The sequence below is a fragment of the Podarcis pityusensis genome (genome assembly GCF_964106645.2).
Source record: "Podarcis pityusensis genome assembly, contig: HAP1_SCAFFOLD_119, whole genome shotgun sequence".
In the NCBI taxonomy this organism is placed as follows: Eukaryota; Metazoa; Chordata; class Lepidosauria; order Squamata; family Lacertidae; genus Podarcis; species Podarcis pityusensis.
In genome coordinates this window covers 38,080-110,168 of record NW_028293310.1, presented here as the reverse complement: position 1 = coordinate 110,168, position 72,089 = coordinate 38,080, and the positions used below count along the sequence as shown (strand labels likewise).

The following is a 72,089-nucleotide window of genomic DNA, read 5'->3' as shown; positions in this document are numbered from 1 at the left end:
GTATATAGCTTTTGTGTTACTGCTGTTTTGCAGGAGACGAAGGGAAGCAGACATGTTTTCCTCTGTTCCTGAACTATGCTGAATAAAATGCTGTACATTATGCTTACACATTTCTCTGTCCGCCTCTTCTGCTGTGAGAAGATTTACACACTCTGCTGGCACAGTGTGCACGGGTCTCTAAACGTATCTGAGGCTCGTGTCACTGATTGATACTGCTCCGTGACCTGGAGATCGCCCGGCTGGTGGCTGGTGGCTGGAGCCAGCTGGGGATCTGCCTGATGCCCCCGTCTTCCCAGCAGTATCCCAACAGTCAGAGCAGAGCCTCACTCCCCCTGCCTACTGCATGACAAAGCACTGTGTGGCCTGCAGGTTTCCAGTCAAAGTACTCTTGCAGTCCACATGGATTAAAAAGTTGGGCTGCCCTGTCCTGAACTATGTCCATTCCCTGTCCATTCCCTTTCCACAGAGGAGTGCCTGACACCTTTATAAGATAGCTTCCATCATTTTCTGAATAGGTATCTTAGCTTCCATCATTTTCTGAATAGGTACCTCTTTACAGGGGTGGCGCTGTGGGTTAAACCACAGAGCCTAGGACTTGCCGATCAGAAGGTCGGCGGTTCGAATCCCTGTGACGGGGTGAGCTCCCGTTGTTCGGTCCCTGCTCCTGCCAACCTAGCAGTTCGAAAGCACGTCAAAGTGCAAGTAGATAAATAGGTACCTCTCCGGCAGGATGGTAAACGGCGTTTCCACGCGCTGCTCTGGTTCGCCAGAAGCAGCTTAGTCATGCTGGCCACATGACCCGGAAGCTGTACGCCGGCTCCCTTGGCCAATAAAGCGAGATGAGCGCCGCAACCCCAGAGTCGACCACGACTGGACCTAATGGTCAGGGGTTCCTTTACCTTTACCGTACCTCTTTACACATGAAATAGTGGAGCTGGGAACTGCTTACATGAGAAGCTGTTTATGGGGGTTTGCTGCCTCTACATTCTGAAGCCAAGTGATGAAAGGACTCAACGCAACTATGAGGCAGAGTGAGAACACCATTGGCCCATTTCCTAAAGCTGGATACATGTTGCCCTTAGAACGTGTCCCCGTTTCATCTTTTCTCTAGCTTCCTGCGATCTGCGTGACAAATGGATTCAGAAATTTATTAGCAAAAGAGGTGGGGTGTTTTGTTTGTCTGCATCCTGGGTTGCTTCTGTTCTTTTCTATTCAGGGCGAGCCATCAAAGGAAAATGACAGAGAAACATAATTAGTTCATTTTGGTATTTGAAACCCACATAGTAATAAGGTCTGTTTGTGTGTGCGTGCTTGCGTGTATTTCTGTCCCAGCCAAGAAGGCGTAAGGAAAACCAGAAACCCATTGCCTTTAAAATTCAGAATTGGGGTGAGTTGAGTTGCAGAGCCAGAATCCTGCCCTTGCCCTGATCATAAAAGATCCTAGGAAAAACATGGGGAAAGGCAAACGGGGGAGGGGGGGAAGGCTTTAAAAATAAATGTGAAAGATATAAAGGTTCGTAATAAATAATAGAAGTCAGTTTTATTACTTTTTCACTTAGGTAGGAACAATTTTATGAAACTGCGGCTGTAGCAGAATGCTAATAGGTGAGTTTTAAGAAAATTACCTTATCATCCTTGACCCACAGAAAACTCGGCATGGAACAGGCAAGGAGAGATATTGAGCTTATCCACAGAAAAAGACCTTGTTTTCATAGGTTCTGGATTGAGAGCAATGTAGAAATGTTTTGAAAAGACGACTCATAAAATGTTAAACATTTACTGCAGATCTATCTAGTCTACTCTCCAGAAGCAGGCAGAATTCAAACACTGTGTGTAGTTAACCTAGAGAATTCACAACCACAGGTTGCAATGAAAGCAACCAACTTGGGACAACTTTAAGGGGAGAATTAGAAAACCTATTGGAGAACAAGACCATCAATGTCCCCTTCATTGACTGGGCTCATGAACAAAACCATCAATGGCCCCTTCATTGACTGGGCTCATGAACAAAACCATCAATGGCCCCTTCATTGACTGGGCTCATGAACAAAACCATCAATGTCCCCTTCATTGACTGGGCTCATGAACAAAACCATCAATGGCCCCTTCATTGACTGGGCTCATGAACAAAACCATCAATGTCCCCTTCATTGACTGGGCTCATGAACAAAACCATCAATGGCCCCTTCATTGACTGGGCTCATGAACAAAACCATCAATGGCCCCTTCATTGACTGGGCTCATGAACAAGACCATCAGTGGCCCCTTCATTGACTGGGCTCATGAACAAGACCATCAGTGGCCCCTTCATTGACTGGGCTCATGAACAAGACCATCAGTGGCCCCTTCATTGACTGGGCTCATGAACAAGACCATCAGTGGCCCCTTCATTGACTGGGCTCATGAACAAGACCATCAATGTCCCCTTCATTGACTGGGCTCATGAACAAGACCATCAATGTCCCCTTCATTGACTGGGCTCATGAACAAAACCATCAATGTCCCCTTCATTGACTGGGCTCATGAACAAAACCATCAATGGCCCCTTCATTGACTGGGCTCATGAACAAGACCATCAGTGGCCCCTTCATTGACTGGGCTCATGAACAAGACCATCAGTGGCCCCTTCATTGACTGGGCTCATGAACAAGACCATCAATGTCCCCTTCATTGACTGGGCTCATGAACAAGACCATCAATGTCCCCTTCATTGACTGGGCTCATGAACAAAACCATCAATGGCCCCTTCATTGACTGGGCTCATGAACAAGACCATCAGTGGCCCCTTCATTGACTGGGCTCATGAACTACGCCAGCTTGGACCTAGCATTCCTCACCCACTGATGTTTTACTTCCCTTACAAAATGGAAACATGCCAAAGCAAAAAAAAAAAAAAAAAAAAAAAAAAAACATGCTTCATTATAGGAAACAACTCCTGTATCGGTCTCCACAGCCACAGCAGGTGCTGCAACCTCCCAACAGTTTGACTTCACCCCCCAAGATAAAATTCTCCACTGTCTCCCAGTTCAAGCCAGCAGGGAAGGTAACCTGCTAATTCACTGCCCTCCTCCACTTAGGACAGGGGTGCCAACTTGAAAAAATATTGTGGGGGCCCAGGTAAGCCCCGCCCTTCATAATTGATCACATGACGCAGTGCGCACACACCATTTAAATGGGAATGCCCATCAACTTTGTGGGGGCCCAACCCCCTCAGTTTTTTTATTGTGGGGGCCAAAGCTCCCTCAGCCCCTAGGAGTTGGCTCCTATGACTTAGGACAGGGGTAGGCAACCTAAGGCCCAATCGCCTTCTCAATCCGGCCCGCAGCCGGTCTGTGAATCAGCGTGCTTTTACATGAGCTTTTACATTATTTAAAATGCATCTCTGGGTTATTTGTGGGGCATAGGAATTTGTTCATCCCCCCCCCCCCCAAAATATAATCCGGCCCACTACATGATCTAAGGGACGGTAGACCAGCCCATGGCTGGAAAAGGTTGCTGACCCCTGACTTAGGATCACTTTGTGACACTGACCATCACAATGACAGGATTCCTATCCATGCTGCCACCAGACCTTTACCACCCAAATTGGAAATCATTCTAAAACAAATTGCCTGGATCTCATTGGCTGCATCTTCTTGAGCAGCAGGCAACACCAATCCACAATAAACAGGATGAGGGATTTTTTTGCCACTGAGGTCTGTAAGAAATGGAAGAAAATCGTTCAGATTTCTAAGTTCAGATATCATTCAGCATTCCCATTTAGGAGTACAAAAGCGACAAAGCTTGGATTCGGAGCTCACAAGAAGCCTGATGAAAACATGTCCTGTCCTCCTTCTTTTCAGAGTTGCCCTCTTAGTGACTTCTATGCTATGACAACAAACTTCCCGGCATCCTGATATGGCTACACAGAATAGTGATATAATTATTTTTGGCAGATGGTTCTGTGTGTCTTGGATGATTCTTCTCTCCTAATGTCTCTCTTCGACAGGAAGGGATCTTATTGACGGAGCTCTTTTTGACGGAGGAAGATGCAGCTTTTATATGAAGCAATTACTATAAGGAGAGCAACCTGCAGAACTGTTGGAGCGGGGAGAAGAAATCTCTGTGAGAGGCTCAGTTTCCCCACCGGTCATTGTTTCGCTACAGTATGTGTCAAAGTCAAGGTCAATCAAGGAGGTCAAATACCTCTCTCAGAGAGCTGTTTCTAAGAAATACTTGATGTTTTCTGTGACACTGCAGCTTGAAGACAACGAGAGGGAGAAGGGAAAAACCTCAGGAAAGATGCTGTCATTGAGAGCATTGGGTGATGCCAGAAGCCAAGTATTTCACAGGTCTGATAAACATGAGCAAGAGTTAAGGCAACAATATAACACCACTCACATCAGATCTATACATGCAAATGAATGAGATAGTAGAGTTCTGAGATGACAGAGTGAACTGCACCACTTTCCTCTGTTGTTGTTGTTGTTGTTTAGTCATTTAGTCGTGTCCGACTCTTCATGACCCCATGGACCAGAGCACGCCAGGCACTCCTGTCTTCCACTGCCTCCCGCAGTTTGGTCAAACTCATGTTCATAGCTTCGAGAACACTGTCCAACCATCTTGTCCTCTGCTGTCCCCTTCTCCTTGTGCACTCCATCTTTCCCAACATCAGGGTCTTTTCCAGGGAGTCTTCTCTTCTCATGAGGTGGCCAAAGTATTGGAGCCTCAGCTTCACGATCTGTCCTTCCAGTGAGCACTCAGGGCTGATTTCCTTCAGAATGGATCGGTTTGATCTTCTTGCAGTCCATGGGACTCTCAAGAGTCTCCTCCAGCACCATAAGGTCAAACCTAAGATCAAACCTATCCATTCTTGAGGAAATTCCTCTGTGCTTCCCTATAATTTTTTATAGTCACACAAAAGTGCAAACTGCAAGAAGAAAACTAGCACATATAACCTGCAACAACAAAAATAGCACATCAGAGAAAAAGTCTTCAAGAGTGATAGCTCAGCTGGTAAAACATGAGACTCTTAATCTCAGGGCCGTGGCTTCAAGCCCCACGTTGGGCAATCCTGCATGGCAAGGGATTGGACTGGACGATTCTGGACTCAAACAATTCTATGATTAGCCATGCCTTTTCATTGTGTGTAAGTCTGCATTATGTAAGGAAGGATATCATAAATGTCACCCACTGTCTAGAGTCTAGAACTCCTGCTCTTAATGCACATTCAGTCCCTAGCACCTCCAGCTAAAAAGGATTAGGTGGACTTCTGCCTAAGAACTTGGATAACCAGCAAAAACAATACAAGGCTAGCTGAACAAATACAGTGGTACCTCAGGTGACATCCCCTTCAGGTTACATACGCTTCAGGTTACATACGCTTCAGGTTACATATGCTTCAGGTTACATACTCCGCTAATCCAGGAATAGTGCTTCAGGTTAAGAACTTTGCTTCAGATTGAGAACAGAAATCGTGCTCCGGTGGCGCGGCAGCAGCAGGAGGCCCCATTAGCTAAAGTGGCGCTTCAGGTTAAGAACAGTTTCAGGTTAAGTACGGACCCCCGGAACGAATTAAGTACTTAACCCGAGGTACCACTGTAGTGTGATACATATAAGCTCCTTGTGTCATTACAGTTTTTTGAAGGGGGGCATTTTGGACTGATGAGAGAAGGGGGTCATTTCGATACCACTGTATGCAGGCACTTGATGTCTAACAACTGTAGCTGCATCCCACTTTTTAAATTCAAAACTACATTTGAAAACTGCTTCTAGCATCCAGGCAGACACAGCTTTTTTTTTAAAAAAATTGCAAAGTAAATACATCAATACCAAACCAGACATAAAGAATAATATAAAGGGCGGGTAAAGAAAAATAATGCAAAGAAAAGTAGACAAGAAAAGAATAAAGAAAATATAATATTTCAATACAATAAACACTATTTTACAAAATAATATTAATAGACTTCCATCACTTTCACAACACATTTCACATTAGAACCTTGTCTTTCTAAATAATAAACATCACTATAAAAAGAGTTGCAGCTGTTGCCACTGTAAAACAAGTACAGTGGTACCTCAGGTTAAGAACTTAATTCATTCTGGAGGTCTGTTCTTAACCTGAAACTGTTCTTAACCTGAAGCACCACTTTAGCTAATGGGGCCTCCTGCTGCCGCTGCTCCACCAGAGCACGATTCCTGTTCTCACCCTGAAGCAAAGTTCTTAACCCGAGGTACTATTTCTGGGTTAGCGGAGTCTGTAACCTGAAGCGTATGTAACCCGAGGTATCACTGTATTCCCAAAAGGTATGTTTCTAGTCTTTTGCTATGTGAAGTTCTTAGTAACTTTTTTATTTCTTCATGGATCATGTCCCAGAACTTTCTGATCTCTGGACATGTCCACCACATATGGTAGAAGGACAATCACTCCTTCAGAGCACAGGGTCTTCAGAGTGGTGTACACTCTGTTTGGAATAAACTGCTAGAGTTTCCTCTGAGATAATGTTTACACCAGTGATTGACTGATTGAAAATATTTCTATCCTGCTTTATATTAAATATAATAATCTCAAAACATCAAATAGTACATTACAGAATATCAAAATACAACATAAATATAAATGCAAAATGCAATAAAGATCCAGTTGTAAAGCTGGATAAATTATAGCAAAACAAAATTTTATCTCAAACATACCCCTCACAACATTACAAATTCAAATCAAATGCAAAAGCACAATAAACATTCCTCATATAAAACATAATTAGCAAATAAACAAAGGCAGCCACATTTGCCTCAGTAACATTTCCCAAGGTTATCCTCAGCAAACTTCCACATACAACCCTCACTCTCAAACATTCCCACCAAACATGCCCAGATAACACAGGAAATAACCACAATAGCTTCAATCCAAATAAGTCTCCATTTAGATCTTCATCTCCCTTACAGTTCAACCCTATATTGTCCAGGGTCTTATTTCTGATCTTTTTGACCACTGGAGCAAAAAGGGCAACTTTGTGAGTCACTGAAAAATTTACATAGCTAAGAAGCCACAGGATCTTCTCTGCTGGGAAAGGACATCTTTCCTGTATGAATGGTAAGGTGAGAAATCACCTCCTGGGTCCAGTGTATGGTGGGCAATATAGTAAATAGTGCAATATGTCTTCTGCCCACATATGCAGAGTCTGTACGGTACATTGTTGTATTGTTTGTCCAGGATGGCAGAGGGATAACACATGAAATAAACATGTGTTACATGTGAAACAAAGAGGAGAGTCATTGCAGGCATATTGGGCCATGGTTCCTTTAGTGCAGAGGCTGGGAGTGGGTGGCGCTGTGGTCTAAACCACTGAGCCTCTTGGGCTTGCTGATCAGAAGGTCATCGGTTCAAATCTGTGCAAGGGGGTAAGCTCTGTCCCAGCTCCTGCCAACTAAGCAGTTTGAAAGCACGCCAGTGCAAATAGATTAATAGGTACTGCTGCGGTGGGAAGGTAAAAGGCGTTTCTGTGTGCTTTGGTTTCCGTCACGGTGTTCCGTTGTGCCAGAAGCGGTTTAGTCATGCTGGCCACATGACCTGGAAAAGCTGTCTGTGGACAAACGCTGGCTCCCTCGACCTGAAAGCAAGATGAGCGCCGCACCCCATAGTCGACTTTGATTGGACTTAACCATCCAAGTGTCAGTAACCTTTTAAAAAAACAACAACCTAGTGCAGAGGCTTAAGGTAAAGGTAAAGGTCCAGTCGTGACTGACTCTGGGGTTGCGGCGCTCATCTTGCTTTATTGGCCGAGGGAGCTGGTGTACAGCTTCTGGGTCATGTGGCCAGCATGACTAAGCCGCTTCTGGCAAACCAGAGCAGTGCACGGAAACGCCGTTTACCTTTCTGCCAGAGCGGTACCTATTTATCTACTTGCACTTTGACGTGCTTTCGAACTGCTAGGTTGGCAGGAGCAGGGACCGAGCAACGGAAGCTCACCCCGTCGCGGGAATTCGAACCGCCGACCTTCGGATTGGCAAGTCCTAGGCTCTGTGATTTAACCCACAGCGCCACCCGTGTCCCACAGTGCAGAGGCTTACCTTTGGGCTAATTTACCAATGCAAATGTGTCTGATGACAATGTTGCCGCCCACACACACTGTAGCATGGAAGATGTCTAAAAGCCTGGTGATATATATTTTTTTAAGACTTTTTTTAAAAAAATGATATTTATTAAAGTTTAAAAAAAAGTTATAAAAAGAGAAAAAAGAGAAAAAGAAAAGAAAAGAAAAAATACAAAATACAGAAAAGTAAAAACACTTCTTTCATTTACTTGTTTCCCTGACCTCCTCACACCTCCCTTTTTTGTATTCCAATTCAATTAGCTAATTCAGCAAATCCTTTCCCTCTTTGTTTTTATCCTAATCCTTTAACTTAATATATTGTAACTTTGAATTCTCACCTGTTAACAATCCATTTTTACATACTCCTTTGTAACATTGCTGCTAAAACCACTTAACTTCATTCTGACATCATTCTAACATTCATTAATTTTACAGTATTTCTGTAAATAGTCTTTAAATTTCTTCCAATCTTCTTCCACCAACTCTTCTCCCTGGTCTCGGATTCTGCCAGTCGTTTCCGCCAGTTCCATATAGTCCATCACCTTCATCTGCCATTCTTCCAGGGTGGGTAGATCTTGTGTCTTCCAATACTTTGCAATAAGTATTCTTGCTGCTGTTGTAGCATACATAAAGAAAGTTCTATCCTTCTTTGACACCAATTGGCTAACCATGCCCAGGAGAAAGGCCTCTGGTTTCTTCAGAAAGGTATATTTAAATACCTTTTTCATTTCATTATAAATCATCTCCCAGAAAGCCTTAATCCTTGGACACGTCCACCAAAGGTGAAAGAATGTGCCTTCAGTTTCTTTACATTTCCAACATTTATTATCGGGCAAATGATAGATTTTTGCAAGCTTGACTGGTGTCATGTACCACCTGTATATCATTTTCATAATATTCTCTCTTAAGGCATTACATGCTGTAAACTTCATACCTGTGGTCCATAACTGTTCCCAGTCAGCCATCATTATGTTATGTCCAACATCTTGTGCCCATTTAATCATAGCAGATTTCACCGTTTCATCCTGAGTATTCCATTTCAACAGCAAGTTATACATCTTTGACAAAATCTTGGTTTTGGGTTCTAACAGTTCTGTTTCCAATTTTGATTTTTCCACCTGGAAGCCAATTTTCTTGTCCAAATTATATGCCTCCATTATCTGATAGTAATGAAGCCAATCTCGCACTTTATTTTTTAGTTTTTCAAAACTCTGCAATTTCAATCTGTCTCCCTCTTGTTCCAAAATTTCCCAATATTTCGGCCATTTGGCCTCCATATTGAGCTTTTTCTGAGCCTTCGCTTCCATCGGTGACAACCACCTTGGGGTTTTATATTACAAGGTCCTTGTATCTTATCCAGACATTAAACAATGCTTTCCTGACAATATGATTTTTAAATGCTTTATGTGCTTTGACCTTATCATACCACAGATATGCATGCCATCCAAATACATTATTAAAGCCTTCTAAATCCAAAATGTCTGTGTTTTCAAGAAGCAGCCATTCTTTCAGCCAGCAAAAAGCTGCTGATTCATAATAAAGTTTAAGGTCTGGCAGGGCAAATCCGCCTCTTTCCTTTGCATCCGTTAGTATTTTAAATTTTATTCTAGGCTTCTTGCCCTGCCAGACAAATCTAGAAATATCTCTCTGCCACTTCTTGAAGCAATCCATTTTATCCAAAATTTGCAATGTTTGAAACAAAAATAACATTCTAGGCAATACATTCATTTTTATTGCAGCAATACGGCCTAGCAGTGAAAGCTTTATCTCACTTGCAGAGTTAGCTGTCAAAAAGTACTCTATTCACCAACAGCGCATTTCACAGTACGGCATTCTTATTGTTCATTGGCATCCCGTTCCCAGGTTTTAAGTGGTGGATTTTAGCTTCCTTTCCTCTCTTTTTGCAGGAAAATACAGTTCACACCTTTCCCCCCTCCTCTCCTGCAGCCAAGGGGGAAATCACTTGTTTTGATGTTAGAATTGTAGTCCTTTTCGAACGTCTTTCAAGGTTTTAGCTTACACGTTCGTTGCTTTACTCTATTTACAAAGAACGGAAGGCAGACTTCCTGTTTATGCCTCCCCGCTTCGGTATCAAATTACGTGTTTGTTCTCCTTTATTTCCGAAATTAACCTACTCACGGGTAGTTGTTTTTGTAGCCAAATTGTCACAGGAAAAAGGTAGCGCTCTCCGGTAACGGCTGTGCGGCTTCGCTCCACAGAAGAAGCAGTTGACTCTCAGCACCGTGCCGCATCCCCGCTTCACTCCGGAGCCCGTAATTGGGCTCCTTTGCAGATTGGGGGGGGGGCGCAAAAGGTGCCCGCCGAGTCCCACGGTCACAGGCTTCACCCGCCTGTGATTTTTTCAAGGGTCCCCACTTCGTATTTTTTTTAAGACTTAAGTGCACCAGAGGTAGCAGGAGAGGATACAAATGTCATCAACAAGCAGATGGCGTGGCACGAAGGACGAGTTGAATGTGATGAGGTACAGTGCTCAGTCCTTATTCAGATTTGTGGATTGGACCATTAACGGATCTTGGGCAATGTCAAGGTGACCTTGAAGTTGATGGGCAACTGGGCTCAACTTAATCCTTCCTTATCTAATATGTTTATCTTATCACAATCCTTCCCCCCCCCCCTTCCACCAGGCTGCCAATCTTGCCAGATGCAGATTGCTTACCCCAAGGTCATTTTTCACAGAGGGTGCTTCGGTTATGTTTTGCATCTCTTACTACTGAATGACAAAGCTACATCGATGTACAGTCAATCTGATAGCGTTGCCACCCCCATATTGCAGCAGCATTCACAAGTGACACAGTCTAGAAGAGGAGGTATTGTTAGTGTGACTTATGAAGACAAGGTGGACATGCTACAAAAAATAGCATTTGAGGTTGTGCAGAAGCATGTCACCGGGAGATGAATGGTGGCAGAAAACCTTTCCTGAGCACTTTTTATTAAGAAACACTAACATTTCTCCTCAATAAAGGGTTTCTTCAAAACACATATCTACTTGATCGCCTGTCTTTTTCCACCTTGGGATTCATACCTGGCCGCCCTGAAAAATGCTCTCTTGGTCTTTTGCAGACACTACAGGTGATGTCTTCAAAAGCATCTGCAGAACGAGACAGCTGCATTAATTGGGGGTGGGGAACATCTGCGCATAAAACCAGTTGGCCTATTCCACCCTATGATGTTCTGACTAATTAGCCGAAGCAAGGGACACAACCTGTAGGTTGTATGTATCCCAAGAGCATTTCCAGATGACCTGATTATTGAGCATTCATCCCGATCTGTTTGTGGGTAATTAGATGGCGTTGGCTATTTAGCGAACTGTATGGTTAGATGGTGTTGCGTCAAAGTGAGTGTTCTCACACTAGAACTCGTGGTCCTCTAATGCTGGAAGATTCGGGACAGATAAAAGAAAGTAGTTCTTCACACAGTTAAGGCAGTGTTGGCCACCAACCCTGGATGGCTTTAAAAGCCAATTGGAGAAATTCATGGAGAAGAAGCCTATCAATGGCTACTACTCTGTTCTGCTGGATACATCCTTACACAGTAGTACCTCTGGTTACGTACTTAATTCGTTCCGGAGGTCTGTTCTTAACCTAAAACTGTTCTTAACCTGAAGCACCACTTTAGCTGATGGGGCCTCCCGCTGCTGCTGCGCTGCTGCCACACGATTTCTGTTCTTATCCTGAAGCAAAGTTCTTAACCCGAGGAACTATTTCTGGGTTAGAAGAGTCTGTAACCTGAAGCATCTCTAACCTGAAGCATCTGTAACCCGAAGTACCACTGTATACGAAACTGAGTTAACTGAACCAGCGCCATTTGTATTTTCTAGTAGTTTTCGAAGCTTCATTTTTATTCAAATTAAAGAATCCTTATTTTGCATACCTTCATGATCTCTCTCCTATGTGTTTCATGGTAGTCATTATCCATAGCCAGTCAAGTTGTACTTCTTTGTCTTCTATTTCCAATTCCAGCTGTTGAAGACTGGTGCCCACCCCACTGCCTTCCAAATCTTGAATGGTCATAGGGTTGATTTTCAGGGGAAATGGATCATCAGGTGCTCTTATAAGACTTTCAGTCCAATTGGTACCAGTAACTGAACTGTAGCGCAAACTGCACTGACTTGATGCAGGTATTCTGTGGTTCTTTTTCATGCTGGGATAGGAAGGTCTAGCCATCTCAGATGGTTCAGGGCACTGGGTAGGGAATGGTGGAAGTTTCCCAACCAGGATTTCTTAAGAGAGATTGTGAGAATGAAGAGGCCAGTAGTTGATTGAAGAGAGCTTCCATGTTCCTTGGTGGTGGTATTGTTCAGTGTGCTAAGTGGTGCGGACGTTGGACTTGAATTGTTGTTTGCAGCCGATAGAGTTGTTCCATTACCGCCACTCGTCTGAGTGGGTAAAAGCAGCGCCAGGAGCAAAAGCCCCAAGCTGAGCCACGTAGCAAGTGCCGTGCCCATGTCTAATCGCGCTGCGAGCCCCCAACTTCCTCTGAAGCTGCTCCTGAGATGCAGACACATAGTTCCATTTGTCAATGGCTACAATTATGATGGCTATGCTCTGTCTCCACGGTTGGAGGCAGTAATGCTTTTGCAGTCAAATGCTCTACCACTGAGCTATACCCTCAGGCAGTATACCTGAAGGAGCGTCTCCACCCCCATCATTCTGCCTGGACACTGAGGTCCAACTCCGCGGGTATTCTGGAGGTTCCCTCATTGCGAGAAGTGAGGTTACAGGGAACCAGGCAGAGGGCCTTCTCGGTAGTGGGGCCTGTTGGGATACTGCCAGGGAGACGGAGGCATCAGGCAGGCCACCAGTTGTCTCCGGACGATCACCGGTTTCCCGTGGAACAGCATCAGTCAATTAGCGACAAGAGCCTCAGAGACATTCCAAGAATCGTGCAGTCTCCACAACGAAAGTTGCAGACAGGAGAGCATATTTACAGCTCTATTCAATGTAGATCAGAACAAAGGTAAACATGACTGCTTGCCTCCGTGTCCAGGAAAACAGACAGAACAAAAGCTATATACAAAACGGAAGTTCCTAGAGGGAAGCTGGAAGTGAACAGGCAAGTGATACACAACAGCCTGTTCCCTTTTTAAGGTGGAACGGAACTATGCTAACAGGGCCCACCCTGTGGAACGCCCTCCCATCAGATGTCAAGGAGATAAACAACAATCTGACTTTTAGAAGACACCTGGAGGCAGCCATGTTGAGGGAAGTTTTTAATGTTTGATGTTTTATCATGTTTTTAATATTCTGTTGGGAGCTGCCCAGAGTGGCTGGGGAGGCCCGGCCAGATGGGTGGGGTAGAAGGAAGGAAGGAAGGAAGGAAGGAAGGAAGGAAGGAAGGAAGGAACAAACGAACAATTCTGAATGCCAGTTGCTGGAAGCTGCAGCCGGGATGATGATGATGAAGAAGAAGAGTTTGGATTTGATATCCCGCTTTATCACTACCCAAAGGAGTCTCAAAGCGGCTAAAAATCTCCTTTCCCTTCCTCCCCTACAACAAAATAAAAAAAATCCTTCCAGTAGCACCTTTAAGACCAACTAAGTTAGTTCTTGGTATGAGCTTTAGTGTGCAAGCACACTTCTTCAGATACACTGAAACAGAAGTTGCCAGATCCTTCTATATAGTGAGAAGGTGGGGAGGGGTATTACTCAGAAGGGTGGTGGGAATGGGAGATTGGCAGATAGCTGAGATGAGCCTGCTGACGACTCTTAACGACTGTAATAGGTCTTACAGGAAAAGGCAAGGGGTGAGAAGGTGAGAAATGGCTTAGTCATGTATAATGGGATAAGAATCCAATGTCTTTGTTCAAACCAGGTCTCTCCATGGTTTTAAGTTTGGTAATGAGTTGCAATTCAGCAGCTTCTCTTTCCAGTCTATTTCTGAAATTCCTTTGTAGTAAAACAGCTACTTTGAGATCTTGTATAGAATGTCCTGGGAGATTGAAGTGTTCTCCTACTGGTTTCTCTGTTTTGTGATTCTTGATGTCAGATTTATGTCCATTTATTCTTTGGCGTAAGGTTTGGCCTGTTTGTCCAATATAACTCCCCTACAACAAACACTCTGTGAGGTGAGTGGGGCTGAGAGATTTCAGAGAAGTGTGACTGGCCCAAGGTCACCCAGCAGCTGCATGTGGAGGAGCGGGGAAGCGAACCCAGTTCACCAGATTACGAGTCCACTGCTCTTAACCACTACACCACACTGCCTCTCTGGATGAGTGTTCTTTGTGCTCAAATCCTGTTTCCCACAGGCATCTGGTTGGCTACTGTGACCACAGGAAGCAGGATATCTCCCATCAAAATGCAACCTGAATTTGAAAGTATGTGACTGGATCCCACCTGGACAATAGCAGCTATGTGGAGATATCCCATGACTCAAAAGACTTGAAAGTCTGAATGAACATTAGCTGCAAGATGAAAAGCTCCTGTTTGCTTAAATTGTTCTTAAAAAAAGCTATCCTATTAGAAATATCTACCTCATTATCTTTTATTAATAAGCCAAGGGGCCATTATTCAGACTATGGGTAAGACGGTTCTTTGCTATATAACATTTTGTCGTTAGGGTTCAGAATGAAAAATGTTTGTGGTAGAAGATAAATGTGAGTAGGCACCGAACTAGCATTTTATTTTATTTTTCAACACTCACAAAAAAAAATCTGCATAAAAGGGAAATCTGGCTGCTTTCATTGAACAACAGCTCGGAACACAATCTGCTCCAATAAACCAGATCTGCTTTAAAGATTTTGCTCCCGGTTTCCCAGCTGGAACTGTTTGATTAATTGAAAGAAGAATAAAACGCTCACAGTTTTGACTAGTGAGTGGCAGGAATATATTTCTTTATGATGGACACAACCCCTCAGGACAAGGCTTCTGGGATCCGCCAAGCAAAGTAGCATCTGAATGTTAATTCAGCGTACTTTAATTGAAAGTGGGATCCAGCAAAGTATAAATGATAAACAATTTAAGCAGGGTTGACCAGAATGTCGGTCCAGCTTAGCCCAGCCTAGCTTTCAAAATAAGTAAATTTAGGAAGAAATCAATATCAATAAAAGATGAAGATAAAAAGACATCAAATTCTTTCAACTTTTATGGCGGGGGAACAAATTACAGCATGTGAGAAAATCCAGAAACTCTTTTCAAAGTTTATGGCATATAGGCAATAGCAAAGTTGGTAAGCCCAGGGAGTGCAGTGAGCCAAGAATGGGATTCTCCAGTGTGCTAAAGCTGTTAGAGTACAGTGGTACCTCGGGTTGCGAACAGTCCTGCTTACGAACGCTTCGGTTTATGAACTCCACAAACCCGGAAGTAGGTGTCCTGGGTTGCGAACTTTGCCCCAGGATACGAACACAATCCGCTTCCAGGGCCGCGGGAGGCCTATGTAAGGAATGCATGCCTCGGATTAAGAATGCTTCGGGTTAAGAACAGACTTCCGGAACGAATTAAGTTCGTAACCCGAGGTACCACTGTACTGGGCTAGGAATCGGGAGACCAGGGTTGGTCTTTGTTAGGTTTCTGTTTATTGCCACTGTGCAGTGCTTGGAGTCACAAGACTCTGTTTACATTCCAGACTGTTGGAAGTCTCACGGGAGATGGATGTTGATATTACTGGTTTCCTGTTTTCTTTGTTCCAGTTGGTTCTCTGCTTTCACAGAGAGCAGATGTATTTTCTTTTCTGTCCTGCATAGTTAGAAATAAAATGTAGCAATGTAGCTCATACGTTTTTCGTCTTCAGCTGCTGCTGTATACTCTGTGTAATGAGGGAACGTGCCTGGAGCCTCATCAAAGGCTCAGGTCGTTAATCACCGTCGGAGGACTCGACCAGAGAAGTAGCTTGGTCGAAAGCAAGTCCGACAGTCTTGAAGCCTACCAGGTTACCTTGGGCCAGTCACTATTTCTCAGCCAAACCTTCAGGATTCCTGTGAGGATAAAATAGAGAGGAGAAGTGTGTATGCCACCATAATAAGAATATTTAATCATTTATTATTTATACCCTGCCCATCTGGCTGGGTTTCCCCAGCCACTCTGGGCGGCTTCCAACCGAATATTAAAAACAATACAGCAACAGACATTAAAAGCTTCCCTAAACTGGGCCGCCTTCAGTTGTCTTTTAAAAGTATAATAGTTGTTTATTGCCTTGACAACTGCTGGGAGGGCATTCCACAGGGCAGGAGCCACTACCAAGAAGGCCCTCTGCCTGGTTCCCTGTAACCTCACTTCTTGCAGCGAGGGAACTGCCAGAAGACCCTTGGCACTGGATCTCAGTGTCCGGGCTGAACGATGGGGGTGGAGAAGCTCCTTCAGGTATACTGGACCGAGGCCGCTTAGGGCTTTAAAGGTCAGCACCAACACTTTGAATTGTGCTCAGAAACGAACTGGGCTCCTTGCAGAAAAGATGGGGTGTAAATGTAATATAAAACTGATGAACAAGGGCAATTACAGTGATCTGAAAGAAATGTGTTGAGTGAATTATCCCCTGTGATCCTTGTGCATGTGTTTTTTAGAAGTGCAAACAGCAGCCACTTTGTGTCTAGAGGGAGATCACAGCAGACAGGGAGGGAGGGTTTAACCTTTTCCTCCCCCAGATGAAAATTGCTCCTCTGTAGTTCCTAATTGAACTAGGAATAATATGAGTTTTCCTCCCAATAGTGGCTGCAATTTATGGGTTTTTTAAAAGGTTTTTTTTTTTTTAAAAAAAATGCATTTAACATCTCATTTGATTTGACCCCCAGATAAACAAGAATTATTGCATTATACCTTGAAAGTGCGGGTTGTTTCTAAACACATTCCCTTGAAAAGAAGGTTTTTTTGAAAAATGCATTGGGCCTACAATAAAGTGCATCTGTGATGGACAAATCATGGGTTAGCCTCCAGGTGACCCAGAAACCAATCAGGAGAGAGAGTGGAGAGTTGAATGTTAGAATTAGACAGACTAACTGTCAGATAGGGCTTGTCTGTCAGTGTTAGTTAGGGCATGGACAGTGCCTAGTTAGAGATCCATTTAGAGCCTGGTTAGAGCTGAATTATGGTCTAGCTAGGCAGGGCAACCCAGATTGTTTTTCTTAGGGGAAAGTAAAAATTCTAGAAGGCGCTGAAAGTGTAAGACCAATAGCCATTCTAGAAGGAATCAGTCTATTTAAAGACAGGTTTAAAATGAGAATTTCAATAAAGTTTTTGGCTTATTTTTGTGAAGAGTGTGTGTTCATAACAAAGTGTTCTGCCATGAGTAGGTGGGTTATGAGCTCTTTTTGATGTGAGTGGGGATTATTATCTAAAAGAATCACAGCCAGACATTGGAGAGACCTGTCAGGAGTAAGCATGGACCAGGCTTCCTCAACCTCAGCCCTCCAGATGTTTTGAGATTACAGTTCCCATCATCCCTGACCACTGGTCCTGCTAGCTAGGGATCATGGGAGTTGTAGGCCAAAAACATCTGGAGGGCCAAGGTTGAGGAAGCCTGGCATGGACCAATGGTATCAAATAGTATGAGAAACAGCCCTATTAGAAAAACTAACTAATAAACTGAAACTGACATGGGGACAAATAGAAGAAGACGCCTTCACCCCAGTATAGTTCCCCTTTATCACATACAGTGGTACCTCGGGTTAAGAATTTAATTCGTTCCGGAGGTCCCTTCTTAACCTGAAACCATTCTTAACCTGAGGCGTGCTTTTGCTAACGGGGCCTCCCACTGCTGCCGCGACACCAGCGCATGATTTCCATTCTCATCCTGGAGCAAAGTTCTCAACCTGGAACAACTACTTCCTGGTTAGCGGAGTTTGTAACCCGAAGCATCTGTAACCTGAAGAGTCTGTAACTCAAGGTACCACTGTACACAGCCCAACACGACAACAAGAATAATCCACCAACAGCATACGAATCAATCTGGCTAACCTGACTGAAACAAACACACACACCCCACTCACACCCAAAAACAAATCTCACTACAACCAACCAAAGACAACCAGCCACACCCTAGGCCCACCCCAGCCTCTCTCACAACCAAGGAAATACAACAAGCGAATAGTAAGAGAACCCACACAAGTAACACTGACACAAAACCCCACACATACAATAAGTAGAATACAGTGGTACCTCAGGTTACATATGCTTCAGGTTACATACGCTTCAGGTTACAGACTCCGCTAACCCAGAAATTTTACCTCGGGTTAAGAACTTTGCTTTAGGATGAGAACAGAATTGGTGTGGCGGCGGCGCAGCGGCAGCAGGACACCCCATTAGCTAAAGTGGTGCTTCAGGTTAAAAACAGTTTCAGGTTAAGAACAGACCTCAAGAACGAATTAAGTACTTAACCTGAGGTACCACTCACCATTTCCCCTCCCTCTTTTCTTCCTAACCTAACACACTGTATGCAAAACTAATGTCTCACAACAAATGAAACTGATCTGTAGGAAACACAACTTGAAAGAAGAGACAATGCACGTATTTTTGTAAACTAAGAAATCTTTAATAAAAAATTATTTTTTAAAATCAAAACAAAGTGTTCTGCCTTATTGGAGTACCTGTTAAGCTATGAACCTCATCAAGTATAAATAAATGTTCTCGGTTTGTTCCCAAAATGCCTCATCCATGTGGTCACAGGCTCTTCTTCCACATAATTGCAATGCCTTGCTGCTGGTTATTAAGAAACATCACCACAGAGAGATAATAACAGACCTCTTAAGTGTTCTGACAGGAAGAGTCAGAAGTTTTGAATCCATCTCAAAACCCTGTCACATCACATCACTCCCATCTTTACTGAGGGATGTTGTCACAACATCTCTAAGCACCTGGAGTTTTCTTCCCCGTCTCTCAAGGAATGATGCCTGTGAACCCAGTTACATCCATCTGCCAGGGCTAATAACCATTGATAGACTTATTCACAAGTGTGAATTTTTCAAATCTCCTTTTGAAGAAATCCAAGGCTCCCGCGATTCCTATCCATGTAAGAGGGCTTTGTATGAGACTAACAGGATTCACCTGATGTCTTTGTCTTTGTCAAAGCTATGGTTTTCCCAGTTGTGATGTATGGAAGTGAGAGCTGGACCATAAAGAAGGCTGATCGCTGAATAATTGATGCTTTTGAATTACGGTGCTGGAGGAGACTCTTGAGAGCCCCATGGACTGCAAGAAGATCAAGCCTATCCATTCTTAAGGAAATCAGCCCTGAGTGCTCACTGGAAGGACAGATCCTGAAGCTGAGGCTCCAATACTTTGGCCACCTCATAAGAAGAGAAACTCCCTGGAAAAAACCCTGATGTTGGGAAAGATGGAGGGCACAAGGAGAAGGGGACGACAGAGGACGAGATGGTTGGACAGTGTTCTCGAAGCTACCAGCATGAGTTTAACCAAACTGCGGGAGGCAGTGGAAGACAGGAGTGCCTGGCGTGCTCTGGTCCATGGGGTCACGAAGAGTCGGACACGACTAAACAACAACAACAGGATTCACAGATGCTCAAAGGTTTTGGGTGGGTCTGCTAAAGATATAATATGCATAAAATGCTATGTTTGAATGCACTGTATTTGAAACACTATCAACGTGGGAGATTTTGCAGTCAAACCGAACAATGCAGGTCTATGAGAGTTGGTAAATGAAGGAGTTAAGGACCACAGAGCTGTTATTTTCTAGAGAAGGCTCAACTAGGTCAAAGGTCAACTAGGTCTTTGGAGAGAGAGGAAGCAAGGGCAGTTTCCTTTTTTTAAAAAAATACATCTTTATTGGTTTAAAATACAATCTTAGAATAAAGGTAAATACTACAAACTTAAGCACATGAAAAGAAAAGAAGAAAAAAGAAAAGAGAAAAATTCTGCACATCCAAAAATACAAAAAGTTTAAAAGTAACAAGAAGAAAAAAATAACAATTTAAAATACCAGATATTTATACAACATCATATCTTATCCAATAAAGTCTTCTGTGAAAAGCTTCCAATCCTTCTCATTATGCTTTTTCTATTGTCTTGATTTTATCACGCAGTTTATTTCTTTTTTCATATATACTTCTAAGATGTTTATTCTATTTATTTATTATACATAAATATCATTCAATTCTGCTAGGATGGTCTCATTTTTACAATATAGTCTTATATATTCCTTAAATATTTTCCATTCTCTGTATACTTTTTGATTTAAGGTTCCCCTGACTTTTCCACTCAGCTTTGCTAATTGGAAATACTCTATCAAGGCAGTTTCCTGTTCCTTTCTGTCTCTTCTCTTTGAAGAGGTTGGTTGCCTGGTTGAACGCTGAGTGATCGGTTTGCAAATAAAATGGAGGAAGCTTCCATTTGAATGCCATATCTGCATTTTAGGTCCCCATACTTCCTGATTCTACTTGCATATAAGGAAAATGTACTGTTAGAAGCAGACATATGGGGCTGGGATTCCAGACTTCAGTATTTTGTAACCAAGAATGCTGCTAGGTGTATCTGGGAAAGATTTACCAAGCACTTTGGAACCCTTGGTCATGAATGTATTGATATCTGGAATAGTGTCTGGGCAAGGTATTGGGAGGAAAATGCTGGGCATCTATTGGTTCATGAATTGATTTTTTTAATCAATTAATTTTTCTAATAGAAAAATGGATGAAGCATCCTTCTCCAAATGGTGTCCACTACTCCTATCAACCCTAGCAAGACCTGGAGGGCACCAAGTTGAGGGAGGCTGGAATAAGCTGGGATCAGCTTATGAAGAAATTCATAAAAAGAGAGGATTTTCAACAAGCAAGCAATGCAGCAGGCAAATGGAGATGCTTTTACTGTTTATCAGAATATGCCCTGTGGCTTGGTAGAAGTCTATTTTTGTAACCCTGTTCTTTTCTCTAAGATAGCTCTGTTTAATTTGCTTGCTGCTTTTTAAAACAAAATTAAGTAAAATAATAATAGTAAAACGAAAAACAAAAAACATTCCCTCAGTTAAATTGGAATTCAGGAGGAAAAGAACAATAGAGGAATAGATCTTGTCTAGGGTTGGGATCATAGCAACATTGCTGTCAGCTCTTTTTGTTCCCAAAGTCTTTTTCTTCACTTTCATCTCAGAGTTGACCTGGGGATTGTATTCAGATCCTGGGAATCTCCCACCACAAAGATCCTGACGTTTATCATCAAAAACCTGAAAATGGCAACACTCTGAAGGAACTGAAATAGCACTAATTCAGCTCTCACTATTTCTGTCCATATATCAAGAATTTTCAAGAGAAAACTCTCACACAACGAGATTCACAAATTCAGACTGCTAGAATGAATACGTACAACATACTCAACAACTCTAAGTGGTCATCCTCCATGAGAGCCAGTGTGGTGTAGTGGTTAAGAGCGGTAGTCTCGTAATCTGGGGAACCGGGTTCGATTCCCCGCTCTTCCACATGCAGCTGCTGCGTGACCTTGGGCCAGTCACACTTCTTTGAAGTCTCTCAGCCCCACTCACCTCACAGAGTGTTTGTTGTTGTTGTTTTTTATAAGATATTTATTAGGATTTTTAAAAATATTACAATAAAAAATGAAAAAGAAAAAAAATACAAAATAAAAATGATTAAAAACACTCAGATTTTCCATTGCTTATTTTTCTTTAGCTTGTTTCTGTTGGAATTCTGCCTGGGTCAGAGGAATGTGCCACAAGCGTAGGCACCGGCAGATATTCCTGTCGACCTCCCCGCGTCTCCCAACCTCTGCTGATAAGCAGGCGAGGTCCGGCGATTCTTCTCAGATGTATGAGAGGAACACACCGTTCTTCCTCTCTCCCCTTTGGTGTCCCCCGGGAGGGGAAAGAAGCAGACAGAAAACTATTTACATCATTTATTTCTGCCTCTTACATCAGTACAGAGAATCATGTCTGCACTCAACAACAGCAAGAAGAAAACTCCTCCCAAGTACATCCAGTACGGGTCATATGACACACACACACACTGAGCTAACATCCGGTGCTCAGTACAGAATGGACTGCCCCTTTGTTCCCATGGCAACAGTCACAAACATCCTGTCTGGCTTTCCAGCCACAAGCAGCTGGCTGAGCTGCTAAAGCCTTTGCTTGCTGCAGCATTGGTGCTTTATGGTAACATACTCCCCCTAAAGTATCAATGTGTGCTGCGAGCAAAGCGTCATCCAGAGAAGAAAACAAACAGTTGTTATATTTATAACATTCCCCTGTTGTTTCAGTTCCACCCTTGGAACTACCCGCCACTGGTTTAACCAATGTACCTCTCTGGTTGTCTGACTTGGCATTACCTCGGTTAACAACTCTCTGTTGTGCCTTTGTCTCTGACTCAGACACAGCTTCAATCTGTCCTTGGTCGTTTACAATAGCAACATATGCAAGGTTAGCAAACTCCTTTGAATACCTCTTGGGTGGTACACCCTTTGTAACTCTCTCAGACCTGCGTATGAGGTTCTGATCCTCTGTGCTCACTGGTTCAACCTTTGGACTTTGTTGAGAACCAGTAGCAATCAGTGGTTCTTCCTTCACCTGTGAAGGTCTATCCATTGTGTGAGATTTCCTCTCAATGACTGTGACAACTGAGCTGTCTGAGCTATCGCTGTCATCATCAGTACTACTGAACTCAATAAGATCAAACTCATCATCATCATTATCATCAGAATCCTCTGTGGGAAATGCGTGTACTATCCGCTCTTGCTTTGGAGCACTCTCTAGGAACTTTGTGAGAATCACCTGACCAGATTCAGACAAAATTACTCTGTAGAGACCCTTTTCATAACCCACAAAAATGCCTCTGGCATTCCTTACACCACCTGGAGCTTCTGTTCTCACATGAGACCCGAAAACCTTAAAATAGGCAACAGAAGGTTTTCTATTGAACAGCTTCTCAAAAGGAGAACATCCCAACTCTGTTGAGACTTTTCTCAACCACACATGAAGATAGGACGCTAGCGATTCGGCCCAATATTCATGTGGCAAATGTGAACCCAGCAATTGCGCATTCATCCCCTTTTGCAATTCTTTGTTCACTTTTACACAGACCCCCCTGTTCCACGCTTCTTGCGAAACTGCCACTTTGTGGTCTATCCCTTTTCCATCCAGGAACTTCTGAAACTTCTGTAACAGAAAAATTTGCTTCTCATCTGTGAAAAGACAATCAATGTTAGCATCATGCATATTTTTAACCTTGTCACAAAACTCCTGAAACTTTTCTAAAGTTTCTTGCGGTTTCTCCATCATATAAACCCAAGAATAATTAGTGAAACAATCCACACACAAAAGGTAAAATCGTGCACCGCCTCTAGATGGTTCTAGAGGACCAATCACATCAGCATACACCCGCTGAAATGCTCTGTCGACCTTGTTCGTCACCTTCCTGGTGCTCACACTGGTCTTGGTCACCCCTGCAAGAGAGATTTCGTTAGAAACAGAAGAATTACATTTCATGTAATCACTTTGATCAAAAGTCAACAAATACAGTCCATCTTTCTCTTTGGCAGTAAGAAACAGTTCTCCATCTTTGTAGATCTTGCAGCTTTTAGCATCATAGGACAGTTTCAGTCCTTTCTTTGCAATCTGCGACACGCTCAGCAGATTAAATCTCAGTTCTGGAACCAGGTAAACATCGCTTATTGTCAAGTTCAGACTCTCAAGATACACAGTCCCAATTCCAGTCGCTTCCAACTCCTGACCGTTGGCCTGTTTCACAGTGAAGCTTTGCTTCTTCAACGTTGAAAATAGTCCTCTGTGCGGGCACATGTGAACCGTTGCGCCCGTGTCAATTATGAACGAGTTCCCAACATCTGGCGTGGTTCCTTTCGCCATCATAGCCTTTGCAGGTTTCACCTGGCACTTGGTACGGCTTTTGCCTGACGCCTGAGGCTTCGTAGAGCTGCTCTTTGCTCCTCTTGACTGGCGCGGCTTCTTACAGTTTCGCTGTAGATGCCCAGTCTGTCCACAATTGTAGCATCGGACAGCACTCAATGCTACACCATGCTCTCCAGTAGCATCAGCAGTGGGGGAATTAGAACTCTGTTCTTCCCTCCCCCTGTCTTTTTCTTCCAGTGCAGCAAGTCTGTCGTGTTCATTCAGGACCACAGCACAAACTCTCTCTGCGGTCAGCTGCGCGGCCGGTAGGGAACCAAGCTGACTGGCAACAACCTTGTAGGTGCGGCTAAGGCTGTTTATCATCATGAAGCAAAACACTTCCTCCTGAAGACGGAAATTGCGTTCCACCATCTGTTGACGCAGAAACTTCATTTCTGTCAGGTGCGCTTGAACATCTCCATCAGGCGCAAGTCTCAGATTGGTCAATTTCTCAAAATACAGCAACGCTGAAGAACCAGCACCTCTCTGATGCGTTGTACGCAGCGTGTCCCATACCTCTTTCGCATTTTCTAAATGCTGAACATGCACCAACTGATCATCTGAGACACACAGAATTATAGCAGTCCTGGCCCTTACATTCCGTGATTCCCAACCTCTGGTTGGTGCTGCAGGGATGGGGTTTTCAATTACATCAAAAAGCCTCTGATTCTGCAGCAGGGCCTTCATCTTTACAGACCAAGATGAATAATTGTCATTGGTTAAGGAAGGAGGGCAAGGCAAAGCTCCTTTCTTGGCATCCATCTTGAAGCCAAGCCTCTTCAGCTTTCCAGCCCACACTCTCAAACAAACTGTAAAATCCAACAGTCGTTTTTTTCCTTTCTCACGCAGCAAACTGCAAATTGTTTACGCTCTTTGCACCTGGCAGCTAAACTCAGGCTGCTATTGAAAAGTCCCTTCCAAGAGCTCGTAAACCTGTAGCCAAAACATTCTCTGATTTTGTTTCACTTTCCCAGGCTTACACTCAGAGTCCAGCCCCTTTGCCAGTAACTTTCCGTTACCTAGCAACAATGCATTTCAATAGGACTTCTTATCTTAACCACAAAAATTTGTGGAATGCAGGCCTCTTCCTCCGGAGCTTTTGTTTTCTTTGAAACGCAGCTCCGTGAACCAGGGAATTAATCTTCCTGCGTTCACACTTTTAGCCCGAAATGCAGCATACCTTGAGCTCCGTTGCTTGGAAAACACCTCTTCTTTCCACCAGTTGTCTGTGGAGCCTCTGGCTTCTTTCAGACGCTTTTCTTCCTCCTTGGAGCAGAGGAGGACAATCCACCAGCCTCTCATGCAGATGTTCGATGAATCGCAACCATCCGAAGGCTGCCACTGTTGGAATTCTGCCTGGGTCAGAGGAATGTGCCACAAGCGTAGGCACCGGCAGATATTCCTGTCGACCTCCCCGCGTCTCCCAACCTCTGCTGATAAGCAGGCGAGGTCCGGCGATTCTTCTCAGATGTATGAGAGGAACACACCGTTCTTCCTCTCTCCCCTTTGGTGTCCCCCGGGAGGGGAAAGAAGCAGACAGAAAACTATTTACATCATTTATTTCTGCCTCTTACATCAGTACAGAGAATCATGTCTGCACTCAACAACAGCAAGAAGAAAACTCCTCCCAAGTACATCCAGTACGGGTCATATGACACACACACACACTGAGCTAACATCCGGTGCTCAGTACAGAATGGACTGCCCCTTTGTTCCCATGGCAACAGTCACAAACATCCTGTCTGGCTTTCCAGCCACAAGCAGCTGGCTGAGCTGCTAAAGCCTTTGCTTGCTGCAGCATTGGTGCTTTATGGTAACAGTTTCCTGGACCTCCTCATACCTCCCTTTTTTGTATTCCAGTTCAGTTTGTTGGTTCAGCAAATCCTTACCCTCTTTGTTTATCCTAATCTTTGGTCTTAAAATAATAACGTTAGATTTTTACCTCTTAATAACCCCTTTTTCATATTCCCTTGAAGCATTACAGCTAGAAACCACTTAATTTCTATCCAACATCGTTCTAACATTCATTAGTTTTACAGTATTTCTGTAGATAATCTTTGAACTTCTTCCAATCTTCTTCCACCGACTCTTCTCCCTGGTCTCGGATTCTGCCAGTCATTTCTGCCAGTTCCATATAGTCCATCAGCTTCATCTGCCATTCTTCCAGAGTGGGTAAATCTTGTGTCTTCCAGTACTTTGCAATGAGTATTCTTGCTGCTGTTGTGGCATACATAAAAAAGGTTCTATCCTTCTTTGGCACCAATTGGCCGACTATGCCTAGGAGAAAGGCCTCTGGTTTCTTCAATAAGGTATATTTAAATATCTTTTTCAATTCATTATATATCATTTCCCAGAAAGCCTTAATCCTTGGGCATGTCCACCAAAGGTGAAAGAATGTACCTTCAGTTTCTTTACATTTCCAACATTTATTATCGGGCAAATGATAGATTTTTGCAAGCTTGACTGGGGTCATGTACCACCTGTATATCATTTTCATAATATTCTCTCTTAAGGCATTGCATGCCGTAAACTTCATACCCGTGGTCCATAACTGTTCCCAGTCAGCCATCATTATGTTATGTCCAACATCTTGTGCCCATTTAATCATAGCAGATTTCACCGTTTCATCCTGAGTATTCCATTTCAACAGCAAGTTATACATCTTTGACAAAATCTTAGTTTTGGGTTCTAACAGTTCTGTTTCTAATTTTGATTTTTCCACCTGGAAGCCAATTTTCTTGTCCAAATTATATGCCTCCATTATCTGATAATAATGAAGCCAGTCTCGCACTTTGTTTTTTAATTTCTCAAAACTCTGCAATTTCAGTCTATCTCCGTCTTGTTCCAAAATTCCCAATATTTCGGCCATTTGGCCTCCATATTGAGCTTTTTCAAAGCTTTTGCTTCCATTGGTGACAGCCACTTTGGGGTTTTATTTTCCAATAAGTCCTTATATCTTATCCAGACATTAAACAATGCTTTCCTGACGATGTGATTTTTAAATGCTTTGTGTGCTTTGACCTTATCATACCACAGATATGCATGCCATCCAAATACATTGTTAAAACCTTCTAAATCCAAAATGTCAGTGTTTACAAGAAGCAACCATTCTTTCAACCAGCAGAAAGCTGCTGATTCATAGTAAAGTTTAAAGTCTGGCAGGGCAAATCCACCTCTTTCCTTTGCATCTGTTAATATTTTAAATTTTATTCTAGGCTTCTTGCCCTGCCAGACAAATTTAGAAATATCTCTCTGCCACCTCTTGAAACAGTCCATTTTGTCCACAATTTGCAGTGTTTGAAACAAAAACAACATTCTAGGCAATACATTCATTTTTACCGCAGCAATACGGCCCAGCAGTGAAAGCTTCAAATTTGACCAAATTTCCAAATCTTTTTTCACTTCAGCCCAGCATTTTTCATAGTTGTCTTTAAATAAATTCCCATTTTTTGCTGTCATGTTAATCCCCAAATATTTAACTTTCTTAACCACTGTTAAACCTGTCTCATTCTGAAACCTCTCTCTCTCCATTGGTGTTAAATTTTTCTCTAAGACCTTGGTCTTTAACTTATTCAACTTAAATCCTGCAACTTGACCAAATTCTTGAATCAGTTCTAAAATTCTTTTGGTACTCGATTCTGGCTCCTGTAACATCAATACTAAGTCATCTGCAAATGCTCTCAGTTTGTACTGTTTGGCTCCGACCTGTATACCTTTAACCAACCGGTCCCTTCTAATCATGTTCAGCAGAACCTCCAGGACCGATATGAAAAGCAATGGGGAAATTGGGCAGCCTTGTCTTGTCCCTTTTTCTATCTTAAATTCTTCCGTCACCACATTATTTACAATTAGTTTAGCCTTTTGTTCTGAATAAATTGCACTTATACCGTTTTCAAAACCTTGGCCTACCCCCATCCCCGTAGGTTCTTCTTCATAAAACTCCAAGAGATATTATCAAAACAGAGTGTTTGCTGTGGGGGAGGAAGGGGAAGGAGAATGTTAGCCGCTTTGAGACTCCTTAAAGGGAGTGAAAGGTGGGATATCAAATCCAAACTCTTCTTCTTCTTCTTCATGCTCATCAACATTATATGCAAGAACAGTGGTACCTCAGGTTAAGTACTTAATTCATTCTGGAGGTCCTTTCTTAACCTGAAACTTTTCTTAACCTGAAGCACCGCTTTAGCTAATGGGGCCTCCCGCTGCCGCCATGCCGCCAGAGCACGATTTCTGTTCTCATCCTGAAGCAAAGTTCTTAACCTGAAGCACTATTTCTGGGTTAGCGGAGTCTGTAACCTGAAGCATATGTAACCTGAAGTGTATGTAACCCGAGGTACCACTGTAATGTTAATTATATGGTCTCCAAAAATTCACCTTGACTCCTCAGGCTTATAATATACTTGGTATTGAACAAACCGGCCTGCGATTTGAAAGACTGAGAAGCTGTATCAAAGGGGAAAACACCAAAAGCTCGAGTCCTCTTCTGGACAGAGAGATGTACACAGCACAGCATTTGCTGTCCATCCCCCTCCAGCTCTGATCAGAGTCAGTCTCATCCTGTTAAAGTAATGTTTAATTAGCATGGGCTGTGGAAGCAAGGCCAATCAATATGGGGACCCCAAGATGTGTTCACAAGCAATTCTTTCAGCTGTCCTGATAGCGGAATATGCCATCCATCTTCGCTCCGCTGTCAAGAGCAGGCGAAGAGGGCTTTGCTCATTTCACTTGCCTCATTTCAGCTCCTGCATGACATTCCCTACCCTTGACATACCCCATCCTGCAAATCAATTATGACTGGCATTAGTTCCTTCCCCCCCCCTTGCTTCACCCCTCTCAGATATCAGGTCCGTGTACATCAAGGATTCGCTTTTATGCTTTATGTCCGCTTCTTTCAAATCTACTTGTTTCACCTGCTTCTAAAGCGTAGCTGCTGCCTTTGAATGTCAGCCTTATTCCCGTCTCCCATGCAGTTTTAAATTATTGCCGCTGCTGGTGGAAATAAATAAAAAAATAAATACATGGGGAAAATTTCCCGGGAACCTCTTTTGATGCTTCGATCTGGTGCCCAGGGTCAAAATGAATGCACTGTCTTTTAATTCCCCATAAAATGGAGCAGGGCCCCAATTAATAACCTTTGGCTCTGACTAATTGCTTCCACCCATCCCCTAAAAAGATAAATTGATAGATTACTGTTTTTTGGGGTTTTTTTGGATGCTGAGATCATTCTGGATATTTAAAAGGGCATCCCAGCCTAAGAGGCGAGGAACAGACGGAAGAAGTGTAGATTGCAGCAGGGGTAGCCGGACGATACCGTATTTTTCACTCCATAAGGCGCACCGGACCATAAGGCGCACCTAGTTTTTAGAGGGGGAAATCAAGAAAAAAATATGATTCCCCCCCTCAGCCCCAAAGAGCAGCGGACAGGACAGGATCCATCCCGCTTGCTGTCTTGGCCTCTGCCATAGCAGAGGTGGTGCGCGGCTATGGCAGAAGCCCCACCTCCCGCAAAAGCCCACAGGAGCCACTCACCCTTTAAGGAGCGTGCAGCTCCTGCGGGATTTTCTAGGAGGAGGAAGAAGGGACTGACTGGCTGCGGAGCTTGTGTGCGGCTCTTGGGGGCTTTTCCTGCCTGCCTCCCCCCTGAATTTGCTCCATAAGATGCACACACATTACCCCTTACTTTTTAGGAGGGAAAAAGTGTGTCTTATGGTGCGAAAAATACAGTAGATTGGGACCTACTGGTAAATCACAGGATCATACACATCATATGTATTTTGTGTTTTTATATTGTGTTTTTAATCTTGTGAACATCCCTGAGACCTGTGGGGATCGGGAGGTATACGAATTTTCATCATCATCATCATCTGGTCAGCAATAATTTCTGGCTCCTAATTTGTTGTCAGTAGCAACAACTAAAGCTGATGCCACTGCCAAATTAGGTTGCTGAAATAACTCAGGTGTAGATTTAGACCCGATCCCTTGAGTCATCATTGTCTGTCTGCTCCTGCTTCTCAAGTCATAATTTTGCACCTTGCTCTGGTTGGTGGACATTGGGGTTCAAGTAAAAGACTTGAAGACTATCTACTTCTGGATTAGAGTTCTCCAGCTGGGATGGAGGAAAAAAATGATGCAGTATACACTGAAAGCTGAAACTATAAAATTTGCATTTTCTGAAATAAGACGCGAATTGAAACATAGCTATCCTTCGAAATTTGCACTTACCCAAATTTTGCAATGCAGTCTACCAACCAATATCTACAAAAGTGCAAATAGCAGGGGGAAATGTGTATAAAACCAAAGAAACGCGTGAAAATATACAAAAATGCATTCTACTGGAGGAAATGGCTTGCACAAAATGTTTACTTTCGTCAAAACTGTGAGGGAAAATGTGCTTATTGCTAGAAATTTGCGCTAAAATGCTGGTGAATTTTCATGAGGATTTTGTAGAAACAAAAAACAAATCCCAAACAGCAGCAAAACATGGAGAACTGAATTTAAAATACGGTATGTCAAACATTTGTTGTGCACAGTTGGAATGGCCAAAGGGGCTGAAATATACTTGGAGTCGAGTGTGGATTTCATGCTCTTTATTTTATGCTCTTTGTTGTTGTTTAGTCGTGTCCGACTCTTCGTGACCCCATGGACCAGAGCACGCCAGGCACTCCTGTCTTCCACTGCCTCCCGCAGTTTGGTCAGACTCATGTTTGTAGCTTCGAGAACACTGTCCAACCATCTCAACCTCTGTCGTCCCCTTCTCCTTGTGCCCTCCATCTTTCCCAACATCAGGGTCTTTTCCAGGGAGTCTTCTCTTCTCATGAGGTGACCAAAGTATTGGAGCCTCAGCTTCAGGATCTGTCCTTCCAGTGAGCACTCAGGGCTGATTTCCTTAAGAATGGATAGGTTTGATGTTCTTGCAGTCCATGGGACTCTCAAGAGTCTCCTCCAGCACCATAATTCAAAAGCATCAGTTCTTCGGTGATCAGCCTTCTTTATGGTCCAGCTCTCACTTCCATACATCACTACTGGGAAAACCATGGCTTTAACTATACGGACCTTTGTTGGCAAGGTGATGTCTCTGTTTTTTAAGATGCTGTCTAGTTTTGCCATCGCCTTTCTCCCAAGGAGCAGGCGTCTTTTAATTTTGTGACTGCTGTCACCATCTGCAGTGATCTTGGAGCCCAAGAAAGTAAAATCTCTCACTGCCTCCATTTCTTCCCCTTCTATTTGCCAGGAGGTGATTGGCCCAGTGGCCATGATCTTTGTTTTTTTGATGTTGAGCTTCAAGACCATATTTTGCGCTCTCCTCTTTCACCCTCATTAAAAGGTTCTTTAATTCCTCCTCACTTTCTGCCATCAAGGTGGTGTCATCTGCATATCTGAGGTTGTTGATATTTCTTCCGGCAATCTTAATTCCAGCTTGGGATTCATCCAGCCCAGCCTTTCGCATGATGAATTCTGCATGTAAGTTAAATAAGGAGGGAGACAATATACAGCCTTGTCATACTCCTTTCCCAATTTTGAATCAATTAGTTGTTCCATATCCAGTTCTAACTGTAGCTTCTTGTCCCACATAGAGATTTCTCAGGAGACAGATGAGGTGATCAGGCACTCCCATTTCTTTAAGAACTTGCCATAGTTTGCTGTGGTCGACACAGTCAAAGGCTTTTGCATAGTCAATGAAGCAAAAGTAGATGTCTTTCTGGAACTCTCTAGCTTTCTCCATAATCCAGCGCATGTTTGCAATTAGGTCTCTGGTTATGCTCTTTAGTAGGGAGAAATGGAAGTTCCCCTGAAATGTCTGCTTTATACATTATTTACACAATGGGCCCCACGTGATTGGCTAATTCTGGGATTCTCCTGTAGGCCAATCAGGTTGTGGATTCACTTCCATCTGGAGTTGGATTGGGTGGCTCCTGCGGACCAATCAGACTGCTGCATTCAGGATCCTATTGTTCTAGGACCAATCAGACTGCTGCATTCTGAATCCTATTGTTCTAGGACCAATCAGACTGCTGCATTTTGGGTCCTATTCAACTCAGTACATAACAGGGGCCATAATGCAAGGGAAGCGGGGAGCCTATCAGGAATGCAAGACCCAAGTCATCCTTCGACCATGGATGAGTAACACGTGGCCCTTCCATTGTTCCTGTACACCTAAGCCCAGTTCTCTGGTGTGTGTGTGTGTGTGTGTGTGTGTGTGTGTGTGTGTATGTGTGTATAGGTAAAGAGACCCCTGACCATTAGGTCCAGTCGTGACCGACTCTGGGGTTGCAGTGCTCATCTCGCATTACTGGCCGAAGGAGCCGGCGTACAGCTTCCGGGTCATGTGGCCAGCATGACTAAGCCGCTTCTGGTGAACCAGAGCAGTGCATGGAAACGCCGTTTACCTTCCCGCCGGAGGGGTACCTATTTATCTACTTGCACTTTGACGTGCTTTTGAACTGCTAGGTTGGCAGGAGCAGGGACCGAGCAACGGGAGCTCACCCCGTCGCAGGGATTCGAACCGCTGACCTTCTGATCAGCAAGTCCTAGGCTCTGTGGTTTAGCCCACAGCGCCACCCGCGTCCCATATATATATATATATATATCTCCTTTTCACTCTGCTGGGTATTTCTCCTCCCCCAAGGTTTGTCCAAGGACTCCAGTTCCAGCCAGCTGGCCACGGAGATGAAAGTTTTGGACAGAGCCTTAAGTATAAATTTGGCTCTATGCATATGTCTAGTAGAGGTATAAAATATTACAAGAAATTCAGATTTATCAATCTGGGCAGCCTGACCTCTTTTACCACAACTATAAAAGCTATGAGTGATGCAATCCATCAATGGGCAGACACAATGTGCTTTGACAGCGGACCAGGCAATTTTGCACAAACGAGTCTCAGTGCCAATTCCTTAAGTAATCTACCAGTTTCATTAAAAAGACAGCCCAGAGAGAGGCCGTTTCTTCTGGGGTTTTGTGTGTGTGTGTATGTGTGTGTCTGTCAGCTGGAGGATATATTACAAATAATGTAGAATTGATGGTAGACTGCCCGTTTAAAATTAATTATGGCCATAATTAAGAGCATGCGAGGAAAGGCTGTATTGCAGTGGGGGGGGGGGAGATGGTCTATAGGAGGAGATTTTTCTATAGCACTGTATTAGATGGAAGCAGAATTAAATGCAGCTGTTTCACTAATGTAAATGATCTGGTTATTGCTTTCCATTCCATATTTTATGACACTGTTTGGACTTGGGGAGAAACGCAGAGAAAAGAAAATTAAGCAGAAATTGAATCGCTTGAGAAGAAAATGAGATTTCTCTCCCCCTGTCCCCCCCCCCTTGCCTTCTCAGGATAATGTTATGGTCATCATATGAATGCAATCCTTAATTAATAAGGAAAACATTTAGGACAACTCTTTCCTATAATACAATCTCAAGGGGGGGGGGGCTTGCCCAATCCAAATGTGATTTCCTTCAGGTGTAATAAAGGTTTTTCTCTTTATAAAGTACCGTATTTTTCGCTCTATAGGACACACTTTTTCCCCTCCAAAAATTGAGGGGAAATGTGTGTGCGTCCTATGGAGCGAATGCAGGCTCCTTGGCTTCAGCGATAGCAACGCAAAGCCTCCGAAGCGCAGAGGGAGAGCTCCCTCCGCGCTCCGGAGGCTACGCGTTGCTTTCACTGAAGCCTGGAGAGCGAGAGGCGTTGGTGTGCACCGACCCCTCTCGCTCTCCAGGCTTCAGGGATAGCCGCGCACAGCCCCTCCGGCAGGGAGAGGCTGCACGTGGCTATGGCTTCTTTAGCCCCACGCAGCCTCTCTCAGCAGGGAGAGAGATTTTTTTCTTGATTCCCCCCCAAAAAACTAGGTGCACCCTATGGTCCAGTGCGCCCTATGGAGCGAAAAATACAGTATTTAACATAATTCTTCCTGTGTCCCAACTCACTCAATAAGAATAGTTGGCATTTATGTAGGGTTGAATTCAATAAAGCTATCCTGTTCACACATGGAGCCTCTCCCGCCTGCCCCTCTTCTCTCCTGCCCCTGCCCCAAATCTTGGGTGCTCCTCCCCAATCCTCCAAAACTGATGTGGGGGGCAGGGAGAAGAGAGGGAGAGGCTCTGTTGCACAAGCAGAAGTCCTTGTTCAGATGACTCTGTTGGCTGCCACCCATAACACGCCAAAGGGATTTACTGTGTTTTCTGGTTTATAAGACGTCCCCATATTTAAGACTTCTGAGGACTCCAATTTAAGAAAGTGGGGGGAGATGACCCAGAGCTGTTGAGCTTTTTAGAGGGAGGATTGTCAAAGTTGTTCAGCTTTTTTTGAAGGGGAAAGCCCTGAAAATTACTCACCCAACGCTGACAATCGCAGCCGCAGCCAATCCACGGCAGCCATTGACGCAGCAGCAGCCAATCCTGAGCAGCCCTTCCAACAGCCTCCAAGCACCCACCCAATCACTGCTGACAACCCCCGGCTCGCAGCTGCAACCAATCGCCCATCCCGCATATGCACTATCCGTGTATAAGACGCCACCCCGATTTTTAACATTCTTTTCGCCCCAATTTTTTTTATTAGTTTTCCACATTTATAACAATTATAACATATAAAACACACAAAACAAAACACATTACAATACTGAAAAAGAAAAAGAAAAACAACAACCACATATTCCTTCTTATATTCATTTTAAATTCCATTATTAAGTGACTTACTCAAATCCCCCCTAACTGAATTTCGTTATATCACCTTGTAACCGTTCTCCCAAACATCTTTCTAAATACAGTGGCACCTTGGGTTAAGTACTTAATTCGTTCCGGAGGTCCATTCTTAACCTGAAACTGTTCTTAACCTGAAGCACCACTTTAGCTAATGGGGCCTCCTGCTGCTGCCGCCCCGCTGGAGCCCTATTTCTGTTCTTATCCTGAAGCAAAGTTCTTAACCTGACGCCCTATTTCTGGCTTAGTAGAGTGTGTAACCTGAAGCGTATGTAACCTGAAGCATATGTAACCCGAGGTACCACTATAATTAGTTCCTTCAATTAACTATATTCAACTCTTTTCTTATTGTCTTAAATCCATATTACTGTACCACATTCTTATTGTTATCCTAGGCCTGTTTAGTACTTTCAAGTACCTTCTCAATTATCTTATATTACAATATTTAGCTAAATAGTCTTTATATTTCATCCAGTCTTCTTGGTATTCCTCCTCTTTCTGTTCGCGGATTCTTCCAGTAAGGTCAACAAGCTCCAGAAACTCCAACATCTTCATCTGCCATTCTTCTATCATTGGTGGTTTTTAACATTCTTTTAGAGTAAAACAACCCTTGCCTTATACACGGAAAAGTCCGGTAAATATAGGTAAAGGTAAAGGTAAAGGGACCCCTGACCATTAGGTCCAGTCGACTCTGGGGTTGTGGCACTCATCTCGCTTTATTGGCCGAGGGAGCTGGTGTACAGCTTCCGGGTCATGTGGCCAGCATGACTAAGCCGCTTCTGGCGAACCAGAGCAGCGCACGGAAACGCCGTTTACCATCCCGCTGGAGTGGTACCTATTTATCTACTTGCACTTTGACGTGCTTTCGTACTGCTAGGTTGGCAGGAGCAGGGACCGAGCAACGGGAGCTCACCCCGTCGCGGGGATTCGAACCGCCGACCTTCTGATCGGCAAGTCCTAGGCTCTGTGGTTTAACCCACAGCGCCACCCGCGTCCCTGGTACATACAGGACCCCACAGTAATTCTTACAACAACCCAGTTAGGCTGTTCAGTTTATTTATCCTCACAAGGAGGGCTGAGGCTGCCTGAGGGTGCTTGCTTAAGGCCACCGAATGAGTTCATGGCAGGCCTGAGATTTTTAACCAGGGACAGACACCTCTCCAGTTCTGTGTCAAAGGCTCTGTGCTGCACCAGCTCACTTGGAAGTAAGCACCTCTGGAGTCAATGGAGCATCCCTTTAGGTAAATGATGAGATGGTGCTAATGCTTTAATGGCCAGTCAGCGCTCTCCCCTCCTTGTTTTAATCTTGCTAAGCATTGCCTCCCACTTTGTCAAAACGTGTTAGGGCAGCCTTCGAGAACTTGGTGCCCTCCAGCACGCGCTGGCCAGAGCCGATGGGAGCGCTAGTCCGTTGACATAGGGAAGGCAGCAACTTGGCAAAGGCTGTGTTACAAGAGCGCTAGGTGTCAGGGCTGCTTCAGATGCAGGTCGGCACTCAAGACACAGAAAAGTTAACTCATTATTCAAGAAAACAGCATGCAAGGCAGCAGCCCCTCAGAACAGGACGGGCCCCTATGCAAAAGTTGCCAGGACTGGCAGTCCCTGCCTCCTATTTCCCCTTAAGTCTCCTTCTCCTTAGCAGGATGTTTCCCAAGCAGCCTTAAACCACTTCAGGGGAGAGGAACCTGTGCTCTTTTTCTGCTACACGCATAGCTCTCCATGGCCTTGGAGATGGGGGGAAGAAGGGAGCTTACTACAGTAGGAAAGGCAAGCTCCTTGGATACTTCTGTAGCCTCTGGCCCCTCCTCCTCTGCTTCATCTGCTGAGTCTGAACTGCTTTCTGCACCTGGCTCTTCTTGCTCACTAAAGTCGGTTGCCTCTTCACCATCCAACCACTCCTTCCCCATCCCCTTAACCCTCTGACCTGCCTTCAATGTCCCAACACCAATCCCCAGGCTCTGAAACTTTTTCCTCTGGGATTTCCATGAGGGCTCCTTGGATAGTGCCCCCCCCCCACTTTTTATCATCCAGCCAGTCTCTGACTGTCAGACTTGTGTTTGACCAAGCGACTCTTCCGGTCGAGTCCTCCGCCGTGATTAATGACCTGAGCCTTTGATGAGGCTCCAAGCACGTTCCCCCATTACGCAGAGGATACAGCAGCATGCGGAAGGACGAGATAGTATGAGCTACATGGCTAAAGAGTTTTATTCCTAATTACGCAGACAGAAAAGAAAATACATCAACTCTCTGTGAGAGCAGAGGGCAACTGAAAACACAAAGGAACAGGAAACCAGTAAACATCACATCCGTTTCCTGTCTTCCGTGAGACTTCCAACAATCTGGAATCCCTAGAATGTAAACAGAGTCCTGTGACTCCAAGCAACTGCACAGTGGCGCAAACAGAAACTAACACTGACATCAGGTGGGCAGTCCTTGTCCAGTCCCTGATGTAAATGCAGGCCTTTCTTTTTTCTTTTTCTTTTACAAAAGTTTTTATTTATACTTTTCAAGTTTATACATTTCATTAGTTTTACAATCAAGTTAACATTTCAAAGTTTGACTTCCTTCCCCCTCTTTCTACGGTTCCTTATATTTATTTTTCAATATCTTCTGCATATTCAAATTCATTTAATTTGCTCATTTAATTATCTACTTTGAATGTATACTCTTATGAAACTGCAGGTTATTACAATAACCCTGCCAATGTTTTTATCTGTTTGCAATTTATCTGTAAATATTCAACAAACCATTTCCATTCATTTATTTAAAAAAGTTTGTTACCTTGATTTCTTATTCTTTCAGTGAGTTTCGCCATTTCTGCATATTCCATAAGTTTTTGTATCCATTCTTCCTTTACTGGGACTTCTGCTTATTTCCATTTTTGAGCAAGTAGCATTTTGCTGCTCTAGTAGCATACATAAATTTCTATACAATTTAGGTAGTTCTGTCCCTATAATTCCCAAAAGAAAAGATTCTGGGTTTTGTTTTTTTACAAAGGTTATTTCAAACATCCTTTTCAATGCATTATATATCATTTCCCTGTAAGCTTTAACCTTATACAAGACCACCACATATGATAAAAAGAACCTTCTTTCTCTTTATATTTCCAACACTTGTTTGGTTTAGATTTATACATTTTTGCCAGTTTACTCGCTGTTGGTTACCAACGATATATTATGTTCATGTAATTTTCTCTTAAACCATAGCATGGTATAAAATTTACAGTAGCCATACAGTCCTCCTTTTGCCTACCTTGATGAGCAGGGCAATGTGTCCACTATACCTGCTCCAATGAAGGTTGACCAATGTACTCCCCACATGATGATACCACTGGCCTCAAAGACAGAAACTGGCCACTGTGACCTCATGTTGTTGCTGCTGCTTGCTTGAAAAAGGCACCAGCCTTTGTGACTTCATGCTGATGCTGCTCACCCGAAGGAGAGGGACTGGCCATGGTGACCACATGCTGATGTCACCTGTCACCTGCTTGAAGGAGATTGGCCATTGTGACCACATGCTGGTGCCAGGATACTGACTAATTCATGTGTCCCCATTTGGCTGTCCTTCCCAGGATGAGAGAAACTGGCCAAGGTACCAACCCACCTGAAGGAGAGAGAGGCCATCCTTTTCAATTCATTGTATATCATTTCCCTGTAAGCTTTAACCTGACTACAAAGAGATCTGGCAATTAAATTGGGAACAAGTTAAAAGGACTCTGGAACTTCATATTTGCAACTGAAGCTTGGCAGGAGAAGACTTTGTCGAACTTGGGGGGTAACGTCATGGAGGCAGAGTGCCTGGAACAGCTGGAGTTTAATTTGGAAGGTGGAATTTCCATACTGACGTTTGATGAAGACCAGGGCACAGCATCTGGAATGCTCAATATTTGACCCTGCCACTCATTTGGTATTACAATAACAATATTTGGATTACAATTGCCATTTTTCTACGGTCATTTATGGATTACAAGATATATCAAAGTTGTTTGGAACATAATTGAAATATGCCGTATTTTTCACTCCATAAGACGCACCTAGCTTTTAGAGGAGGAAAACAAGAAAAAAAAATATTCTGAACGAAACAGTGGATGTATGATTTTTGTGGTTCAAGCTGTGGCCACAGATATGTGATTTGATGGTGAGTTTGGGGTAGCCCAGTGCAAAAATCCTGAGGATCCATGTGGATCCATGCTTTGTAACCACGTTTTTGCGCCATTGCGGCCCCACGAAAGAGTGGGTGGGTGATTTTTTTGGTGCAGGCTGTAGCCATGGACATGCTATGTGATCTGATGGTGAATTTGGGGTGACCCAATGCAAAAATCCTGAGGATCCATGGGCTTTTACCTCCCCCCTCCCAGGCAGCCTCCTTTATCTCTAGCATCCTATATCTCCCTCCCCTCAGCTGCTTCCTTTCAACACTCCCTTCCCTCTTGTTTGCCATAGTGTCTTTTCCTTAGCTGGAGCAGTTTTTTGCTCCTCCTTTTTCTCTAATTCCTCTCCTCATTGCTTTAGTCTTCCTGTCTCCTCTCCTTGCAAGACCGCTGTCTTTACCTTCCCCCTCCCAGGTAGCCTCCTTTATTGCTAGCGTCCCTTATCTCCCTCCCCAATCGCTTGATGATTAGCGGCTTTGTTTCAACACCCACTTCCCTCTTTCAAAAAAAGAAAAAGAAAAAGCATGATCTGCTTTTCTCCCCTGGGCAATTCGGCTCCAGGGACCACACATTTGCTCCATAAGATGCCCAGACATTTCCCATTACTTTTTAGGAAGAAAAAAGTGTGTCTTATGGAGCAGAAAATACGGTAATTCTATACAGAAAACTGGAACCCAAGGGAAAACTTTGTGTTTACCCACACTGAGAAAAGCTTCCCAACACTCAACTTTAAGTAACTATACCTCCTTAAGTGACTTTAATATACTGTTTCTTTTTAATCTTTGCTTTTTTTTTTTTTACTTTTTATATCTTGTACTCACAAAGTTGTAGATTCACAAAGTTATGGATATAAAATTTACAGCAGCCATACAGTCCTGCTTCTGCCTGCCTTCATGAGTAGGGCCATGGGTCCACTATTACCTGCTCTGGTGAAGGTTGACCAGTGTATCCCTCACATGATGGTACCACTGACCTCAAAGACAGAAACTGGTCACTGTGACCTCATGTTGATGCTGCTTGCTTGAAAAAGGCACCAGCCATTGTGACTTCATGCTGATGCTGCTCACCTGAAGGAGAGGGACTGGCCACTGTGACCACATGCTGATGTCACCTGCTCGAAGGAGATTGGCCATTGTGACCACATGCTGGGGCCAGGATACTGACTAATCCATGTGTCCCCATTTGGCTGTCCTTCCCAGGATGAGAGAAACTGGCCAAGGTACCAACCCACCTGAAGGAGAGAGAGGCCATCCTTTTCAATTCATTGTATATCATTTCCCTGTAAGCTTTAACCTTACTACAAAGAGATCTGGCAATTAAATTGGGAACAAGTTAAAAGGACTCTGGAACTTCATATTTGCAACTGAAGCTTGGCAGGAGAAGACTTTGTCGAACTTGGGGGGTAACGTCATGGCTGTCCTTCCCAGGAAGAGAGAAACTGGCCAATGTACCAACCCACCTGAAGGAGAGAGAGGCCATCCTTTTCAATTCATTGTATATCATTTCCCAGTAAGCTTTAACCTTACTACAAAGGCAGGCCTTTCTGGACAGACAGTCTTCCTCCTTGTATTGCCCAGACACCAATACAGTATCTGGCTATGCTTTATTTTCAGAGCACCCTCTTTGCCACCGCAAACATTGGGATGCTGTCCTCTGCCCACATAATTCACTGTTTGGCATGAGCTGAAACGGTGGAGCCATGTTCAATGCAAAGTGGACAATGGTGGGAATGGAGGCAAAATCTGGACCTCTTCTTGCAGGAGCAAGAAAGAAAGGTGAAAGAGAAACTGAACTCTTCACAACTCAGGAAGGCCACTCAGCTTCTTGGCCCTAGTCCTCTAGAGGCTTTTTCCTCTTACTAAAGTGAGTATTAATTAAAGACTGCTGCTTATTCCAGTAAGGGGTTTAGGTATTTTCTCACTGCTTTCTAGCCATGATGCGAGGGAGGTTCCATGAGCTCTATGGAGGGGACCCTAGCTCAATGGTAGAGCACATGTTTTTCATGGAGAAGTTAACAGGCTGCTTTTGACCTATAAAACCTTAAACTGCCCAGGACTGCAATACCTCAAGGACTGCCTCTTTCCATATGAACCTATCCAGACCCTGAGATCATCTTCTGAGGCCCTCCTTCATGTGCCTCCTCCTTGGGAGGTCCAGAGGATGGCAACACGAGAACAGGGCCTTCTCTGCAGTGGCTCCCTGTCTGTGGAATGCTTTCCCCAGGGAAGTTCACCTGGCGCCTTCATTATACACCTTTAGGCGCCAGGCAAAAATGTTCCTTTTTAACCAGGCCTTTGGGTTGACCTGATTGACATCCTATGCCCTTTTAAAATGTCGCTTTTTTTGGAGTGGGGGGGAATGTTGTTATTTAGGTTATTATTTTGGTTTTTTATATTGTGATCTTTTCTGTGAACTGCCCTGAGACCTCCTGGTATAGGGAGGTATATAAATTCAAGAAATAAGTAAAATAAATAAACCGGCTCGTTCCCTGGTGCCTCTAGGAAAAAAAGAAAGAATAAAAAAAGATCAAGGTGAAAGATCACATCTTTCACTGATGTGAAAGATTCCTTGAGAGTACCTGCAAATCAGAATACGCAATACTGATCTAGATGGAAAAACATTCTGACCTGTTATACGTAAGGCAGTGTTCTTTGTTCCTTTTATCTTTACAGCTTGATCCATATTTCGAAATTGCCTTTTGACCCAAATCAGGGTCTCGAGCTGGAGAATAAGTCAGTGTGCTATTGAACATTTCCTGCCTCACTTTTCCATGCAAGACTGAATATATGGATAATACTCATCGTCCAGTCGGCTGCCTCCGTGGAATCCCCAAAGCACCGGGATTTTTAAACTTTTGCTATCCTAAAAATGTTCTCCGATAACTCTTGCTTGAAGAGACACTGTGTAAAACCAGACTCCTCTCTGCCTCTTTCCGGCGTAGAGAAATGGAGCAGAAAAAAATCACAATCCGCCTATAAATACCACAGATGGCATCGCATGTGCAAGTGTGTGTACGAGACCAGAGAACATAAACACCAAGGAAGGGAAAGCTAGTCTGATCCCTAATTGCCAAAGAGAGTTTGAAAGTGACACTCCGCTTCTTTTAACGTTTTCGTAGCATAATTAAGTCAGATTGGTCAAAGAAATCCCTTCCCTGTTATCACACAGAAAATCTCAGCTGGCGAATTATTGGGAGGTGCTATTTTTGAAGGGGGGAAAAATGCCACGAAGTTATCTGATGAGACTATTATCAGCGCAGAAAAATAGCTCAGGGGGGGAATCTCAAAATTTTTATTCGAAAACCACATGCCGATAGTAACGTGGAGCCACGCAGGAACAACTACGCCGTGAAAGCGATAAGGGAGAACCAGGGAGGCCTAGAGGAAGTGTCGGGGCAGCAAAAGGCTGCCTTGTCTCAGCTGCCCCCCCCATTGGGTATTGTTTTAATAAGCAGTCATCCATCTCTCTGAGGGCAAACAAAACGGGCATTGCTACAAATATTCCACACATGAGCACGCAGACGAGAAGGGAGGAAGATGAATGAGGAGGCCCCTGTTTTTTAGAGATTGCCATCATTCATTTTGATGGTGGCCTATCAACACGAACACGGCGGTCTGGTGCTTCGCTGCAGGCATAGGAGCTCTGATAATATATTCATAGCATCCCTGTGCGTGCGGGCAGAGCCAGTGCTTCAGGAGCTGGGAAGACTACGCAGCTTTTTGTGTGCATGGAGTTGCCCTCTCTCTTGAAACATACGACAGAGCCGACACATGTTTAGGAGCTCCATGTGCCCATCATAGCTGTCAACCGTCCCTTATTTGGCGGGAAACTCCCTTATCCCAGCCCCGTGTCCCGCTGCTGTCCCTTATTGATGATGTCCCTTAAATTACCTGGGTTTCAAAGGAAGCAGCTCCTATCCCTTCCTCCCAGCCAGCCAGAGAGGAGGGAGGCTCCAACTGTGTTGCTTGGCTGCATTGCTCACCCAATAAGGAGTCTAAGAATGACTGGGGGGGTGGAGCTTGCTTGCCTTGTGCCGATCAAATCGGCCGCGTTGCCTGGGGACTCGCCTTTGCTCAGCGCTTCCCAGCAGAGAGGTGATGGTGGTTTTCCTTGCTGCATCCCCTTTGCTGGGTTGCTGCACTGTGGGAACCACTGCTTGAGGCTTCGTTTGGCTGCTGGCTGGACTTTCTGCATTTGGCTCGGAGAGGCTCAGAAGTTGAACATACACGGGGCTGGAAAATCCCTTATTTTGGTTGATGATCCCTTATTTTTGAGGCTGCTGGTCCCTTATTTTCAAATCTGTAAGTTGACAGCTATGGTGCCCATTGGAGCACACGTGAAGGATTAAGGCCTAGAATGCACTGCTCTGTACTTCTGCTCATAGCATGCCTACATCTGGAGCTCCCCCAAATGACCTTTTCGTCCAGCATTTCTCCTGATTTGATTGCACAAAGCTTACATGGAGGTTAGAGCAATGTCTAGCTTTAATTCGTTATGATTTGCTTGAGGGGTGTTATCACGCCTTTGCATTAATCATTTGTCCACCCCACATTTTCCAGCGAGTTTCTCTGCCACTTTTCTAACCTCAGAAAAGTCCTTTTCTTTTTTAAAAGAGGGTTTATTGTGTTAGGATGACAGAGTGTTTCAAACCACTTGAATTGGGAAAGTTTCTCAGTATGCACCCAAATTCCTTGCACAAGATACTAAAGACTAGACGTATACCCACCTGGAGCAATGCCTCAAGGCCTTTCCCATGTGCTACATTGAGGAGATTTTGGGTATCACATGGCAGGACAGAGTCTCAAAGATGGGCTCTCCCAAGCTCACGTTTTCAGCACGTTTGCACTCCTGTCTCAGCGACATCTACACCGGCTTGGCCATGTACACAGAATGGAAGATGGCAGATCCATGGGGAGCTGGCTTCAGGAACCAGGCCCATTGGCAGGCCACCTCTGTGTTACAAAGTTGTCTGCAAACATGATAGGAAGGCCTGCAACTTCAACCCTGCTGCATGGGAATCCATTGCGGACAATTCAACTTAGCAGTGTTCACAGTGGATTTGCAAACACAGTCCTCTTGCTTCACACAAAATGGAGTCTCTCCTTCGCTAGATACCTCCCATGTGACCAATGTTAGCCAATCACATGAGAACTACTAGAAAACTCCTTTCTGGGAGATGATATATAATGAAATTTTAAAAAATGTTTAAAATAACTTTTGTTAAAAAAGCTTTTTATTAGGAATTATAGGTACCGAGATTCCAAAGGACCAGAAAGGACTTTTTACGTATGCGACAACAGCCGCACGGATGTTATTAGCCCAGAGATGGAAAGAAGAAACAATCTCGACCAAGGAAGAATGGAAAAGTAAGTTGAGGGACTATGTGGAAATGGCAAAACTAACTGGAAAGCTCAGGAACCAAGAGGACAAGAATGAGGGAAATTTATACTATACTTAGGAGACCATTGTAAGCAGATGAAAGCATTAGCAGGATTTTAACCACACTTGTAAAGTAACAAAAACTATGGGCAATTTAGATGGATAAAAAATGCGGATAATGGACTGATAAAGGTAAAGGGACCCCTGACCGACTCTGGGGTTGCGGCGCTCATCTCGCTTTATTGGCCAAGTGAGCCGGCGTACAGCTTCCGGGTCATGTGGCCAGCATGACTAAGCTGCTTCTGGCGAACTAGAGCAGCGCATGGAAACGCCGTTTACCTTCCCGCCAGAGTGGTACCTATTTATCTACTTGCACTTTGACGTACTTTTGAACTGCTAGGTTGGCAGGAGCAGGGACCGAGCAATGGACTGATATGCAGCTGTAAATATTGACATTAGTGCCCATGGAGTGGATGGGGGGAAGTCCTACTATTCCGAGTAATCTCTTTATATGTTGTTGTTTTTGAACTGACTTTGTTTTAAGTTTATAATTTCTAAAATTAAACAAAAATTATTTCAAAAAGAGAGAGAACTACAGTGGTACCTCGGGTTAAGAAGTTAATTTGTTCTGGAGGTCTGCTTTTAACCTGAAACTGTTCTTAACCTGAAGACCACTTTAGCTAATGGGGCCTCCCGCTGCTGCCGCACCGCCGCTGCACGATTTTTGTTCTCATCCTGAAGCAAAGTTCTTAACCCGGGGTACTATTTCTGGGTTAGAGGAATCTGTAACCTGAAGCGTCTGTAACCCGAGGTACCACTGTACTAGAAAACTCTCTAGAATTCAGTTACCAACCAATCAGATTTCAGCACATGGTAATGCATAAAAGCATTTACAATATCAATGAATTAAATTACTGAACTTAACACAGCTATGGTGGGTTGCTTGGTGGTGGCGCTGGAAAAGGACAATACCCTCCCCCTTAATTTTACTCCCTGGAAAAAACCAGAGGGGTTCCAAGCACTTGACAGGCCACAAGATGTTGCCGCATCTGACTTCACACACTTCTAGACTGGAAGTGCCTACAACAGGGGTCAGCAAACTTTTTCAGCAGGGAGCCAGTCCACTGTCCCTCAGACCTTGTGGAGGGCTGGACTATATTTTGAAGAAGAAGAAGAAAAAGAATGAATTCCTGTGCCCCACAAATAACCCAGAGATGTGTTTTAAATAAAAGAACACATTCTACTCATGTAAAAACACGCTTATTCCCAGATGGTCCACGGGCTAGATTTAGAAGGTGATTGGGCCGGATCCGGCCCCCGGGCCTTAGTTTGCCTACCCATGGCCTACAACCACCCAATCACTGCACTTTTTACTGTAAGCTGCATGGTGAGCTACAACCGACCTTCCACACCTGGTGGCAGGGAGACGAGGGCAGAAATGGCACTTTTTGTTTATGTACATGCCACTATGTTCTGTTCTCCACGCACTAGAGAGCATGACACGTAACCCCACGGGCAAGAAAAGGCATTTTCAAACTACCTCTTTCTTTTCCTTTTCAAAAAGTTCCTCTTTATTTTAAGAAAATGCCACTTACATAACAAATATGCAGACAACATAGTGTCCCACAGTGAACAAAAGGGACATTTGCATGTAATAAGTTACTAAGCAACTAAAAACAAACAAAATGGGACAAAAGAGGTTTGGATGATAAAAAGAGCTAGACAGGCATCGGTGTTCATCTAAAGTGCCATTTTACTTAAAGGGGAGGCTTTGGCATTAATTATAAGATGGGGAGGGAGGGAGGGAGGGAGGGATGCAGTAGTAACATGGAATAAACTGGAAAGTCAGCAAGCTGTATCCAGATTTCACCTGAGCAGAGCAAAACTTGGGTGAGGGTAATTTCCCCCCACTAATCCCTTTCCTCTCCCTGCAGTCCTTTACCTACAGCAGTGGTTCCCAACCTTTTTTTGGTCATGCCCCACCTAAACATCTCTAAAATCCTGACACCCCCCCCCCCCCCGTGATATATAAATCTTATTACAGTGGTACCTAGGGTTACAGACGCTTCAGGTTACAGACTACGCTAACCCAGAAATAGTACCTCTGGTTAAGAACTTTGCTTCAGGATGAGAACAGAAATTGTGCAGCAGCGGGAGGCCCCATTAGCTAAAGTGGTGCTTCAGGTTAAGAACAGTTTCAGGTTAAGAACGGACCTCCAGAATGAATTAAGTTCTTAACCCGAGGTACCACTGCATTCAAAAAGTGAACTCCTATTCACGGGGGGGGGGGGGAGCCTAAAAGGCCACTAACTTGGTTCTCGAATTGCCCCCCTTAAAAATCAAATTGCCCCCCATGGATCTACAGGTTCAGACGACCTTCCAGGTCAGTGTGGGAGATGTTGCGGGGGCTGTAGTGCGAATGGGGAATCATTGAAAATTGCTTCCCCTGTTTCCAGCAATGGGACCCTGTGCTGGATCTCAGTCCATTCTACGAATGGAGGCAGCCCCTCCATTTGGAGAAGAGATGTGTGCTCTGGATCTGACCCTGCATGAAGTTGTGCCAGGTAGGAAGAGATATGGTGATAGGGGGTGGGCAAGGAGTATGGTTCACAATGATTTTTTATTATTAAGGGGCCACTGAGCAATTAACGGCTTGCTGTCAGGCGTGGGGGAATCAGATCCCTCCCCTGGTGGCAGCAAAGAAGCAGATAAAAAATACGAGTTCTTACCAATTAGTTTGTTCAATAATCACAGAGAAAGACAAAGGAATGTGGTTTCTTTCTGGTCCTGGGAGAAGTGGGGTCAGGAATGCTTTCCAAGGACACTGAGTCTGTCAGCTGTCTCTCCTCTAGGGCTTCTTTCTGCTGTTCCTCTTCCAATATTTCCCAGCTTCTCCCCTCTGAACTATGCCCTTCTGCAAACCACTGATCTAAATCTATACTGTCCTCCTGTTCTTGGGAAGGTTCAGGAGAAGGGCTGGCGGTCCCTACCATTCCTCCTCAGTCCAGCCCCTGACTGTGATGGCCTGGGATTCGGACTCGGATGCTGAACCTGAGGGATCCCAGCCTGCACAGGATCCCCCGCCTCCAGAACCAGCTGAGCCGGGGCTGGGGCATGAGCCCGAAGGGTCCTCACCTGTGCTGGATCCTCACATGCAGGCATCAGCTGAGTCTGCTCTGGCTCCTGAGGTGATGGAGGACCCATGGCCTGCAGGTGCTCCACTCAGCCCTGTCAGGGAAGCTGAGGTTGCCTCTGGGTCCGGTAACCCTCCAGCCTCTCCTGAGCTCCAGAGGCTCAGGGCAGAGAGGCAGAGGGAACTAAGTTCCTGCAGGAGGAGTGCTCGCCTCTAGGCCAGGAGAGGCGAGTCACCAGAGGATCGGGGCCGCCCTACGCCTCGGGGCAGATAAAAGCCGGCCAGCCCCAGTCCCAAGTTGTGGGAGCAACATTGTTGGTTGCTAGTTCCTGTTGTGCTTTCCTGCCTGAGCTCCTGACCACCCTGACTCCCTGCTTGCATGCCTGTTCTTGACTTCATCCGACTCCCTGCCCTGCACCCAGCTTCAGCTACTACGGACTGCCTCCATGTTGTACCTTTGACCACGGACCGGACTTGGACCTCGCCTCTTGGGTAACCCATGGGACCAGCACATTGACACTCCTTTCTTTTTGTTAAGGTAACCTAAAACGCAGATCTCTGTAAGAACATAAGAAGACCCCTGCTGGATCAGACCAAGGGCCCATCTAGCCCACTGTCCTGTTCTCACAGTGGCCAATAAGATGCCTGTGGGAACCCACAAGCAGGAACTGAACTCGCTGCTCCCAGGGTTTCCAGCAACTGCCATTCAGAAGCATTACTGCCCCGAGATGTGGAGGTGTGCTATGCCCCATGTGTGGGACTGTTCAGGGATGCAGCAGAAGATATATTGTCTGATTATATCCTTATCCAACTTGTGTTAACAAGTTCCCCAATTTCAGCAGAGTAATACATTCCCCTTTATTTTAAGTTTGCAACGGCTGCGTTTGCTCAGGCTCGCTAAAGCCTCTATAATAACTGTTCTGGCATTTTCCCCTTATTCCCTCATAAAATAGAAGAGACAACACAGTCTTTTACAAAAGTATAAAAAGAGTTTACTCACATTCTGTTCACAATCAGATCCCAGAAGGCAGACTTAGCTTAATGAAGTAACATACACTTGGAATCTATCTCTTAAGAAGACAGTCCCTTTGTCCTCTCTTGGCTAGAAGCCAAGAGGGCATCTTTCGCTCAGTACATGTTGTGTCTTCGATGCATGTGGTGAAAGAGAGAGAGATGGCTGCCCTGCCCTGTGCTTTTGTCATTACCTGCACAGGTGAGGCCACACCCACCTCTAGTCACATGCAGAGGAAGTCTGTCCCAGCCCAGAAGGAAGCAGGACGTTTACCTGCTGGCTGGACAAATATCCCTCCCCATGTGTAAACATGTTCACTCTAGGAATGTTGTACTTGACTGCTCTTGTGTTTCACATCCCACACCATTCAGGGCTTTATGATCCTGTTGAGGTATAATACTTAAACACAGCTAATATTTCTATCACCAAGTATACCCTCATAAAGCCGTTCTTAAAACCAAACTAATACAATCCGGCAGCAAAGCTCCGACCTAGAACATGGTATCAGGCCATTAATGTGATTATATAACTGATTTTACATGCCTGGAAATGCCACTGGCATCAAGAGGCTTACTCTGTAATGCGACACCCCCCTTGAGCATTGAGACATCACACTGAAATGGAGCTATGTTCGTGAATGACATAATTATTTGCTTGATCCACCAGCTCAAACCTCAGACCTGTCTTCCTAGGGGAGGAGGAAGAAGGATGCAAAATACACTGAAATGTGATATCCAAAGGGGAGAAACTTGAAGTTCGTGATTTAATAGTATAATGAGGTTTAACAGTCCAGCCGATGCTATTCCCATATCAGGCTCATCGCTCGCACTGTCTTGTACTCATATCTTATGATAGCGCTGATAAAGGGAATGGCAGTTCATGACAACAAAAGGCTTTGCATGCCCTCAGCCTGCTAGACTCGAACATAATGATAGGACTTTCAGCGCATTCAGCCAGGGGGAAGGGAGCCTGCTTTTCTTGAACCAGATAAAGGTAAAGGGACCCCTGACCATTAGGTCCAGTCGCGGACGACTCTGGGGTTGCGGCGCTCATCTCGCTTTATTGGCCGAGGGAGCCGGCGTACAGCTTCTGGGTCATGTGGCCAGCATGACTAAGCCGCTTCTGGCAAACCAGAGCAGCGCACGGAAACGCCGTTTACCTTCCCGCTGGAGTGGTACCTATTTATCTACTTGCACTTTGATGTGCTTTCGAACTGCTAGGTTGGCAGGAGCAGGGACCGGATAGGACGTTCCTATTTTCATTGGAGAAATGTTGGTGGGTGTGCAAGGCTAGTTAACCACATTTTAAAGTAAAACCCATTGCCATCTAAAGAGGCCACACACTCACACTGTGTGTGGTGGTGGTAGGGGCTCAGTCTAGGTGCTGCTTGGAAAACTATCGGCCTTGAAAACACCAAAGACAGGAAGACACAAGATCTACCCACACTGGAGGAATGGCAGATGAAAATGATGGACTATATGGAATTGGCGGAAATGACTGGCAGAATCCGAGACCAGGGAGAAGAGTCGGTGGAAGAAGATTGGAAGAAATTTAAAGACTACTTACAGAAATATTGTAAAATTAATGAATGTTAGAATGATGATGGATTGAAGTTAAGCAGTTTCTAGCGGTAATGGTATAAAAGAATATGGAAAAATTGGTTTCTAATATCTAAAAATTTAATGTTATAATATATCAGGATTAAAGATCAGGACTAAAAAGGAGGGAAAGGAATCGCTGGACATATAAATTAAATTGGAATACAAAAGAGGGAGGTATGAGGAGGTCTGGGAAACAAGTAAATGTAAAAGAAGGGATGAAAAGATGGAATTGTTTTTAATTGGTTTTTCTTTTTTGTATTTTGTTTTTTGTATTTTTTCTGTTAATTTTCTTTTTAATGTAATCTTTTCCTTTTGAAATTTGAATAAATATCATTAAAAGAAAAGAAAAGAAAAGAAAACACCAAAGACTGGGTTCTCAGAAGCTACACATACAGAACTACATCTAGGGCTGCACACAAATGGCCTCTCAGAATTCTGCAGCCTATGTGTGGGCAAAGAAATTGAGGAGAACTCCTCTCTGAGGAAGGTGGGGAACATTTTTTCCAAGTTCCTCGGAGTTCAGACTCACCATTAGCACCATTAGCAGTGAAAAGAACACAACTTCTTTCTTGTTTTCCTCAGGGTTTGTGTTTTTTAAAATTGCTTCACCATTGCTGCATGTGGTATAGTGGTACCTTGGGTTACATACGCTTCAGGTTACAGACTCCGCTAACCCAGAAATTGTGCTTCAGGTTAAGAACTTTGCTTTAGGATGAGAACAGAAATCGTGCTCCGGTGGCACGGCAGCAGCAGGAGGCCCCATTAGCTAAAGTGGTGCTTCAGGTTAAGTACAGTTTCAGGTTAAGTACAGACCTCCAGAAGAAGAAGAAGAAGAAGAAGAAGAAGAAGAAGAAGAAGAAGAAGAAGAAGAGGAGGAGTTTGGATTTGATATCCCGCCTTTCACTCCCCTTCAGGAGTCTCAAAGCGGCTAACATTCTCCTTTCCCTTCCTCCCCCACAACAAACACTCTGTGAGGTGAGTGGGGCTGAGAGACTTCAGAGAAGTGTGACTGGCCCAAGGTCACCCAGCAGCTGCAGGTGGAGGAGCGGAGACGCGAACCTGGTTCCCCAGATTACGAGACTACCGCTCTTAACCACTACACCACACTGGCTCTCCAATTAAGAACGAATTAAGAACTTAACCCAAGGTACCACTGTAAAGGTAAAGGGTAAAAGGACCCCTGACCATTAGGTCCAGTTGTGGTCGACTCTGGGGTTGCGGCACTCATCTCGCTTTATTGGCCGAGGGAGCTGGCGTACAGCTTCCGGGTCATGTGGCCAGCATGACTAAGCTGCTTCTGGCGAACCAGAGCTGCGCACGGAAACGCCGTTTACCTTCCCATTGGAGAGGTACCTATTTATCTACTTGCACTTTGACGTGCTTTCGAACTGCTAGGTTGGCAGGAGCAGGGACTGAGCAGCAACTGTGTCAGCAGTTTAGCCGCCATTTTGCATCCTCCACCATGGCAAGAGATGGTGGCTCCTTCAAAAGAAATAAGGAGACAAGCCAGAGGGTATTTTGCGAAGTGTTTTTTTTTCTCTCCTGGGGAGGTTGTGGTGAAGAAGAGAAACAACTGAAATTTTCTTAGAGGAATAAAGTGTCTTATGAGAAACGTCAGGTCTGGGATTACTAAGAGGGAGAGAGTGCATCTTGGAGATTCCTCTGAACCGAGTAGGGGGTGACTGTTGCAGTGCTATGATTCCCTCAAGCTGGAGTTCAGCTATTATATTGCATCAGATGACAATTGCACTCCCATTGCTCTCTCCTCCTCGGAGCAAAAGGTCATCTCTCCCGCGCCACCTCCGGCTGAACTTTAGAATGGGTTACTTGCAGGCATCGCTGTGCCCTTTACGAAGCGAGATGTTGCACAGACGCAAGCCCCGTTTTACTCTATTCCAGGGCTTGGTTTTGCCTAGAAAGGAAGTAAAAGAACACACTGGCTTCTTCAGTCTCTGGGGCCTGTAGCAACTGCAGTGGAGTAGAGAAGGTTCATGTTATTCCCTGTGTAAGAGATGAAATTAATTCAAGCAATTACGCCCCTAACATGATATATTATATCTGGGATAATGGGATTTTCCCCCCTTTTGAACTCAGGGCCCTCAGGAAAAGGCCAAGAGCGTTACTTGGGGGATAGTACCTATCTAAATGGTAACCAGCATGCCTGTTTCCAATCTAATTGAGTGCAGCAGCAAAAGATCAGAATTGCCAAAGGCAGCTTCCCATCCCCCCCCCCCCCGACTGTTTGAGATCCCTGTACCTTGAACAGAATAAGAGAAGAAAGTATGTTATCAGGTGATTTCACTCTGCCTTAGCATGGCTGCAATGGTGAAAATGTCTTCTGTTTCCATTCTGTGCAACTACCCTGTTTCCCTGAAAATAAGACAGTGTCTTATACAGTGGTACCTCGGGTTAAGTACTTAATTCGTTCTGGAGGTCCGTACTTAACCTGAAACTGTTCTTAACCTGAAGCACCACTGTAGCTAATGGGGCCTCCTGCTGCCGCCAGAGCACAATTTCTGTTCTCATCCTGAAGCAAAGTTCTTAACCTGAAGCACTATTTCTGGGTTAGCGGAGTCTGTAACCTGAAGCGTATGTAACCTGAGGTACCACTGTATTAATTTTTGCTCCCAAAGATGCGCTAGGTCTTATTTTCAGGGGATGCCTTATTTTTCCATGAAGAAGAAGATTACAGTACACATTTATTGTCTAATTGTGAGTCAGCCAGATTCCGTCAGGGCAGAGCAAGCAGCAGGTGACAGCTTGCCCTATCAGCGGCGCGGGCTCTCTGATTTAAAGAGACCTTGCACTGCCTGAACAGCTCCCGCTGCGCTGCGGCCAATCAGTGAGCTGCACAGTGGTGGCGCCCGCCACTATGGTCCCGAGGAGTCAGATGCCTTACGGTAGCTTGGGGGGCCTTATATTCCGGGGAGGCCTTATGTTTGGGGGAGGCCTTATTATTGGGGAGGTTTTATTTTCGGGGGATGCCTTGTATTACAGCGAGAGGCAAAACTGGAAGTAGGTCTTATTTTCAGGACATGTCTTACTTTCGGGGAAACAGGGTATTAGAGACACGGGGTATCTCTCAGGGTCTAAGCTTGACAATACTTTAGAGCAGGGAGGGGCAACCTCTGGCCCAGGAGAGAAATTCAGCCCCCCAGCTATTTGGCCCTTGAGACTCTCCCAGGTCACACACCCTTCCCAGCCCAAACCCCCCTCCCTAAGCCACAAGCCCTGCCCTGCCCCCTCCTTGAGTATTCTTGCCTGGATGGTACGAGCCAGCAGCAAATCACACTGAGCAAAGTGTAGTTAACTCTTTATTGACAAAAACAGTGTCAGGCCTAATGAGCACAGGACTCATCTCCGGCAGGTCTTCTCACATGAAGCGGTTGCTGAGACTGAAGGTCCTCACTTCTCCACAGCTGCCAAAGTCTCCTCCTCTCCTGTATTTTCCCCAAGCGATCTGAGACAGTGCCTATATGAAGCTTCTCTTCTGCCCACGTCACCTCCCTCCTGGTTTTGGAAGACAAGCGGGTAGGGGAGACACCCATGCCTCATCTCTACCTCTTGGCCTCCTTCTCCTCCTCCTGCTTCACCTTCTGCCCTAAATCTGGACTTCTCTCTGCCACAGACTCTCCCAGCTCACTAAGCCTTGTTACTTCTTCAGGTTCCGACACCACCTCTTCCCAGACTTCTCCCTCTGACCACTCATCATCACTCCACCGCCAATCCCCTGGCTCTGAGCCCTCTTCCCTTGTGGGTTCACCAACTGATTCCTCTGTGTCCCACCAGTCTGTGACACCGGAATGAGTCATAATAATAATAATAATAATAATAATAATAATAATAAATTTTATTTATATCCCGCCCTCCCCAGCCAAAGCTAGGCTCAGGGCGGCTAACAACAATCAAATAATCAAACAATCAAATAATCCAACATTCTAAAACATTTCATTATAAAAATTAATTAAAATCAAATTAATGGCAACCGTTAAGCAAAGTTCTGTGCAGGTTGCCAGAGGAGGGAGTCAGGCTGGGCCCTGACCAAAGGCCTGGTGGAACAGCTCTGTCTTGCAGGCCCTGCGGAAAGATGTCAGGTCCCGCAGGGCCCTAGTCTCTTGTGACAGAGCGTTCCACCAGATTGGAGCCGCAGCCGAGAAAGCCCTGGCTCTAGCTGAGGCCAGCCTAACCTCTCTGAGGCCTGGGACCTTCAGGATGTTTTTATTTGCAGACCGTAGGTTCCTCTGTGGGGCATACCAGGAGAGTCGGTCCCGTAGGTACCGCCTCTTGCATCTTGCAGATGCCTCTTGCATCTATGGAAGATACAGAGCACTGCATAAGTATTTGTAGAAACTAGCCTACTGCACAAAGCATTGGATTCAGACCCATTGCTCTGACCCCACACTTATCATCTCAACCAGAATGGCCAATGGATGGGGATGATGGGGATTTAGAGTCTAACAGCCTCTAGTAGGTCACAAGTTTCCCCCACCACTGCTCTACAGTGACTGGGTTGCCTATTTGTGAAGTTCAGTTCTTCCATGTCACCCACCTACACCAGCCTCTCAGTTGGGGGGCACCACCAGGGGTGGAGGAAGGGGGTGCGGTGGGTGCGGAGGAGCCAGGGTGTCACCACTGAGGGGGTGACAAAATGGCAGGCGACACTCAACGCGGGACCTGCAGTGCGCCCGAGCCATGCGTCTCTCCGGGGAGAGACATGGTGGCTTGGGCACACACAGACTCCATGCTACCATAACAGTTTGCCCACTGCCTCCCCCCCAGGTGTAGGGCAGCTGAGTGGGAGGAGGCAGGCAGACTCCCAAGAGACTGCAATCTACTCCCAATATAAAACAAACTGGCAATGATCTACCCATTGGGGGGAGGATGGACCAATGCTGTTGAGCTTTTTGGGGGGGAGGGGACAGAGTTCTATACATACCTTTAAATCAATAGCTAAGAGCTACCGCTATACGAGCAATAAATTGACCTGATGCAATTAGACGGCAGGGACGGAGACATTCATTCCCCTTTTTTAAAAGTCACACGACCGATAAGGCTCGCACGATCGACCGCGATTGACCACGAGCACCAGGGGATCTACCTGTCGACCGGTTGGACATGTCTGCAGTAAAACAATGTTGAAGGCAGCAGTTACAAGTTGCGGATCTCTGCAGCCACAGCAGGCACTGTGATTCTCCAGTGGTTTGACTTCATCCCCAGATGTGCACTCCCTTGTCTCTCGAGATGGATGAATACCAACAACTTGGGGTTCGTTATAGTAAACATTAAAGCTAAACGTCTGCCTGGTACCTTTCACCTGGTTCTCAATTCCATTTTCAAAAATGAAATTATAGTACATTTTATCGTTAAATAGGGACAGGGAGAGCTTTTGTCCGACCCGTACAAGTCAGGCTGCTCACACTTCCGTGGATCCAAAATGCGTGAGCCATCACCATCATATCACAGAAGCCAGCTGGCTCCCGGCAGCCCCTAGCAATTACACAGGTAAAGGTTCGATGCAGTAGAGTGGCTTGTGTTGATCAGCATGAGTCATCTGGGCACTGAGGAGGTTTGTCAAAGAGCCAGCTGGGTGAAAAGCTCATACAAGAGCAGAGCGAGAAGTAATTTCAAGCAAGGAACGCTTTATTGCGGCCTGCTTGTACAGTCCCCCTGCATGCATTGAAAAGAGGTTCCCAGGGATGGATGAGACTATATTTTATTTTTAGAGCTGGGTCTTGGCGCTGATTTTTTAGGAGCTATCGAGTGAGCAAATTCCACTCGTGCCTCCATTTATGATGCATGTCCAAAAAAGAAAAGGGAAACCAATAATAACAACAAGAACCTAGGATGCAACAACTCTTAATTCCTCCAAATTATTTTTTCCAGGGTGTGTGTTTTGAATAGACTATCCTCTTTCTTGGCACAAGAACATGGGTTCCTTCAATGAATCTGATGGCCAGCAAATTCAGGATAAGAACCGCCCCCCCACCAGAAAAAAGGAGGCGGAGGGAACAAATAAGAACAAAACTGGGGGCACATACAATTCAACCCTCCAAATATGATAAACAGTGCTTTTTTCCCTTTAAAAAATGTTTAGGGGTGCTCTCATTTTCCTACTCATATTGAAATACTGCCCCTCAATGAGGCCAAACTTAGATTCACAAAATGTTTAGGGGTATGCGTACCCCTGCATCCCCCATAGAAAAAAAAGCACCGATGATAAATATATGCAAAAGAGAAGTACAATTTAGTATAATAAGAAAAAAACATTCGTGGTGTGTTGACTTGACATATATTTTTTTTTGGGGGGGGAACAAACTATAGTTATAACAATCTACAATACAATCAATGGGCTACAAAAGAATGGGATAAAATGGCAAAGAGACGGCCATCAGTGTAAGTTCATATTACTGTACAGTGGTGCCTCGCAAGACGAAATTAATCCGTTCCGCGAGTCTCTTTGTCTAGCGGTTTTTTCGTCTTGCGAAGCAACCCTATTAGCGGCTTAGCGGATTAGCGCTATTAGCGGTTTAGCGGCTATTAAAGGCTTAGCGGCTTAGCGGCTTAGCTGCTAAAAGGCTATTAAAGGCTTAGCGGCTTAGAAAAAGGGGGGGGGAGCGAAAAAAAATCTCAAGACTCGCAAGACATTTTCGTCTTGCGAAGCAAGCCCATAGGGAAATTCGTCCTGCGAAGCGCATTGAAAAATGGAAAACCCTTTCGTCTAGCAGGTTTTCCGTCTTGCGAGGCATTCGTCTTGCGGGGCACCACTGTACGGTCCTAGCAAAAACATGAATTGCCACACACAAAAGCTTACACTATTCATTCAAAATATTTCTAGCCCGCCTTGCCTGGACCAGCAATCGGAAGTCAGGATACAATAAACCTGTGTGTGTGTGTGTGTGTGTGTGTGTGTGTGTATTTGTGTTTGTGTGGAATCTGTGTACTGCTTATTGTAAATTGTGAAAGCCTCTGAGTAGTTTACAGAAAATATAACACGCATATTAAAACTATTTATTAAAGTTATAAATTAAAGACAAGCTGACCTAAAAGACAAAAATAAAAACAGCTGTTTAAAATATAGATTGGAAAATAAAATTACATATTAAAATACATGCCAGCTTTACATAGCTGGGTAGGCTCGCCTAAACAAAAAAACAAGCAAACAGTTTTTAGCAGGCGCTGTAAGGAGCACAGCAAGGGCACGTACCTAAGGTCAATGGGCAGGGAATTTTGCCCACTGCTGCTACACTGAATGATTGGTTCATTACAAAACTAGCACAAATTATTCAATAAAAGGACAGCAAAAAATTACCCAGCAGCAGCCACTGCGGCAAAAACAACAGATAACCAGGTCTGAGCCCTAACACTCTGCAAATATTTGGGCCAGGAAATAGGCATTCAGCTGACAGCAAAAACTAACTAGACAAGGTGCCAACTGTATCTTCAAAGGAAGGGCATCTTACAGCCATGGTGCCACAACAGAGAAGGCCCTTTCCTGTCGCAGCACATAACAGATCTCAAGTGGCTGAAGCACAGATAAGAGGGCCAACGATATACCGTATTTTTCGCACCATAGGACGCACCGGACAATAGGACGCACTTTGTTTTAGAGGGGGGAGAACAAGAAAAAAAAAATTCTCCCCCTCTCTACCCAGCGCCCCTTCAGCGAAGCGGCAGGAGGCGCTGCGCAGAGAGGGGGAGAACTTCCCCCCTCTTGTTTTCCCGCTCTAAAACAAGGTGCCGTTTAAGGTGCGTTCAGGCGGCTACCTTGGAAACCTGGAGAGCGAGAGGGGTCGATGTGCACTGACCCCTCTCGCTCTCCAGGCTTCAGGTTCCTTTCGACCTGCTCTTTGGGGCTGGCGGGGGGAAGCCCACCACCAGCCCCAAAGAGCAGGTCAGGGAGCAGCGGAAAGGCGCAGCGGAGAGGCTCCTGCCATAGCCGCGCATCACCTCTCCAGCCGGGAGAGGGTCGTGGGGCTATGGCATCTTCGTCATTTTTGAAGGGGAAAAAGTGCGTCCTATAGAGCGAAAAATGCGGTATCTCATTTGTGTACACATACATACACCTCTACACACAAACGTATCTGTCAGTAAAATAAGCAAGTTCTAAAATTTCTATAAAGCCAATTCTGTATACATTTGCCTGAGAATAATTGCCATTGAACTCAGCGGGGCTTACTTTTAAGTCAGACATGTGCAGGATGATGCGATCCTACACGTCCCTGGGAATAACCCCAAGGAACTCACTGGGGTTTACTTCCAAGTAACCATGTGTTGGATCGTGCCTCACATTCCAGACAAAAGATTAAAAGGGTGGCAAAATAATAATATTAGCATTTATATGGAATAATGAAACCCCCAGAGTGAAGTAAAAAATTCTGCATGAGAAGCGGGAAAAGAGAAGGGTAGGAGCACTAAATATTCAGCAACACTATCATGCATTTAAATTAAAGGTGGTGGTGGACTGGCTAGACGGGACATTTATAGAATCATAGAATTGCAGAGTTGGAAGTTGACCCCAGAGTCCTCTAGTCCAATCTCTTGCAAGGTAGAAATCTCAACTAAAAAGTATCATAGAAGTTGAAAGAGACCCTGGGAATCAACTCTGACACTTCTTCAACAACTACATTGCCTTATTCCACTTTTAATTGATTTGGAGCTTTGTAAGTGATAAATAACAACAAAAGGAACAACATGATATACTAATTAGATATGGTGTGAGAATTTCTTTTTTTAAAAAAAAAATATTAAGCAATTTCAACATAACAAATTTCAACATAACATATAATCACATATGTTATTTCCCCCCTTTCCCCCCTTCAACCCCTCCCCCCCAAGGACTTCCCTCCTCTCTCTGATTTCTCTACACATATTATTCTCTGCATGTTATAAAATTATACATATCCTTGCCGTATCTATCATTTAATCAACCAATAAATTTGTGAATGTTTATTCAAAAGCTGCCAAGGTGTCCGGTTCATTTTGTTGTTGTTTTAGATAATTTGTAAAAAGTTCCCATTCTTCCTTAAAGTCACAGTTGTCCTTATCACGGAGTTTGTATGTCAATTTTGCCAACTCTGCATAGCTCATCAATTTTTCTTGCCACTCTTCTTTTGTTGGGATGGTGTGAGAATTTCTTTGAGCTCAGCTTGGAATCAAACCCAGGGAGTTTGGAAGACCCAAGTGCAAATAGGTTATGAGTACCTGGAAATGGAAGTCTCTTGTCCATTTCTGCCACACAAACCAAAGCCCAACAGACACTCTGTCCCTTCCATTCTTCCTTGCCTGATTATTGAGACTGGGAATTGTGGCTGAAGCAGCAGCAATGAGAAACAAAGGGGTACTTTTTTTTGCCTCCCTCCACTTCTCTCTCCCTCGCCCTTCCACATTCAGAAATGCTTATCATGGAACTGTAGAGTTCCAACCCCTCCAATGCAGGAATCTCAACGCGTGGCTCCCCATCCGACTTCAAACCATACTGTTCCCTGCTTAGCTTTGCAAAAGGGCTAGCAGTTTTACTGCTGCACCTGCAATCCCTTGAGCATGGTCGATTCTGGAGGGCAGTTGCTGGACTCCTTTTATTAAGGATAGCTTCCCAGAAGTTGTTCCCAGACTCCAACTCCCATCAGCCCTAGCTAACCTGCTCAGTGATCTGAGATTATTGGAGCTGTAGTCCCAACACCTTCTGAAGGGCCACAGGTTTCCTATTCCTGCTTTAAACAAATGACAACATCACATTCTTAGCCAGGGTGATGGTGGGTTGTGGGAGAGAGAGGCAGAGGCAGGGCCGAATTAACCATATCCGGCACTGTGGTGCAAAGCTCCCTCTGGCGCCCCTCCCGTTTCCCAGAGTTTTTTAGGGAGGACGGCACTGCCGGCGGCACTGTGGGAGGCGGGCAGCAGCTGGAGGGCAGCTCCTCCAGCGGGGAAGAGGCGGAGGCTGGATGTGGCGCCTCCCAGCTCAGCTGGTCACTTCGTGCCGCAGTGGCCATGGCAGATGGAGTCTCCAGACGTGGCATTGCATGGCGGAGGCGGGCGAGGACGGCGAGCTGATGCCGGGAGGCGCTGCGTCCAGCCTCCCCTGGCACTCTCCAGAACCTGGTGCCCTGGTGCCCCGCGCCACTAGCCTCTATGGGTAAGACACCCCTGGACAGAGGAACACCCCACTCTGGGTTGACTGGGTGAACAAGCAGTGGGTTTCATTTCAATTCCAGTCTCCTGCATCCCCCTGTGGGAGAGGCCTTGATGCAAGCCAGGCTGGGTCTTGGGAGTTTGCCCATCCCCGATATTAACAACTAGTGGAAAAGGCCTGTTATTGCTCAGGAACTCTAAGAAACCGAAAAGATCAGTTCAGTTCCAAAATCGGTGGTGAAAATCAGTACAGTTTTAAGAGGTTCAGTCCACCATCTTGATTCTTAATGGCATCCAATCCAGTTGCATCAAACATCAACAAAAGCCCACTCCTTCAGCTAACTTTGTGGAGATTCTGCTTGTGTTGAGGTGTCTAAATGCAGAGACAACAGAGAAAGTGAAAAAGAACTTTCCAAAATACAGAGCCGAGCCACAGACTCTTATGAGAAGCCATGATTTTATAAAAAGGAGCCTTGGAAGCCAAACCCTTTAAGAAAGTCATACATTATCCCCGTGAAAAGTGAGAGGGGGGCGATTTACAAGAAACAATGAGCTGATTTATTAAAAGCACAGATATAATGCCACAGAGGATTAAAATGTGAAGAGTCTATGCTTATCTCCCATTTTAAAGAATACAATGTAAATAAGAATCTTGACTTCTCATCAGTCTAAAAGCCTAACCTCTCATCAAGATAAGCTCCAGTATTTTGCACTCTAGACCTAGTGAGTACACCACATGCATATATAACTATGTATATGTCATAAAAGGATTAGAAAAGGTCCCTTGAAATAAAAATAGAAGCAGTTGTTTGGGAAAGTATGCTTTACATCATGCCAGCAGGGTAACGTGGATTATATCCTGCTGAAAGATAAAGATTTTATAATTTAAGATAGTTGCATCATCGTTTTAAACATGTATTTATTTATAGTAAGGTTTGCATGGGACGTGGGTGGTGCTGTGGTGTAAACCACTGAGCCTTGGGCTTGCCGATCAGAAGGTCGGCGGTTCGAATCCCAGCAATGGGGTGAGCTTCCGTGGTTTGGTCCCAGCTCCTGCCAACCTAGCAGTTCGAAAGCACATCAAAAGTGCAAGTAGATAAATAGGTACCACTCCGGCGGGAAGGTAAACGGTGTTTTCATGCGCTGCCAGAAGCGGCTTAGTCATGCTGGCCACATGACCCAGAAAAACTGTCTGCGGACAAACGCTGGCTCCCTCGGCCAGTAAAGCGAGATGAGCACACAACCCCAGAGTAGTTCGCGACTGGACTTAACTGTCAGGGGTCCTTTACCTTTACCTTTATGGTATGTAAAATGAACCATGGAAAGATAAGAAGAGAAGTCATTGATATCGTAAGGGTGTAAAATGAGTATTTTAAATTGTAAAACAGAAAAATTTAATTAAAATGATCTAAATCTCTTTCTCTATCTATCATCTATCTATCCATCTATCAGCCTCCTCATTACTGGGGCAATGAAAACACAGGGATAGGACCTCTGTCTTTTCCATGTAACATGCAATTCTGCCCTGTATATTTTACTCAAAAGCCATTATCGAAACTCATGCTTCAAGCCTCTCTTTCCCCCCCTTGGTGTTGTGCCTGACCTTTCCAGAGATTTGTCTTAGACATTTGCAAGTCATCTTGCTTTGAGCTATGTTGTCTCCACTGGGAACTGAAATGTTTGACATTAGCATCATTCCCCACCCTCCCCTTTATTACTGTGGAGCCCATCTGAGTCTTTTCCAAGAGCACATTTTATAGCAATACATAGCCAATAAGGTGAAAGAGCATTGTGCTCCGAACGTCAAGTGTGCGGGCTGTTCCTTAGGTGAGAGGCAGAACATTACTCAGTGGGTTTTCCTTTTCAAAAGGCAAAAACAAATCAAACACCCTCATCAAATGCATATATGAATTTCTTGCTGGATTATGGCATGACAAAAGAACTGAAGTTTATTGCTCTGAATTTTAACATGCAATGCAGTGGAGAGGGGAAAGAAGATGATAAAAATTCAGTTAGAAAACTGATTAAAATTGATGCCTGAGTTTTGGGTTTAACTATATGAAAAAAGCTGCCTGGTTGCTGTGTTGAATATACTACAAAAGAATATAGGGACCCAGTTTGGATGATGATCTCCCTAAAAGCACATGCCTTTATGCCTTTTCTACCAGATGTGCTTGCTCCATCTCTGACCCCTACTCACGGGACATCTATATGTGGGTGCTGTCTTTGAATTGGGCGTACGCACTTAAAAATGCAAATCTTGCATGGTATATAGCTATAAAGGTAAAGGGACCCCTGACCATTAGGTCCAGTCGTGACCGACTCTGGGGTTGCGGCGCTCATCTCGCTTTATTGGCTGAGGGAGCCGGCGTACAGCTTCCGGGTCATGTGGCCAGCATGACTAAGCCGCTTCTGGCGAACCAGAGCAGCACACGGAAACGCTGTTTACCTTCCCACCAGAACGGTACCTATTTATCTACTTGCACTTCGTGCTTTCGAACTGCTAGGTTGGCAGGAGCAGGGACCGAGCAAGGGGAGCTCACCCCGTCACAGGGATTCGAACCGCCGACCTTCTGATCGGCAAGTCCTAAGCTCTGTGGTTTAACCCACAGCGCCACCCGCGTCCCTGTATATATCTATACCACCACCCCAAATCCCGAAAACAACTACATAGTTGAAAGGGTGATGGTGTTGTTGGAGACAGAGCAAGCATGCCTAGTGGATGGGGAAGGAGGCAGGATCAAACCCTCTGCTGCATCTGAGAGAAGGTAAAGAAAAGTTTCAAAGAAAATGCGGATTGCCAGCAAGATTCATAATAACCCATACCTTGTTTAGCTTTGTAGAAAGGGGGGATGAGAAAGAGGAGAGTAATGTATCTGGGCACTCACAAACAGGTTGAGGCAAGGACTGTCTCTTGGGCAAGGTATATGGAAAAACAAAATTCACTTCTGCTATTTTAAATTCCATATTTTAAAGTGCACATCCCAAAGATAAACAGTGGGTGGGTGGGCAGATACGACAGACTGTACATCGCCCCAGATCCAAACATGCAAATCATCTTCGGCAAAACCCCAAATTAAGATATTCCATCTTCATGTGTACGAAGTGCACAGCATTAAAAATGCAAAAGTCACAATTACCAAGCTAAAAATATGAAAGGCGCAGAAAAAGAAAATTGGGAACTGTTAACTGTTTCCCCAGCAAACACCGCAAAATGGGATATGCACATATACAAGCTGAAAGTTTGGTGTGATCCTGGGCCGAAACGTACACCGCTGATCAGGTTAATTGCATTTGTTTTTATTTTAAATGGCTGTCATTGTGTGAGGTGAGGTGGGAGGGGAAGGAGAGGCTGAATATGGCCATGAAGTCTGAGTGGGAAATGCAGTCAGACACACAAAAACCACTTCATGGCCTCCCTGTTGAAGGAGGCCAGGCTATCCCATATTCAAAGAAGGGTCTAGGATTTGTGCTGCATCACAAATCAGCAATCAGCAAAATCACAAGTTAAGAGTTAGGAATGACCCAATGTTAACCCTTCAAAGGATACTTCGATTTCACAACTATTGCAGATTACGCTGGTTTTTTCCAGGCATTCCTTACCTGGAGGTTCCACGTGTGTTAATTGAAGATAAGTGGAAGCACCAGTTTCCTTTCTGAAAAGTTCCCATGGTATCTGGAATGGTAACTGAAAAGCTGCCTGTTTGATATTAGGCTTCAAGACACAGTGTGCAGTGGGTAGGGCAAGGTATATTGTCATCCCAGGTTGCAGTGCATCCATCTCTGATGAATTTCTGGAATGGGCCTGGAACCCACCCTTGCAGAGGGTTCTGTTCTATGGGCAATTCTCCCTGCATTCCTGGACTGAATTCTGGATGTGACAGAGTCACAGTGGCAAAGAGGCCTTGGCTGAAAGGCAACTTAATACTTGGTTCCTTTATTGCTCTAGTCACCCTAGGGGTGAGTCAGATGGAGCAAAGCTTGATAGTTGCTCTGCTGGATTTGTGATGCTTCAGATACCACCATGAATAAGGAAGGGGGAGATGCTCAGTTTGGTTTCAATTTTAACGCGAACCTACCTAATCAACGCTTTCTGAAACAATATGCAAACTGAAACACAGCCATCAAGACACATGCTTCGTCTGAATTTTGTGTTGCAGTTCTTTTTACTTTTTAAAAAACTTTTAACTTATAACTTTTTAAAGGTTATAAAATGTGTGCGTTGGGGGAAAGTCTGCATTAAAATGCACTTATTAGTGAAATAATTGCACTTGGGCAAGAAAAATGAGAGGCACAAATACAAGATGGGTGACACCTGCCTTGAGAGCAGTACATGTGAAAAGGATCTAGGAATCTTGGTTGACCACAAACTTGACATGAGCCAACAGTGTGACGCGGCAGCTAAAAAAGCCAATGCAATTCTGGGCTGCATCAATAGGAGTATAGTATCTAGATCAAGGGAAGTAATAGTGCCACTGTATTCTGCTCTGGTCAGACCTCACCTGGAGTACTGTGTCCAGTTCTGGGCACCACAGTTCAAGAAGGACACTGACAAACTGGAACGTGTCCAGAGGAGGGCAACCAAAATGGTCAAAGGCCTGAAAACGATGCCTTATGAGGAACGGCTAAGGGAGCTGGGCATGTTTAGCCTGGAGAAGAGGAGGTTAAGGGGTGATATGATAGCCATGTTCAAATATATAAAAGGATGTCACATAGAGGAGGGAGAAAGGTTGTTTTCTGCTGCTCTAGAGAAGCGGACACGGAGCAATGGATCCAAACTACAAGAAAGAAGATTCCACCTAAACATTAGGAAGAACTTCCTGACAGTAAGAGCTTTTCGACAGTGGAATTTGCTGCCAAGGAGTGTGGTGGAGTCTCCTTCTTTGGAGGTCTTTAAGCAGAGGCTTGACAACCATATGTCAGGAGTGCTCTGATGGTGTTTCCTGCTTGGCAGGGGGTTGGACTCGATGGCCCTTGTGGTCTCTTCCAACTCTATGATTCTATGATTCTATGAAATAACATATAACATGGATTGCGTTGGGGAACTGTGATTGCAAAAATATGTAAAAAGGTAAAGGTAAAAGACCCCTGGGTGGTTAAGTCCAGACAAAAGGGTTGTGGTTCTCATCTCACTTTCAGGCTAAGGGAGCCAGGATTTGTCCGCAGACAGCTTTCCTTATCATGTGGCCAGCAGGACTAAACCGCTTCTGGCACAATGGAACACAGTGACGGAAACCAGAGCACACAGAAATGCTGTTTGTCTTCCTGTCGCAGCGGTACTATTAATCTACTTGCACTGGTGTGCTTTCAAACTGCTAGGTTGGCAGGAGCTGGGACAGAGCTCACCCTGTCGTGGGGATTTGAACCACCAACCTTCTCATCGGCAAGCCCAAGAGGCTCAGTGGTTTAGACCACAGCGCCAGCCGCGTACATCAGGTAAAAATGTGTGTATTGGAAGAAATGTGACCAAAACGCTGAGAGATTTTCATGAGGACTTTTTTTAAAAGCAGCAAACTGATGCAGAGATATGGAGACCTGAAGTGAAGAGTGGAAAGATGAGAAACTGAAATCAGCCAGATCCAGCCATTCCTAACCATGACTGTACAGGGCAGTGGTGGCGAATCTATGAACCTATGACTTCTCTGTGGGCATAAGCGCTGTCTCCCCAGCAGGGCTGTAGCTTCTGTGCTGGGGCTGGGGGAGGAGTGAGGAGGAGAGGAGGGCTGGGTTAGGGTTAGGGTCAGGGTCAGTGTTGTTTTATGCTTTATTCTGATTTAGATTCATTAGCGGTTGGTGTGCTTTTTTCAATTTGTTGTGCTGCTGCTTTTTCACGAGTTGCAAGTTTGTTGGCTTTGTGGTTTTCTGGAAAGTTTCAGTTTTTATTTTGAATGCAGCCCTGTGGCCCTGGTGCTAAGTGAGGGAAGGCTGGGCCGGGGTGGAAAGTGAGCAGGCAAGGGATGTAGTTATCCTGCCCCCGTCCGTCCCCCCGGTGGTGATTTTCTTGAGTCAAAATGAGGGTACCCCTAAACATTTTTTAAGGGAAAAAAGCACTGAGTTATACCATAAAATTATATATCAATGGAAAGATAATTTAATGAAGAACGTAATGCATTAACTTTTATGAAGGATTATTTATTACAATAGCAGTCATAAAGAAGAAACGCGAGAAACACAGGAAAAGTGAGATATACTGGTTAAATTGCCGTGTTGGCACTTTGCGATAAATAAGTGGGTTTTGGGTTGCAGTTTGGGCACTCAGTCTCTAAAAGATTTGCCATCACTGGTACAGGGTGTTGTTGTTGTTGTTTAGTCATTTAGTCGTGTCCGACTCTTCGGGACCCCATGGACCAGAGCACGCCAGGCACTCCTGTCTTCCACTGCCTCCCGCAGTTTGGTCAAACTCATGCTGGTAGCTTCGAGAACACTGTCCAACCATCTTGTCCTCTGTCGTCCCCTTCTCCTTGTGCCCTCCATCTTTCCCAGCATCAGGGTCTTTTCCAGGGAGTCTTCTCTTCTCCTGAGGTGGCCAAAGTATTGGAGCCTCAGCTTCAGGATCTGTCCTTCCAGTGAGCACTCAGGGCTGATTTCCGTCAGAATGGAGAGGTATGATCTTCTTGCAGTCCATGGGACTCTCAAGACTCTCCTCCAGCACCATAATTCAAAAGCATCAATTCTTTGGTGATCAGCCTTCTTATGGTCCAGCTCTCACTTCCATACATCACTACTGGGAAACCATAGCTTTAACTATACGGACCTTTGTTGGTACAGGGTATCTACCTTTATTTCAGGAGGCTGCAAAACAGCAGCAACACCAAGCAACCGTTTCTCATCTATTTCAGCCGGTGAAGCATCTTTGAGCGAGGACCTGCATTTTGTAGGCAAGGGCTGCAGGAAAAGCACAGCCCACAAGCCTAAGGGTGCCATCCTATTAATGTTAATGGGAGGAAAGGTTGAGGTTTGCTGCTGGCACAATCTGCAGTGAGGGACTTGACGGGAGTCAGCTTGCAAGAGCGAGCAAAAGAGATGCCATCAGTATGGGGAACGCAGCCCTTGTCTGTAAGAAGAAGCATCTTCAGAGAAGCTCAGAGAAGATAACCCATTAATAAATCGCAAGAGTCCCCTGGGCTGGCATGCTGCCTGAGACCACATAGATGGCAGCAGCTTTTAAAAATATAATGCAATGCCCATCAGTGATTTGGTGAGCTGGGGAGAGAAGCAGGGGAGTGAGAGCTAACTACCTTGGCAGACAGAGCAGCTTGCTGTACTAATTGTTCATTACACTTTTTTCTGTCCGTCATTGACAGTGATGGTTGAGATTGAACAGATAGGTTAGGAGTCACTGGGCCCTAGCTGTACACAGGTGTGAATGAGGTGTGGTTTGTCAGGAGAGCCACGCCCACTTTTGTCTTGACCACGCCCACCACCAGCCACGCCCACCACTAGGCCGAGAGAGAATATGACACTCATATCCCCAGCTTTGGTCCAGTAGAAGACAGACTGAATCAGGTCTACTGTGTTGGCATCTCTACCTGTGCTGCCTTTCTGAATCCAGTTTGAAATGTTTTTGAAAGTTTCTTGATTTACGGCTAGCATGCAATTAGCTGTGTGTGTTGATGTGGGCGTTGATAATATAACTCGATCTCTAATAAGGGAACAGATTTGTAATAGAGGATGCCAGGTACAGATTATACAAAGAATTGCAGGTTGGCAATTTTAAGTGCGGAACTGAAGGGAGAGGGCTGCAGTTCGCAAAAAAATGTGTCTTCTTTATGCCATCCTTTATTTTATTTTATATTATTATTATTATTATTAGCAGCCCTTTTTGAAAGTACACATTGCTGCCTTGGAAGAGGTGCTGGGAAGATGATGCGCTATGTTCCCAGGTCATAGTGCAATTGAGCCAACACTCCTTCATGCGCCAATCCCGTGTTGTTGACGTGAGGATGGGGACAGGAATGGGGACAGGAATGTGTATTCAAATGCACATCTCAATTAAAATAGTGCAGGGCCTCCATTTCTGGGTTCCCACCTGTCAATCTGCATTTCTTAGTGCAGAAAGTACTGATCTGATGTACAGAGATCTTTCCCATTCTGCTTAATTCAAGAGGGTTCTGTGTGAAAGAAACAAGCAGAAGGTTCATGATGTTTGGGTTATTCCTTCCGAGAAGCTGAGTACAGCTGGCTTAAACTGGTTCTGTTATCTCTTCTGTCAAGGTCATGCTGACTATAAAAGTAAGGCCAGAAGGAGCCTGTTTTTCACTTTCTCTTTCCCTTCTGGTGTGGTGTTCTGTACATAGTATGCTTACTATTAAGATTTAGACTTATTGTAAGTTATTGTAACTTTAAGTTAAGTCTGCTGCAACTGGATTTCTTATGGACGGTGCCAATCTTGAATGTATTGGATTTGTGACCATTATGCTCATTTGCCTTCAGTAGCAGTAAAGCTCTGCTGGATGAAATACAATTGCCTTTGATCCATTGTTTGGGAATCTTGCAATTTGTTTAAGTTTTTACTCTGCTAACTGCGTTGGAATCTGCTCTGGATCAATATTGCGTAGGATTTCATGACAGTTCTTCATTCACCCTGTATTGTTTCCAGTGGGATGCCCATCTCGACACATCTCTGAATGTGCTCAGCTATGCACATCATCATCCAACTGGTCGCACGGAACTGTGACAGCTGAAATGGGCTGAGCATCTGGCTATGAAACATTAGCCAAATGGTTTTGGCAATGGGGATGTGTACCCTCCTGTCTCCACTAAGAGTGAGCGCACCAGGAGATTGCATTTGCTTTCTCTGAAGTCATCCCATACCCAAATAATGTTCCAGATGTTGCTCGAAACTGCAGGAGGGGAGAGTGATTCAGTCCTGCTCAAGGGCTTCCGATGGATATCAGATTGGCTGGACTCAATGGGCCACTGGCCTGACCCTGCAGAGTTGCTCTGACGCTCCAGATCTCATTGGCTAGATGGCACTGTGGCACTGTGACGTCATTGTGCTTATTACATGGTCCCTAATAGGCTAAGATAAAGCGAGTGGGTGGCACTGTGGGTTAAACCACAGAGCCTAGGACTTGCCGATCAGAAGGTCAGTGGTTCGAATCCCTGCGACGGGGTGAGCTCCCGTTGCTCGGTCCCTGCTCCTGCCAACCTAGCAGTTCAAAAGCACATCAAAAGTGCAAGTAGATAAATAGGTACCAGTCCGGCGGGAAGGTAAACGCCGTTTCCGTGCGCTGCTCTGGTTTGCCAGAAGCGACTTAGTCTTGCTGGCCACATGACCTGGAAGCTGTACGCCAGCTCCCTCGGCCAATAAAGCGAGATGCGTGCTGCAAGCCCAGAGTCGGTCACGACTGGACCTAATGGTCAGGGGTTCCTTTAATTCAACAAAGCAGAAAATCTTAACTCTGGCCCTGGATGCTGCAGCATTAGACAAGGCACCCCCCCCCCAAATAGGAAAGGTGAGTAAGGTTTCAAGGGGCTTTTTGGCATCCAGTGCAAGGTTTCCCCACCCCCAGCCCTTGCAAAAGATTTTTTTTTAAAAAATCAAAGCTCATAAAAATTGGACACAGCACTCACGAGCCTTTCAGGCAGGAAAAACAGATGAGAGAGTACAGAGCAGCGGCAGATGGATGCAGGGAAGAGGGACCTTGCTAAAGAGCCTCTTCTGTGTGCCCGATTGCTGCATGAATGCCTGTGCAAGAGATACAAAACAGCCTTTGGTTTCCACAGCTAATTAGTGGCCTTAAGGGAGGTTGGAAAGAGATGTGCTCTGGTTTTTATGCTCTGCACAGCAGATGAAAAGGAAGGGAAAATCTCTACAACTGTTAAAAAGTGGGATTCCAAATCCTGACAATCTTTCCTGGCAGAAATATGTAGAAATGTGCAGAAGGGGTGTAGATAGGGCCAGCCCCCCACTGAGGCCAAGTGAGGTGACTGCCTCAGGCGGCAGAATCCCCAGGGTCAGCATATCCAGATGTCAACCTTTCTCCTCTTTCTTCCTTCCCCTTGTTCCTGATGTAGATCTTCACTTACCCCTTCTTCCCTGACAGGGAAGGGGGAACCATTTTGGAGTTCACCTCAGGTGTCAAAATGTCTTAAAGGTAAATGTAAATGGACCCCTGGCCATTAGGTCCAGTCATGGCCGACTCTGGGGTTGCGGCACTCACCTTGCTTTACTGGCCGAAGAAGCCGGTGTACAGCTTCCGGGTCATGTGGCCAGCATGACTAAGCCGCTTATGGCAAACCAGAGCAGCGCACGGAAACGCTGTTTACCTTCCCGCTGGAGTGGTACCTATTTATCTACTTGCACTTTGATTTGCTTTTGAACTGCTAGGTTAGCAGGAGCAGGGACCGAGCAATGGGAGCTCACCCCGTCGCAGGGATTCGAACCACCGACCTTCTGATCGGCAAGCCCTAGGCTCTGTGGTTTAACCCACAGCGCCACCCGCGTCCCATCCTCAGAATGTCTTGGACTGCTCCAAATTTGCCCACTAGTCCAAAAACATTAGCGACCCCAGATGTACACACAAACACAAATATAATAGGGCAACATGTTGCCACTGGCTCATCCTACATTTGGATCAAACTGGTCTGGTGTTCAAGAACATCACAACTAACAATTTTATTTATTGACTTAAAGGTAAAGGTACCCCTGACTTTTAGGTCCAATTACGGACAACTCTGGGGTTGCATGGTCATCTCGCTCTATAGGCCAAGGGAGCTGGCATTTGTCCACAGACATGTGGCCAGCATGACTAAGTCACTTCTGGCAAACCAGAGCAGCGCACAGAAACGCCATTTACTTTACCGCCGGAGTGGTACCTATTTATTTACTTGCACTTTGACGTGCTTTCGAATTCCTAGGTGGGCAGGAACAGGGACCGAGCAACGGGAGCTCACCCCGTTGTGGGGATTCGAACCGCCAACCTTCTGATCTACAAGCCCTAGGCTCTGTGGTTTAGACCACAGCACCACCCACATCCCTTTTATTGACTTACGAGACATATATACTACTTTCCCTCCAGAGAATGGTGAGGAAGATTTGCTGTTGGAAGAGTTGCATGCTGAACCCCACCCATCAAACTAGACTAGAGCAACAACATATTTCAAATTTCTCATCGTAGGAGCAAAATACTAGGCTCACCTGTCCCTCAATCTTTAGCAAATGACTTGCTGGTCTGATAAGTCAGTTTCTCATTTTGCCTGTCTAACAGGATATTGCTTTTCCTATTCTCAAACCGATTCCCTCACGGTCTGCAAGATCTATCAATATTTTAAATGGGAGAGTAGATCATGTCTGATAATATGATTGTGACTATTTACAATCTTGGAATGCTTTTGAAAATGAGGTAGAATAGAAGCGGGATGGTCCCCCCACCCTAAATTAATTCCAGGGTGTAGCTGGTAGAAATACTCACTACTGAAAGGCCTCTGTGTGCATTCGTTTTGAACATCAGTGGAAGAAATCTCACTAAGCCTGTGTTTTGCTAAGGGTCTACAGCAGGGGTCAGAAAACCTTTTCAGCAGGGGGCCGGTCCACTGTCCCTCAGATCTTGTGGGGGCCGGACTATATGGGGGGAGATGAATGAATTCCTATGCCCCACAAACAACCCAGAGATGCATTTTAAATAAAAGGACACATTCTACTCATGTAAAAACACGCTGATTCCCGGACCATCCATGGGCCGGATTTAGAAGGCGATTGGGCCGGATCCAGCCCCCGGGCCTTAGTTTGCCTACCCATGGTCTAAAGTCTGCTCCGATTTGGACAAAGTATTGGCCATTCAGAGAAATCAAGCCTTTCTCTCCGTAACACGTTAGCTGATTAGAATATAATAATCACCCCCCCCATTCCAGAACAATAATGCTTAGCTTCAGAGCATTTGGCTAATAACACAGTATCCAAGCATCTCTAAGGGCAGATCTGCATTGTGAGCAGAATCTCATGCTACGGTCCAAGGAGGACTCTACTCAGGGCTGGTGCAAGACATTTTGGTACTTGAGCCAAACCACAAAATGGCATCCCCCCAGGGAAGAAGGAGTGAGTGAAGACCTACATCAGGAATAAGGGGTGATGCATTCCATGGAGGCTAGATCTGCTGTTCCTGTGGATCCTGCCA

General features: G+C 44.9%; 1 long non-coding RNA gene across 1 annotated transcript; it reads right to left on the bottom strand.

Moving 5' to 3' along the window:
- Positions 1–15,586: 15,586 nt before the first annotated feature.
- Positions 15,587–38,004, bottom strand: LOC308469113. Its single transcript, XR_013982008.1, has 2 exons — positions 37,820–38,004; positions 15,587–16,002 (listed from the first exon to the last, which is right to left on the bottom strand). It is a non-coding gene; the product is annotated as an uncharacterized lncRNA (long non-coding RNA).
- Positions 38,005–72,089: the final 34,085 nt, after the last annotated feature.